Genomic DNA, 72,089 nt, shown 5'->3' on the forward strand with positions numbered 1-72,089 from the left:
ACTACACGATTCATACTACATGTGTTCCCTACGTCTATGTTGCTACTGTTGATGACGCCGGTGAGCTGTTACAAGATAAGAAGTATTGAGGGATTGTATACATGTAATATTATATGTACAATCGGTCATTATTTCAAATAGCTCATCGCCGTCAATATATATCATATCGAATGGGGTGTAAATTTGGAAGGAAAAAAAAAAAAAACAACGAAAAAAAAAAAAAAAAAAAAAACACCAAAAAACAAGAGCAAACAAAGAAAACCTTTGATATAGATTTTTATGGCTGGTCAACGGTTGCAATAGGGCTATTTGACCCCCCCCCATTTGTATTGTACAATAATTGTTCATAAAATGTTGGTTGTTCATTTGTATTGTAAAATATCACTCATATGATATACTTGTTATTTGTGTTGTATATTTTTCATTTCTGTTGTATAATTTTTCATGGATATTTTATTTGTATTCTATAAATTTTCCATTTGTATTGTGTAATTGTTCATTTATGTTGTATGGTTTTTTGTTTCATAATTTTTATTCTATAATTTGTTAATGTAGAAAACACTCGCATGTATCGTATAATTGTTCATTTGTATTGTATCGGAGGGATTGTTTATTTTGGTTTGTTACAAAGGATTTCATTGGTTTAATCTTAAGTCATCGTATATCTAATTGAGTAATGCGCGAGGTGTTCCAGATGTTATACTCGAGGTCAAGACTATTAGCGTTACTCACATAATGATTGATAACTGAGAAACAGCATACGCCGACCTAATATCGACTGAGATTTGGCTCGACAGGATTATTCGGAATGGCGTCTTCGCCAAATCATGGAGCAGTCCTTCATAATTCATGTCTGGAAATTTACATTCAACTTCCGCCAGTTCTCAAAAATCAATTTTCACTTAGGTGACACTGCCGTTTGCTTCGAATAAGTGACTTGACTTTTCAACTAACTTTCTATGCTTAATGTCTAGGTATGAAAAACCCAAAATACAAACAGTCACTTTTTCCGTTCTTATGAAGATTCCCGTCCGTGACGGAATTGTTTATCTCCATATATTGGAGAGTTCCTAAACAGGTAGTCTGTTTTTCTTTATTAGTGATATAAAATAGGTATTGTCCTCATGTTTGTCATGTTGTTAAACTTTTTGAGGCGTAGTCTTACTGCCGTCATCAGCAGATGGTGGTCTGATGAAACGTCTGCTCCTCTCATCACCCTGACATCTTTCCATGCTCTTCGAAATTTCTTACTGATGCAAATATGGTCGATCTGATTTTCTGTAAAATGATCAGGGGATCTCCATGTGGCCTTGTGAATCCGTTTATGAGGGAAAATGCTTCCTCCTATTACGAGCTGGTTAAGGGAGCATAGGTCTGCAAATCTCTCGCCATTCTCGTTCATGTAGCCAAGTCCATGTGTGCCCATGACTTCATTGTAGCCAGTGTTATCAGCTCCGATCTTTGCATTGAAGTCGCCCATAAGTATTGTCATATCTTTCTTCCCTGCTTTATCCAAGACTGCCTGTAGTTGCTGTTAAAAGGCGTCTTTCTTTTCGTCATCAGTGTCGTTGGTGGGGGGCATAACACTGGATGATGTTCAATTTGATCTTGCTTTTCTTGGTGCTGAACTTAGCTGTTATTATCCGTGAGTTGACAGGTTCCCATCCGATAAGAGCGCGTTGTGCCTCCGGGGATAGCATCAGGCCTACACCTTCGGTGTGGGGGGCTCTCTCCGTGGTGTGTCCTGAATACAACAATGTTTCTCCGGTGGTCAGCCTCAACTGTCCTGTCTGTAGCCACCTCGTCTCACTCAGTCCTAGGAGACAAATGTTGTAGTGCTTCATCTCCTTTGCAACTTGTGCTGTTCTTCCTGCTTCATACATTGTTCTGATGTTCCAAGTAGCGAGTCTGATGGTTTTCCTGGGTGTCAGAAAGGGAGTCAGCCCTGCAGCTTCCTTTCGGCTTTCATTGCACAGCATCATAGTTCCTCTTGAAGTAGGCCCAATCTGGCCCAGGTAATGTTGATTTTGGTTTGTCGTTGATGCTTCTGTAACTTGACTTTTTTATAGGTAGGGTTGTTGGCCCTGCGCAAACCTCTAATAACCTCGAGGAAAGGTGGTTTAATTTTGGAATTTCCTTCCTAGACTGCTTTCCATCCCTGGATATTGAGCACAGTCCGCCCATTGGTTTTTATATCAGTGATTTCCTTCACCTAGCCTTTCCCATAAGTGGGTATGGCCGCAAGGCAGCAGAGGTTTGGAATCAGAGTTTTCCTTCTCTTAGATGAGCTGTCCTCCCAGACTGATGAGCCCCATCTGCCCAAAGCACTGGTTTTCAGGCGCCAGGTAACCCGTCTTCACCCCTTCTCCTATCAGTAGTAGCAGTTCCGCCGGGCTTGATGCAAACCACACGAGCAGGCTAGGAGCTGGACTTGGTTGTCAGAGGCTATTAGAGGCGCACGCCATGAGGAGCATTTTATAGACAATGGGAGCTTATCCCCATCACCACCCCTCGGCTATGACAACTTTTGGAACATGAGGACAAAGTACAACGTGAGTGTCCTCAAAACAAAGGAAGTGAGGACAGCATTCCACCTCAGCCTGTCCAACAGATTCCAGCCGCTACAAGACCAGCTAGAAAACAATGATACCAACATCGAGACCCAGTGGCAGCACATCAAGAAAGTGTGGCGAGACACATGTGAAGAAGTTCTCGGCAGAAGAAAGGCACAACACAAAGAGTGGATATCTGTTGATACCAAGAGAAAACTGGAGGCGAGGAAGGAAAAGAAAGCGGCACTGAACACAAGCCGGACAAGAGCAGCAAAGGCAAAAGCTCAAGAGGACTACACAGCCACAGATAAAGAAGTCAAGAAAAGCATCAGGAAAGATAAACGGGATCATATAGACAATCTGGCCAAACAAGCTGAAGAAGCAGCGGGACAGGGAAACTTGAGAGAACTGTATATGGTCACAAAGAAGCTCTCCAACAAGTTCCAGCAGACAGACAAGCCAGTGAAGGACAAGAACGGGAACCCTCTCACAACAACAGAAGAACAATTGAAGAGATGGGTAGAACACTTTGGAGAGCTATTAAATAGACCAACACCAGATATGCCTCCAGACATACAACCAGCCAATGCAGACCTCCCTATCGACTGCGACAAGCCAACAAAGACAGAGATCAGGAGAGCAATTACCACACTTAAAAATGGAAAAGCAGCAGGGCCTGACGAGATACCAGCGGAAGCCATCAAAGCTGATACAGAGACAGCTGTTAACATCTTGCACAACCTCTTCAAGAAGATCTGGGAGGAAGAGAACGTCCCAGAGGAATGGAAAGAAGGCATCCTCATTAAGCTGCCAAAGAAGGGAGATCTGAGGGACTGCAGTAACTACCGGGGAATTATGCTCCTGTCAGTGCCTGGCAAGGTCCTCAACAGGATCCTTCTCGAGAGGATGAAAGAGGCAGTGGACCCAAAGCTCCGTGACCAGCAGGCTGGTTTTAGACGCAACAGATCATGTGCTGACCAGATAGCCAGTCTGCGCATCATCATCGAACAATCACTGGAGTGGAAGTCACCCCTCTATATCAACTTCATCGACTACGAGAAAGCGTTCGACAGCGTGGATCGTGAGACACTGTGGAAGATACTGAGACACTATGGAGTACCCGAGAAGCTCGTCTCCCTGATCCGTAACACCTACCAAGGCATGACATGCAGGGTTACCCATGCTGGCCAGATGTCCGAGAGTTTTGAGGTCAAGACAGGAGTTCGACAAGGTTGTTTGCTGTCACCATTCCTCTTCATCTTGGTTATTGACTGGATCATGAGGACTACCACATCAGGCAGGAATAATGGTATACAGTGGACACTCCTGACGCAACTCGACGATCTCGACTTTGCCGATGACCTGGCTCTCCTTTCACACAAACACAGTCAGATGCAGGACAAAACAACTCACCTTGTAACAACATCAGCAGGAACGGGACTCAAGATCAATTTGAAGAAAACAGAATTGATGAAGATCAACACCACTGTCCAATTACCAGTCACAGTTGGTGGTGAGCCCATCAAAGAAGTTGAGTCTTTCATCTACCTGGGGAGTGTGATGGACAGACAGGGTGGCACAGACCGCGACATCAAGTCAAGAATCGGCAAGGCACGAGCAGCGTTTACCATGCTAAAGAATATATGGGCCTCAAAGAACATACGCATTACTACCAAACTGCGGATCCTCAACTCCAATGTTAAGTCCGTCTTGCTGTATGGAGCAGAGACATGGAGAATGACCAAAACAACCCTGCAGAAGATCCAGACATTTTACAACACCTGTCTCAGGCGCATCTTCAACATCCGATGGCCTGAAAAGATCACAAATGAAGAACTATGGAAGAGAGCAGGGCAGGAACCCATAGACATACAAATCAGACGTAGGAAGTGGGGCTGGATTGGACACACCCTAAGGAAGCCACCTTCCAGCAACACACGCCAGGCCCTGACCTGGAACCCACAGGGTAAGAGAAAGAGGGGACGTCCAAGAAACACCTGGAGGCGTGACTCAGAAGTAGAACTAAAAGCGCAGGACATGACCTGGCATGACGCCACAAAAGCAGCCCAGAATCGTGTTCGTTGGAGGACTGTCGTAGATGGCCTATGTTCCTCACGGAACGACAGGCCTAAGTAAGTAAGTACAGTAGGTATTGGCAGTTACACATATCACTATATATACTATACCGTATACGTGAATATACCCTAAATATCTTCTCTATTGAACAGCAAGATCCTGTTAGTAATTCTAATACATCCCTATGTCCTGTATATTCAGTGAAGTCGTGACACTAAGGGGCTAGGGTAGGGTCGTAATACGGAGTCAAAAAATTTTCGCGGGAATACGGAATGAACAGTAAGGTCAATGTGACTCAAGTAAGCATTGTGGCCCATGGGCTTCTTATCGCTTTTTAACAGACCGACGACGTCATGGTGTAAAACGTTATTTATATGTGTGGGTATGAACTGTGACTATTCACATACTAGTTGAGTCGCGTCAGCGCCTCATGAAGAACACCCCAGCGTGAGGCGTCGCAGTTCATGCCAGGGCCGTAGAGTTGAGTCGCGTCAGCGCCTCATGAAGAACACCCCAGCGTGAGGCGTCGCAGTTCATGCCAGGGCCGTAAATTACATGGAGGCGGAGGAGGCAGCTGCCTCCTCCAACTTTTGAGCCAAAAAAAATTAAAATTTAAAGTTCATTAGAATTTATGTTGTTTCCAATAACTAAGAACATGATACCTCCCTTAAAAAGCATTCCAAATCTTTCTTTTAGAATGAGTTAGTCAAGTAACATCTTAGAAGGCCCTAGAATCAAGGATTTTGCACGAAACGTGTTCAGTGTGCACAAAATGTGCTCAGCGTCTGGGGGCCTGGGCGGCCCCCAGACCCCGCCTAATTTCCTGCCTCCTCCAAATTGAAGGTTAATTTACGGCCCTGCATGCCATCATGAAATGTATTTTCAAAAAATAAGTTTTTTTTTGTCTTACATTTACATTCAACTTTCACTTCTGTCGGAATTACCAGCCGTTGAAGTAGACACACTAATATGTTTATTTGTATTCATACGCGCATTGTTTATAACTGCAACGCATTCATGAGGACGTGGCTTTCAATATTTACAATTTGTAAAGATATTAAAGGTAAAAGAATGACAATTCACACAACGAATGGTATGTGTATTTCAATACCCTTAAAACGATATCATATGCAATTTGAAAAGTGTTGAACTCGTTCGAGTAGGCTTACATTGTAAAATGTCTATACCCATGGCTAGGATCTAAAGCCGAACAATTAGGGCGAAGGAATAGTCGTCCCCCGATCTGTAATAAAAGTTTCAGCGGGACTTTCTCATATAACGAAGGCACTATATATCCCTTTCACGGACCTCCAGATCCAATGGCGGATTTAAGGGGGTGGGGGCGCAGCACTTAATTTGTTCTAAAAAACCCTATAGTTTGCGTCATTTTATTAATGTCACCTAATTAGAAATGATAGAAAATAGTACAAATAACTAAATATGAGACATATTACAAGCCCTATGAATTCTGTAAAATCCCGGAGCTTCACCCAGACCCCCCTGCCTCATAAAGTGGCGCCCCGCGTAACCGCAATTTCTGGATCCGCCCCTGAGATCTACATTTTCGCAGCGATAGTTACTATGTGAATTTTTGCAGTTGACCGTGTGTAACCACAGTAAGGTTTACCCAGTATGATAAAGTTGGCAATATTAAACTCAAATATCGTCAAGACACGCGGGTACATGTATTCTTCATCGGAACCCTACAGGAATGTGGAATTTTTACAGGCACATTTCTATAACCAAAGTCAAATAATATGCATGCATTTTCTTGGAAAGAAGTTCTCATTTCTTACTATTTTTATATGGAATCTAAATCTATTAATTACCGGTGACGCAGGTCAAAAGAATTTCTAAGACAAGCTTCATTTATAATATTACGACTTGTGGTTTTTAGCTATAGTAACATGACCGGAGAAACTTTCATTTATTTTATATGATTTAGGTTTTATCATGCAGTTATGTAGTATGTGCATTAGGATATTTGTTTGTTTGGTTTTTTTTTTTTTTTTTTGTTGTTTTTTTTTTTTTTGTTTTTTTTTTGTTTTGTTATTTTTTTTTTTTTTTTTTTTTTTTTTTTTTTTTTTGGATGTTTTTTAGCCATTAATCTTAAAGTTTAAATTATGGTGAAAGAAAGATTCACAATGACGTTCAAATCCAACAATTCTATTCACGAAAGCTAGGGCAAAGTGCGAACCTGAGGGGGTCCACGGTTTCTTAGGACAAATGTCACCAAATGAAGCTGTTTTAAAATACTGCAGTGGATTAACTTGGGATCAAACTTTTCTGAGTGCATTAATCAGTCCCGGGCACCGCTTATCGCAGGTACCTGCTATCACCTGAGCTCCCTAAGTATGTCGAGTCCTTTTTACCTGGTGAATGTGGGGAAATGGATTACAGGTATTGATCGGAGGACTCAATTTTCTGTAAATTTAATTTTCGTATATGTAGATTTGTAAAATGAATAATATTCAACCCAAATATGAAGCAATTTCAGATAGTTTTAAACACTTCTATCGGTACAACATTGTACAGTGTATCTTTAAAATCAATTAACACCAGGGAACACAATGGTAGAAATTAAATAACCGCCTTATTTCTTGATAAATTGCCATATGAATAAAACTTCCCCGAAGATAACAAATTACATTTGTCGTGTTTACATTTTGAAATCGTTTTAAAGCGAAACTACCTGTTGATAGATTCCTGCATCTTTAGGACTGCGTTTTAATATTTACTCATTTAAGACGTGTTATATTATGAAATGCCTCGCATTAAATAAATGTCTTTTGGTGGCCGTTGATGACTCAGTAAATTTCTTAACGGTTATGATGTTCTGGTCAAATTCATTATTCTTGCACGGTGAAATGATTCGCTGTCACCAGAGTGATGGACCCTGCCCGGCCCGCTTAGGTCCTTTAACGTGCCGTCATTCATCGTCCCCCCTTTCATGTGACTCTGGTGATAAATTTATCATTATCTTCATAGTTATTTTTTGTTTTTATGCAAAAAGCCATCTACCGTTGTCCTAGGTTATGAAAGGGATTCATCTCTGTCGATTTGGGAAGGTTAGTCATGCTAAAGTTACAAAACCATTGTGTTGTGAAAAATGTATCATCAATTATTTTTTTCTTCTTTTAAAATAGCTTAAGTTATATATATATATATATATATATATATATATAATACTGTGAGGCGTTAATAATTGAAATGAAAACTTAAGCTGGTTGTTGAAACTATGAAACACGTGCTAAGATATGCCTGATTTATTAGAGCTCCAAAAGAAAGCAATTTCCTTGTAATGTAAACTGTCCGCATGGCCTATCTTCATGTCAGTTTATAAGTATTAGACGTCTGTGTGAGTAGCGCGCTTCGTTACATACACTAACTAACACACTACATTAAAACTTTGTTGTCATGTTCAATTTGGATTTAGTTTCCGTTTAAGTTTTGTGTCAAATTTTACTCCCACAACATCGAATTTATGCGGAATTTTTTTTTTTCTTTCTATGAAGTGAGAAACTAAACAAAGTAACTTTAAAAATTAGTAACTATTCACTTTGAATCAGAAAAACTCTGCTGAATACAATTCTATCAGTATCCAAATTGAATGTTCTTTTATTCCACACTAAATTAAAATTCACGCCCGTGATTCAATTATACTTAAGCATGGTTCAGTGAACACAAACCTTTAACCAAGGAATAATGCTGAATTGATAGCTACTTCGATTTGGTTAATTAAACATAAATATTTTGATATAAATTTAATTTAAACGGCGATTTAATCAAAATATTTTGAATTGAATGTGGTTAAAACGAGGTATTTATGCTCCTATAACCATACGGATTTATCCACTGTCATCTCATTCCCTCTTTTAAAAGAAACCGACAGCTCGTCTATACAGCTGGGTTTTTGTCTCTTTTTATCAAATAGAAATACACTGTACATAGAAATTCGTCTTCTGGGAGCCTTCAGCAGTTGTTTACTTTACTTAAAAAGTCCTAACTCACACTTTGTTTACCTATTTTCTAAAATATCTAACTAAAATAATAAAATGTCTAACTAAGATTATCTACCCGTTTGTTAAAACTTAGAATCTCTAACTCAGACTTTATCTACCTGTATCACTAAAAGTTAAAATTTCGAACTCAGACTTTATCTGACATGTATTACTAAAAGTTAAATTTCTAACTCAGACTTTATCTGACCTGTATTACCAAAAGTTAAATTTCTAACTCAGACTTTATCTGACCTGTATTACTAAAACTTAAAATCTCTAACTCAGACTTTATCTACCTGTATTACTAAAACTTAAATTTTCTAACTCGGACTTTATCTACCTGTATTACTAACAGTTAAAATTTCTAACTCAGACTTCATCTACCTATATTACTAAAACGTAAAAGTCATAACTCAGATTTTATCTAACTGTATTAATAAAACTTAAAATTTCTAACTCAAACATTGCCTATCTGGATATCTATAACCGTGAAGACATCTGAAGTACGCGAGCGTTGTCCTTCCATCAGATCGCTGACCCCAACGTCGTTTTTGCCTGAAGCGGCTGGCCATGCTCATGATATAAGCGTTCTTCTGGTGAATATATCCCGAGTCTTAATGGACAGATACAATGCACAAGAAGCTTATGGACCACATCATTCAATTGACCACTACCACAGCCCCACCCTCCTCCAGGTGCAAACACATTTTCATCTTCACTCCATGAGGATGTTTGGATATTGAATAAAGAGGTGATTGGGGGAATGTTCTTATGAACGCATATAATGCTATGAAAAACTTAGCCACTATAATGAATATAGTCAATGTGGTATTATTAATGGCAAACTTTGTTAAGAAAAATTTAAATGCTATACCTACTTTCCCAGGCTTACATGCACCTTCACATGGTTGTATATTTATTTATTTTTCACTACATACCTACTTTCCCAGGCTTACATGCACCTTCACATGGTTGTATATTTATTTATTTTTCACTACATACGTGTCTATTTTGTAACTATAGCTTGTAAACTTTGTTTATATGTGTATATATTTAATAATATAATTTAATAATACATATTTATTAGGATTATTTATTAGTTATTAATATTATTATATCAATAATATAATTTATATATTGGTATTTATTTATATATGTACATATTGGTATTTGTTTGTATATATATGTATATATTGTTTATATATGTGTATATTGGTATGTATTTGTTTGTACTCTTTATACCTGTGTCAGATCTGGTTTTGACTGAATAAAAAAAATGACGTGAAAGTATAGTCCGCCTCGACTACGGCAATCCTGGTGTGATCGACTTTGAATTTTACACAATATGAGCATGCTTACAATTCAACATACACTACCCCCTGGTTCTGGCTATACTCCTTTTCTATTTTTTTTTTCTATTATATATATTTCTATGTAAAAAGAACCCACAGTGTCGTCTCACTCTGTCCACGGGGGTCATAATGCGAACAAATATGAATCACCGCACGAGGATATTTAAGAACAAATTTCAGTTTTAAAAATACGTGGATAAACTACGACGCTCCACGCCCGTTTACGACGTGAAAAGTTGCAGTTCATACCCTCATGTATTTTCAAATGATTTTTTTTAAATATTAACATTCGCTTTCATTTCTGTCGGAGCCGCCACAGCCTTTAAAATAGACGTGCTATTTTTCTCAAGATTCATACGCGCATTGTTCACAACTGCAACGCATTCATGAGGAAATGGCAAGTATCAAAATGTGTAAAGACATCAAAGGCAAAGGCATTAGAAATGTAAATATTTGACTATTGATTTGTATAATTGTAACATCAGGCTTGTAGGTCTGCATAAAGTCGTACATTTGTAAAGTATTTTCCTATGTATTCCCACATAAAACATTTAACCTCTCTCGTGGTTCCACCTGGTGCCGAAGCTCCAGGATTGAACAAATATGACGCTATACTACATGAGGATGTTTGCATATCAATTTTAAAAACTGCAGTGTTATGAATATGAAGAAGAATTATCCTATAGTTATCCCTATTCAAAATTTTCAATTTCCAAATTATGGTCCTGTCCTAGCACAGGAAGTTTTGAACATTAAATTATTTTCATTATTTAGTGGGCAAATGGCAGCCAAGCATGCCACAGAGTGTTTAATACAGTCTGTATTAAACAGACTTTTAAAATTATTACAGGAGTACTAGTGGTTTAAAAGATAAGTTATTATGGAATTCAAGTTGTTTAAAAAGTGGTAAGATAATTCATGCTGTTTGAAAAGTGGTAAGATATAAATTCAAGTTGTTTAAATGAATAGTTATAATAAAATTCAAGTTGTTTATATAAATGAAACGTTATAATATAATTCGTGTTGTTTAAATGAAAACTTTTCATTTTTAGAGTAACTTGAATTCTCTTTGTACCAAACATTTTGTAGCAAGTTTGGTTGACACTGACTCTGTTGTTAATGTGAAAAGCGAACACCGGACAGACAGACAGACAGACGCCAGGCAAAACTTAGTCAGAAAATCGGAAAGATCCAGTAATGAGTCTCTACTCTGGGGGATTTCAAGTTTTCATAAAAGGAAACTTGATGCATGTAGAGATGGGAATCGGGTCGTCAATGGTTTCCATAAGCCCAGTAAGTAACCCCCCCCCCCCCTCCTCCTAGTCTCCCTGTAATTTTCTTGATTAGGAAAATTTCTGCTTTCTGTGTCTGGAAACAGCCAGATTGTCTTTACAAGAATGGGAAACATAGAAAACTTTTGGCCAAGTCTCCATACAAATGAAATCTTCCCAATTAAATATTGTGAAAACTTGATATTTCGTCTGTTTATTCTAATGAATGAATCATCTCCCTTGCTTTACTATCTCTTTATAGCTTTTAAATGGGAGAAAAAAGTACATTAATGACAATCGATAACTGTCTTTCATACTTTTATGACCGTAAACCTTAATGAAAATTTGTTTTTTAAATCACCAACAACCCAATGAATTGTTCACAAACCATCTTTCATTAATTAATTAAAATGTATTGGGAACTGTTTAACCTGCCTTACACTCCCTGTCAATATTTACGATGTAAATGTTTAAACATTCATGCATTGCACACATATATTCAGCGTTTTGCAGTTGGAAATGAAAGTTAATTTTTCAGTAATAAGCTCATTTCACCCTCGATATCTGGTCAGATTTTTGCTTTACATTTCAATGGGTACTGGTAAATACCCCCACCCCCGGGCCCTTTCTTATGATGTACACGTGCATGCGTTTGATACTGTGTCGGAAAAGTACAGGTATCTGCGTTCCTATTCCATTCAAAAAATTTGCATTTAATTTTGAGATGTCATTGAGCGGTGTCAGGTTACATAGGGTAATCTTGACACAATTTAAATATGTTTCTGACCATTAAGTATGGTAATAACACGGCGGTTATAAAGAAACATGTGTTTATCGTCAATTGATTTATTCATGAAGCACTGGCAATAAATGTGTGCTTATATCATACCGTTGATTTACATAGAGAGAGATAGAGGGGGAAAAGTCGAGATGTTATTTAATACAGTCATTTTAGTACATCTTCAAATTATCAATGATTACCATATTATTATCTCTGAATCAAACTTTTAACGAGAGAGTCGGATGGAGACAATAATTATAATCAGCTAGTCACGGGGGCCGAACATCACCGATCGTGGACCCGATATAACGCGCCATTATCTTCAGCCCCAAACCTTCTCAATACCATTTCATCCATTCATCGTACGCCTTAATGTGATGCTCCCTTTTAAAAGCGGTGACAGGTCGTTCAGCGATGCCGTGTTTTATTGCCCCGGTTCCCCGTGTTTAACAATACCCGTTTCTCCGCGTGTATGAGAGCGCATACCGCCGCTTTACGGAAATAGCTGTCTTTGGCGAGAGTTCGTTTCCTGGCTTTCCAAACATTTTACCCTTTTAAATCACATGGAATTAAATTTATGATTTTTTTTCCCACTAATAAAATAATTGAAACAGAAAAGCTTCATTAACGTGCCGTTATTTAGGGGAGCTCTTTTCTTTTTCTTTTTTAATTTTTGAGATAAGATCATTTAGATATTTTTTTTTCTGTAGATAGTATTGTAGTCACTGTCTTGTATGTCAGAAGTAACTTTTGTTTGCATTGATTAAAATCTTATCTTAGAATATTTCAAAACGGGTCACGCTTAAAAAATGTAGATTTAATAGCATCTATGTCAGATCGTTCTCTTCACCAGAAATAGCAATGGAATGATTGCTTGATTGCTAGTTATATACGAATATCGAATAATATTGATATAAATTTAGTCTGATTTTATCAAAACGTATTAGTATGGTACTTATCTTTGACCACTCAGTAATTGCTTTTTATGTATTTCCATTTGCGCACCATCAAAGTGTTTGGGCAAATAATTAGTAAACGCGTATCGGACCTTTCAAGTGCTCGTATCCAATTCTCTCCAAAAACATAACGGAAAGTTTCAATGAAACGAGCAGGTAAGAAAAGTAAACATTGATCTAAAGCAATTCAAACCTCGAAATTTAAAGAATGAAAACTTACACATAAAGTTAAATCGATGAAACATAATGGAACAATAAAATCATGAGCTATTGTCCGTTTTAATAATATATCAAAAGAACTGCTATCGAAGCACCGTATTGACCTCACGAAAACATAAACCCATATGTTATCGGTCGGCGAATAATTTACTCATAAAATATGTCAGGAGAATGCTTAAACACTATGATTGACGTTGAAGCACTTCACTCGCGACAAGATCAAAGGCATATGTACCGCCTACCTTGACTAGCGGAAGGATAAATAAATCGTATACTTTTTAAGATAACAAATAGTGCATTGGGAAAAAAAGAGTATTCAGATTTTAACATTACTGGATACCTCATGTATATTAAATCTCTTGTACAACCTTTTATTTCAGATTAATCGGGCAGGATATTTACCGTATTTTGGACCAGATAAGTGTGAGATAAATTGTAAACACTGCGGATGGATATTTAGAAACGTGTTGTGTTGTTCCGGTCGGCTGCTCTGGTTGACATTAGATCGGTGTATCGCTCCTACAAACACAGTGCCTGTTCACTTTACATCGATGATACACTAAACAGCACAATATGTTATCTCCGTTCTATTGATCAGAACACGGAAACAGTCCTGTTTAATTTTTGCAACTGCGCCATGAAGTAGAATTGTACACTGTCGAGGAACTTATCTTGTGACAATGCACACGTGGGTGCTTCCTCTCATCCTAGCCCTCTACTGTGGACTAGTCCCGGGGGTGAGGGGACAGATCTCTCACCGTCACGCTCGATGCGAAAGAATTACTATACCAATGTGTATGGACATGAGATACAACTTAACAAGGATGCCAAATTTAATCGGACATACGAATCAGAAAGATGCGGCAATCCAGGTTCACGAATTTACACCTTTAGTACAATTTGGATGTTCGAGACTATTACGATTTTTTCTGTGTTCTCAATTCGCGCCAATGTGCACTGAAATGGGAGATGAAACGCTAATTATACCAGTGTGTCGTTCTATGTGTTTAGAAGTCAAAAGTAAGTGCGCTCCAATATTGACCAAATTCAGTTTTCAGTGGCCACCAATGCTTGACTGTTCTAAACTTCCTCAAAAGGATGACCCCAAGCCAAATAATTTATGCATGGAAGCTCCAAACATGACAGACGACCCAAAGGTTTCAGACGGTACAGGAATCTTCGACAAAGAGAAAGACCCAGCGGACTGGATAAATATCTTAACAAAAATTAAGGTGTCGAACGCGCAGATAGGGACCAAATCCAAAAAAATGGGGTCTTTAGGATCCTATGAATTGGACAAAATTCTCCCGGATGTACCCCCAGAAGCAACCTGTCCGGATAGATTTGTCCGGGTGGATACGGGTGCCGACAACTCCACGTGCGCTGCGAGATGTAACGTTGACGTCATGTTCCGTCAGGCCGATAAAAAGTTTGCTGAATACTGGACGGTCGCATGGGCATCCCTTTGTTGTTTGTCCACCGTCATAACGTTTCTTACTTTTGTGATTGACACAAGTCGCTTCAAATACCCAGAACGACCCATTATTTTCCTTTCTATGTGCTACGCTATTTACTCGTTTGCTTTCTTCATCAGGGCCATAACGGGTCCCAACGCCATTTCATGTGACAAAACCATTGATGGGACGGAGTTCATCATTCAGGAAGGATTGGACAGCACCTGGTGTATTATTGTGTTCCTTATTCTGTATTTCTTTGGAATGGCTAGTCAGCTGTGGTGGGTAATTCTCACTTTAACTTGGTTCCTTGCTGCTGGGCGGAAATGGGGGCAAGAGGCAATAGAGACCCTAAGCAGCTATTTTCACATGGCCGCGTGGGGCATCCCGTCAATAAAAACCATCGTGATTCTTACTATGAGGAGAGTCGATGGTGATGAATTAACAGGATTGTGTTACGTAGGAAATCAAGATATTAAAGCATTAACTGGATTTGTGTTAGCACCTTTAATAGTGTATCTTCTTCTAGGAACCTTATTTATTCTCTCGGGATTCGTGTCTTTATTCCGCATCAGAAATAACTTGAAACAGGACGGAACCAATATTAGAAAATTGGAAAAACTAATGGCCAAAATTGGCATTTTCTCAGTGTTGTATACGGTGCCAGCTACCTGTGTGATTGGATGTTACTTTTATGAAAGAGTGAATTATGACGTGTGGTTAACAGCATCTAAACTCCTTAATTGTGACAAGACTGAAGATGGAGGGAAGGATTGTGCCCTCGCTCAGTCCATCCCCCAGGTGGAAGTTTATATGTTAAAGATTTTTATGTCGCTTGTTGTGGGTATAACTAGTGGGATGTGGGTGTGGAGTTCTAAGACTGTCAACTCCTGGAAAACCTTCTTCTCTAACAGATTCACCCGCCGTAAATTGAATTTAGGAGGTAGTGGAAATATCGGGTATCACCCAGCACCCGTGATTGTGATGAAACCTAATCACGGACCAAAGGTCTCCTCCAAATCGTCAGGGTCCAGGGTTTAAACAATACTTTGACGGTTTGAAATTTGTAAAAAGATTTGTGTCTTTCAGGAATTGTTTGATTTTATTTTGTAGAACAAGTGTTCATGGCATTATTTTACAGACAAGCTGGATTCGTATCTTGTAGTTCCTTAACAAGGAAAGAAAAATTACTTTGAAGTTAGGCTACAGTTTATAAAACGTTTGTATGGGGACAATCCACACATAGCTCTTGTTTAATAGAGTCTTCATTATTATTGAAAAACTCGTTAACATTTTTTGCACTTTGTTGTTCAAACCTAATAGCAAGGTTTGTGTCAAAGATCTATTTCAAAGAGGGGATTCTGAATAGATAGTTTACAAGCACCTTTAATCAAGGAATCGGGTTACATTTGAAAATTACAGCTTGGAGTTCGCACAATGGAGAGGTCAGGAAGGGTTCGCGGATTTTGGGGTTCGTTCAGAAATATCGTATGTACTAGCGCCGGATCGAATTGGAAACCTGAGACGTTTTTGCTTCAGTAATAACAATGGAAAGATACCTAGACGACTTGCTATAACAGGACGCCTCTAGTTAATTGACCACTTGATGATATCATTTTAAAAATTGTCGATTGCTGATCAGCCAATTTCTAGATTGAATTTATTTTATGCATGTTCAAATGTCTTGCCAGTGGCAATAGATCGAACCCGTTTTTCTAAATATATCTGATTTATTTTTTTAATTCAGCGAAGTAAAATAAAAACAACTTTATTCCTACCGATCTCCTGAATTTTTATGTCCTGTACGACTGTTCTGACAACTTGTCAATTGTAGAATGACGTGATTTGAATTTATTAAGCAATAAAGAAGTTATAAAGGTTCATTGAACGCATGAATAAAATTCATGCCCCTTTTCACGGGGATTTGGAGGAAATATCACTTGTACTGTATTAGATTACATAGCTGTATTCTTTAATATTCGTCAAAAAAATGTTCGCGAAACCATGCATCTTTATCTCTTTTATCTCTTTTTTTTTTTCATGGTCGAAATTGAATATTATTATGCCACCTTGTCGTTACTGTTTGTACTTTTTAATTTTTGTTACAAACCTGTGTTATATAGTCATTGTTGGTATTGTAAGAAAACAATATTGTTACAATAAAGCGGAGAAAACGATGAGTGGGTCGGTTTTGTATATAGTCAAAATAGGGTAATTAGTCTTTCCCTATTCTGTGGCCAGGGGTGGTATTTTTTTTTTTTTTACTGATCGCATTCCACTTATGACCGTTCGTAACCTACAGCTACGATGCTCGTCTCTAACATTCATTAACCTGCGGGCCGCGTCACCTTGGGGATATTAAAAAGGCAATGCCTGCTTTATAATCATAGAGCACGGTTTGCAATTAAGTATAAATGGTTTAGATTACTCATATAGTATAACCATAATGGTTAAAAAAAATCGGGTTTAAAGCTATCGTTGAGCTGAATTTCATAAGATGAATAAAAATGACATTTATATACACAGTAAAATAATGCATTGATTGTGATAAACGTTGATAAATTTTATAGAATGATATTTTGTGAAATGAAATGTCAAACACTGGAGATATGTTATGTAAACCGTGTCATACGGTTATTTTTTCATTCATTCCTATACGTTATAGTACAAACGCTTCCCAATATTTGAACTATAATTACCAGTGGTCACTCTGCACAGAAATCGTTCAGGAAACTAAATACTGTAAGGGTTGTGAGGTGAGTTGTTTTTTTTCAATCGAGGAGTTCGTGTCTAGGAGATTTGTACACTATTTTTGATGTAGGGACATTAAAGCTCAGAATATCAACACATTTCCGACATGTTCACCTTTACCGTGCGTTAGTTATGAACGCCTTGTCAAGACTGGTATTTTACGGAACGACTGTTACCGGAAAGTTGTTAATCCTTGTATGTCCCTAGTGCAAAATTAAATCGACATTTATATGCATATTTATCTGACAAAACATGTCTCAAATCCTTTTAATAGTTCTCAATGTTGGTGTTTGTATAAACTTCGAAGAAGTGACATTCTCTATCAGACTGTCAGAGTAAGGGGTGATAGAAGGTTTTACCATGGAACCACATGAAAATGGCTCTTAACCAGATGTGGATAACGCGGTGACCGAAAAATGTGTCTTAACACCACCATTCTGGAAAGGTATTCATTGTAGATAAACAGCAGTAAAGCATTTTAATTTTTATGAGTTGCTAGTTTAAACATCTGAATTGAAAGGTTTCAGCATTTATGCGTTTCTAGTTCAAAGGATTTCTATAGGAAGGGAATTCCATGTTACAAACATATACATATGTAAATCGCTGTCCCTTACGGCTGAAAGGCGTATCAACTATCAGAAGTTTACAAAAATACGCATTCGTTATCTTATTCTAGTGATGAAATCGAAAAAAAGGGGGGAAATTGTTTGAATTTAAGGAAAGTGCATGAAAAGGCCTATGTATTAGCGACGCATTGACACAATGATGATGAAGATGGAATTTTTGTTTGTTATTGATTTTCACGAGTTTCACTACTACTGATGTTACGGTTTGGAAGGACCAGGAATGGGGCTTTGAAACCCAGAGACAGGAGATAGCGCTGGAATCTGCAGAGCCACTATTAACGACCAAATAATAACCGTTTGATTACAGGGAGCCAGAAATCGATCGACACACCAAGCAAAAATACTATATAACTATTTAACACAAGCGTTTATTTGAAGTTAATCGTAAGCAAATATGATGCTACTTTAAATGTTGGTGTTTGGGGCTGTTACATAATAACCGTCTTTGAAGTTACATGGCGGTAGTCTATTGCAGCATTTTCGTTTTTCTAAGGAGTAGGGATTTGACTGCGGGTTCGCAAACAAAACGTTTTTCTTTCCTCCCTGTGAAAATAAATGTTTGAATATATATACAATGTCTATATCTATATAATATGTTTTCTGAATTTCTGACTTCGTCTGATAATCGAACTGAAGGTCTCGAATCAAGCAGCGATGACGTAATCGAATAATATCGTCCCCTGTTTTCTCACCGTGTGGCGCAAGTTTTCATTGTTCCTTGAAGATGTTGCCCATTCACGCACATGCATATTTCCTCATGAGTGGTTACAATAGGGGGGATTCACTCCACCCCACCCACCACTTGACGTTTCTTTCCGAACTTCCTGAGAAATCTGCATTAACCCTATTTGGGAGCTTTAATACAATACTTCGTCCATATCAAGTTTTTTTTTTAATGTACTTGCCTTGGGTCAAATATCAACACAGACAAAATAACACACAGAGTAACATATACTCTTAGGTTTTACGTCAACATAAAAATCTCATGAATGCATGTTGTGTTAGTTTTAGATAAGTTCACTGACCGTCGTTGTCGGTTTACTTAGATCTTGTAACGTAACATACACAGGCACCAAACATATGGTTTAAAAAAAACCCACCTCCCTAAATGTATAGAGACTTTCTCTCTCTAAATACATATGTACATATTGGGTGGAGTTTGGTGCCTGTGGATTAACATGTATAACGACTAGGATCCTATCCTTCACATTACATGGTCGTGGGATTGAGAGATATGCCTATTACCAGTTATTCCAAAAATGCATTATAAAGTCAAGTGTTTACAACACAACACACTAATTATTATGACCTAAATGCATTGGTCGGGTTTGTTTTATTTTTTTCTTGTATGCTAAATAAATGTGAGAATGTTTGGATCCCTGTAAAGAAATCTTAATTCGTTGTTGTGTCCCTATATATTCAAATAATCTATTAGTAAATAAATACAACATACTCGTAACACCTGATACAGATAGACATGTAGATAAAAAAAAATCTCTCGAAGTGCTTTTTCCTGTTACTTACTTTAAAAAAAAAATCTAATTTAAAACATTTTTTGAATAAAATCAATTACGTATTCTAACAAACTCTATCACATTATTATTGTATGATGCGTCGGAAAAACGTCCCAGTAGCAGATACTGGGGCCTGATGCTCATGCTGATGAAAAATTACAGCATGTTTTTCCCCCTGCTATCATAACCCTTTTAAATGTTATGAAATTTCGATTTCAAAACTTTTAAAACACACATGCAGGTCTTGTGATGCTAGATGATATTGTTTAATGAAATATTTGAAATAAAGCTGATTTTTTTCTTCAATTTACTATGTGAAAAAGTGCATACATGATATGGGTTAAAAAAAAGGGGGGGGGGGGAGAGAACCGCCCCTTTTTAAATCTGAAACAATATCTTAATGTTTAGATTTATCCATCTTAAAACATTCACATGTATTCGTTGTATAATAAATAAATAAAATAGCGAGCATCTTTGTATACACACTGTGCACGTAGAGCACGCGTGCACCAAGATTAAGTTATTAATTTTACAATGCGTACACAGAACTAAATGCAGGTAGCATATCCATGTCAATGTGATCGTTTCCTTGAGCATTTTATCTGACTGTATGTATAATTTATTATCTTCAAAATAAACAAAACTCAGCAATGTGTAAACAGTTTTAGCCACATAACAGAAAGCTACATTTTATCTCCCCATTGCAAATTGCAACTTAATCTCTCTCTCTTTCTCTCTCTCTCTTCCATACGCCACACACACGCACATTGAATAACTTCATGCATAATTTAAGCGTCTTAACGAACAAGGTCACAGAATTAGATAGAGTTCAAAGTCTCACTCGATTAATTATCTTCATTTTCCGCTATACCCTCCACCAAAAAAAAAAAAAAAAAAAAAAAAAAAAATCAATGCAAAAAGTATTGTGTCATTACTATCAATATTTAACACACGTGTTTTGAACTCAATACCTTATTCAACCATATCTCTTTCAATTAAATGCATTTACTATCAATAGACTAGCTATCAATTTCACTGTGGCGATCTAAAACTACTGATCGCGATTGCATCTAGGTAACCCGTGCAATACAGGATACAAACCTCGCCCGTGCGGAATAAAAACGAGAACTCTGCGAGATTTTCCTCCCAATCATTTATTCAGGGCGCAGTAGTGTGGCTGGCTATGCCGCCTGTGGGGACCTCTAAATGATTTACTAATCAAGATCTATCTTATACAGATCTAAGAGACTAAATATCTGATTCAACATCTTACAGAATAGGACGTGACCTTAATGAGGATATAAGTACTCTTAAACTTTCTAATTCATACAAAGTACTGCATGTCTGCATGATGTTCATAGAGAATTTTCAATTACTAAAGGATGTCTTAACTTAAGTTTAATAAGACGATCTCTTTACTGATAATTGCAGGTTTATCGAACAAAAAAAAAAGCCCTCAAAATTTCGTCTTTTGAAAAATCCGGATAAATACCAGCATAAGTGTATCAGTAAATAAATTTTGAAACGGGGTGCGTTTTAAATTTATACCTTTTCCAATCCCCAAAGAGATGTTTGAAGACCCTTAAATGGCAAAAAAATTATATTTTTGTGAAAACTATTCAACCAATGGGGGTTCAATCCCCTCTAGATCCGCCAATGTGTATCAATAACAAAATGAATAACGTATTTGAAATAAACTTTTCCAAATTATAATATTTGGAGTAGACATTTACTGCCTTCACTCTTTTGAACTTTTAGTGCAGAATGTCGAAATGTGGTCTATTGGTATATTCCTGAAAAAAGAAATTAAATCGACAACGGTTGGTAGATATGAGGAGTTGGAAGACATTTTGTAATCATTGCCTGAGAGTAATCCTATAGATATAGTCAAGAGTATGTTCAACAATGTGTGTTATGCTTTGATTTCCACATCTTAGTATTGAAACCTCAAAATCATTATTTGGAGAAGAAAAAAAAAACATTGATAAGAATGCAGGAAACGTTCAGCTGAAATATACATCTATTAATGTAGCACACTAAGTTCAATGTCGATATAATTGCAAACTATTTTGGTGATTTTGAAAAATCAATAATTTGATAAATATTTTTAGAGTAAAATACAATGTGGTGCATTGTCTAAGAGAAGGAAAAACATATGCTTGTTATACCACAATTAATGTTCTAAAAAATGAGTGCTTATCTAGATGCATGTTTTGATCGCTAATTATCTTGCAAACTGCAAATTCTAGGAACAACGAAAATACAAAAAGGATCTTGTTGATCGTATGCCCTTTCAAACCTGCTTCCGCGGTATAAAAATACTCCAGTTTCTAAACGCATGAATATTTCATTTCATAGCATGCAGCTGGCCCTCGATAAAAAATAAATAAATATGCATTATCAAAAGCTGTTTATGAGGAGACTGGTTACCCCCTACACTATGGTTGATGAGAGTCCGTATCCCTGGTCTGTTTTATAACACAAACGATGAGTGAGAGTGTAACACGAATGATATGTTGTACGTTTTATGAAGATGTTGGTGAAATAACCACGTGACAAATTCTGGGTATAACAAATTACTGACAATTTTCAGTCATTTGTAAGATAGAAGCTAATACAGATGAGGTAGATCTGACGTGGATTTATTTAATTATTATTTTTTTCTCGGATAGAAATTTCATTGGCTTGCATACAATAAAGAAACGAAGAATATTTACGACCAATATTTTGTAAATGTTATTGGGGAATTATGCAGTGAGGACATCTGCAGAAATCTAAAGCACACACACACTGCTTCATATTTGTGAACACATTCTAAAGCAAATACACACGATTCCGTCAATCAAGTCATTCTCTAACATGTCGTGAAATGAGACATGACGTGCACATGTCTTTGAAGCAGGGGCCAACAATGAAATGCAATTTACGGTTAAAATTAAGTAATTCAAAACAGTATATCATTATCGTTTTAGAAACCTATTACTCTGCCTCTTCAGTATAACTAAGCTACAATGGTAGTTTCTTCTGTCAGATACTGAGACTTCATTGTACGTTCTCAGGGACTAGAGTAAACACTCGACATGTTAAGTTTTTAAAATTGCACATGGAGTTTGTGACAAGTAGCCGGTATAACACAAGGACGAGCTCACAGAACACAGCAAGGTTTTGTGATCATAGAGGTGTTCTTGCCAGAAAATTGTTGCCTTTGATCATCTTGAAGTAGGCTACCACTTGTATTGAAAATGATAGCACGAGCATCTTGGAGGGCTATGATTTCATACCTCAAGTACATTTATGATTAGGTGCGCTTCTAAATTTCTAAAACAGCTGCAAGTAAATTGAATAATCAGACGGGGAAAGAGTTTTATTTAACAGATCATACAACTTCCTCTTCATAAAGCTTCCATGAAGTAGAGGGTTTACAAGTTTACAAATAATTTCCTGCTACAAATGATACAGGTTTAAAGCGGGTTATTAAACTTCAAAAGTCGTGTTTAAACATCTTGCATTGTTCACAAGTTTTACAGACAATACGGCTTCATTACCAGCGCCTCTGTTTTGCATTCCTTGCAACATTTGGTACAGTTGGCTTTCTGATATATTAACCAAGATGCTGAAATGCCCGGACACAAATCACGTGACATAAATGCACTCAGTTCATTCAGCACGTGCCAAGAAACAACAGTTTTTACATGTGCATTGAAACATTTGTTTATTTGGAATGTAAACAAACTGATATTTTATAGAGGCACAAAAAATTCTCAATAAAATTAATGGTTGCTTCGAGATATATTACCATTCTGTTTAGAACCATGTTGTAGCAATAAAGACCCCCGCCTGTTGCTTTGATTCCCAGTAGCAGTAGGTGTTTCGTACGTCCGCCATCGGGAAATAGCGCCCAAGTAGTTTTCCACTTCAGTAAATTGCAACATGTATTCTTCTAATGTTTCCGAGATGAAAAGATGTTTGTCTGGGTTCTCTGTCAGTTAATATGGTGTTGAAATAATAATGAAATGCAGAGAGAATTCCGAAGAAGACGGGGCTGGCTACAATAATGCATCTCTCACATTAACAGAGGGGGCTAGTCGTCCGTCTGTTGCTTTACTTACCATTCTTTTTGAACTGAATTATATTGTTTCCAACTCTTTCAAGTTTCTATCATGGCACTTTTCCGGCCATATCGATCGATGCCACATGTCTACACCATTAAGCAAAAAGGATTTTGTACATTTTCTATCGGCAGCCTTCTCTACTGGGATTATACTGCAATCTAATTTCATAACAGCATGTCTTCCCTTAATATCCTGTTTATTACATGTATGAATCCCCGGCGTGTAAATCATATTTATTTTCGAAAGAGTGTAAATGGCCTTGCAGACCGCAGTGTATTGAGTATTAATGTACAATTTGTTGAAAGAACCTGGTAAGAGTCGCCCCTGCGCCGCACGTATTTTTCAAATAGTTTGCAGGCAAGCAGATTTTAAACTGCTCATCACAATTAGCCAATATTTGACAAATTTTATCACCTTATAACAGGGGCGGATCCAGGAATTTTCTAAATGGGTGTTCTACCATTAATTTGGGTTTTTAAAGGTATTTTGGTTCCACCCTCAAATTGTGTTATTTTTTTTTACCTTTTTATATTTATGTTTTTACGAAAGTAGGGTTTCAACCCCCGGAAACCCTCTGGATCGGCCACTACTTAACTTAAATTGACTCAAGTAATCCTCGGAAAAGTTATCACTGAAAATTATTTTTAGGACAGCATGCAGCTAGTCTATAGATACCGTGTTTTTCGTATTCTTTCAGTTACTGCCCATCCGGATGAAGTGTTACTTTTGCAGATAATAATGTCTTTAAAATCATTTGCAAAAAAAAAAAAAAAAAAAAAAAAAAAGAAAGAAAGAAAGATTGAAATTTGCATTTACAGAGACTGCAAGGGAGCACCAATCATGTCACGGTCACGGTCAACTCCGTCGTGACGTGCGATCAAAAAACGTTATATGTCTTACTCCAGCATAGACAACACTGAATTCGGACGTACGGTATCTTCTCATAGTACATGTAAACTTTCGTTTGGGTGTCTCTGCTTTACCTCAGTGCAACGCAACTGTGCCACTTTTTCAATATGCCTGTAAACAAGAGTTTGGTCTGTTACAATATCGATGTATAATTCATTCCCGAACATACTCAATTTATTGTCGATGGAGAGCCCTCTCTAACATTACAATCAAGATCAAAGCTTTACATTAAGACTGAAACACACTCAATGGTCTCTCAAGATTTTCCCCGGCCGCCTATCTAATGTACGAGGAGGCCCGAGAGCTAGGCAAACATCTCAACCTTCACAATACTTTAAATTGAATTTTCTATTGCTTTAAAAGAAGTTTACGATGGTAACATCAGAAAGCAGGCGGTGGAGTTATCTATACGGGGGTGTAAATTAACACAGTCATCGCGAGTACATCGACAGCATAGTTTTAAATCTCTTGACGAAAATTAATACCAGGGCATAAAGTGTATATATGGATTAACATTTAGTTAAGACCTTCCTGCTAAATGTTCAGGACTTTTTAATGCAGTTGCTTTGGTAGCACTCTTCATCTTTAACACAGACTGAGCTGGGCTGTATCGCAGTCCCACGCAAACTATGATAGACCGAGTGGGTATTTATTATTCTTAGAACATGAAACATTGGTGTTGTCGAGATAATTTTAATGATGAAAACACCAGTCTCGGGTTGGGTTGGAATAACGCCGATACGCTCCCTGAAGTGTATTCTTATCTATACATTCATGTCCATTATGTAACGAACAAAGCGAGATTACATAAAGTGGACCAAGTGATAGTGCGGTGCCATATAGTCCTTCATGCACAAATAGTGATAAATCTTAAAGAATTATAAAATTGTGCTCTCTCTCTCTCTCTCTCTCTCTCTGTGTGTGTGTGTGTGTTTCTCTCTCTCTCATAGCCTAGTTATCGGTCGATTTTGTCTTGTGAGTTTTTCATTATACTCTCTCTCTCTCTCTCTCTCTCTCTCTCTCTCTGTCTGTCTCTCATTGTGCGTTAGAGTAATCAAAAGCCGCGGTGATAGATATTTTAGTTTTGATATCAGAGATCACTTCACGGCCAACTTGGTCCCGTTATAAGTTTTACCTTTACCGCTATAACACATAGGTATTAAATTTTATGCAGCCACGTAGCCCTTTTCATTTAAAACGTTCGCGATACATTTTATGCTTTAAGCTGGAGGAGATGGTATTGAAAATTTATGATAAGTTTTATAGAAAGCCGAGATGGAATTCCTGAGATGAAATGAAGTGAAAATATATGATGGAGAATCACGCTCCCTATCCAATGAATACAACAGGACTCTCTTTATACACATAGAAATGAAAAGATATCTATTAAGATAACAACAATATGCTCTTTTCTTATTACTCTCTCTCTCTCTCTCTCTCTCTCTCTCTCTCTCTCTCTCTCTCTCTCTCTCTCTCTCTCTCTCTCTCTCATAAAATAGTATAGAAAACATCAATGAAATCTAGAAATGATGCATACTTCGTATATAAGATATTTTATAAGCACTTTGTCAAATGCTTTCCTGTCGAAAATAAGAATTTTAATGATGTCGCAAAAGTACTATGTGTCTAATTTAAATTCTTCGCGTCGTTCATGAAATCTCTCGCAAGGTTAAGCGATAAAACTCTTCTATACCAAGCTAACGGGCAAAATACATGATTAATGTAAATGTTTTCACGCACGACAGCTTAAAAACAATATGTTAAATCCTCACATATGCGCACTGACTATTCAACTAGATGTATCTACAGCGGAAAAGACATGGCCACAACACACACGGGCTAATATACATATTTTATATTACTTGACATGGATAATATTGACCTCAGACACGTCTTTGATATTACTTGACATGGAAAATAAGCTTATTGACCTCTCACAAAGGAAATATTACCTCTGTGTCTTTGATATAATAAGCTTAATGAACTCAGACACAAAAAGGAAATTTTTTACCTTTGTGTCTTTGATATCATTTGACATGGATAATATTGACCTCAGACACGTTTTTGATATTACTTGACATGGATAATAAGCTTAATGACCTCAGACACAAAAATGAAATTTTTTACCTTTGTGTCTTTGATATCATTTGACATGGATAATATTGACCTCAGACACGTTTTTGATATTACTTGACATGGATAATAAGCTTAATGACCTCAGACACAAAAAGGAAATTTTTTACCTTTGTGTCTTTGATATCATTTGACATGGATAATATTGACCTCAGACACGTTTTTGATATTACTTGACATGGATAATAAGCTTAATGACCTCAGACACAAAAAGGAAATTTTTTACCTTTGTGTCTTTGATATCATTTGACATGGATAATATTGACCTCAGACACGTTTTTGATATTACTTGACATGGATAATAAGCTTATTGACCTCAGACACAAAGGAAATTTTTACCTCTGTGTCTTTGATATCATTTGACATGGATAATATTGACCTCAGACACGTTTTTGGTATTACTTGACATGGATAATAACCTTATTGACCTCAGACACAAAGGGAATTTTTACCTTTGTGTCTTCGATATTACTTGACATGGATAATATTGACCTCAGACACGTCTTTAATATTACTTGACATGAATAATAAGTTTATCGACCTCTCACAAAAGGAAATATTACCTCTGTGTCTTTGATATTACTGGACATGGATAATAAGCTTATTGACCTCAGACACAAAAAAGATATTTTACCTGTGTCTTTGATATCATTTGACATGGATAATATTGACCTCAGACACGTTTTTGATATTACTTGACATGGATAATAAGCTTATTGACCTCAGACACAAAGAAAAATATTACCTCTGTGTCTTTGATATTACTTGACATGGATAATAAGCTTATTGACCTCAGACACAAAGGAAATATTTACCTTTGTGTCTTTGATATCATTTGACATGGATAATATTGACCTCAGACACGTTTTTGATATTACTTGACATGGATAATAAGCTTATTGACCTCTCACAAAATGAAATATTACCTCTGTGTCTTTGATATTACTTGACGTGGATAATAAGCTTAATGACCTCAGACACAAAAAGACTATTTTTACCTTTGTGTCTTTGATATCATTTGACATGGATAATATTGACCTCAGACACGTTTTTGATATTACTTGACATGGATAATAAGCTTATTGACCTCAGACACAAAGAAAATATTATCTCTGTGTCTTTGATATTACTTGGCATGGATAATAAGCTTAATGACCTCAGACACAAAAAGGATATTTTTACCTTTGTGTTTTTGATATCATTTGACATGGATGATATTGACCTCAGACACGTTTTTGATATTACTTGATATGGATAATAAGCTTATTGACCTCAGACACAAAGGAAATTTTTACCTTTGTGTCTTTGATATTACTTGACATGGATAATATTGACCTCAGACACGTCTTTGATATTACTTGACATGGATAATAAGCTTATTGACCTCAGACACAAAAATCATATTTTTACCTTTGTGTCTTTGATATCATTTGACATGGATAATATTGACCTCAGACACGTTTTTGATATTACTTGACATGGATAATAAGCTTATTGACCTCAGACACAAAGAAAATATTACCTCTGTGTCTTTGATATTACTTGACATAGATAATATTGACCTCAGACACGTTTTTGATATTACCTGACATGGATAATAAGCTTATTGACCTCAGACACAAAGAAAATATTATCTCTGTGTCTGATATTACTTGACATGGATAATATTGACCTCAGACACGTCTTTGATATTACTTGACATGGATAATAAGCTTATTGACCTCTCACAAAGGAAATATTACCTCTGTGTCTTTGACTGATATTAATCATTCTCAGTATTTCAACTGTTCGTTTCCATCTTATCCGGAAATTGAACACTCTATTTAATTTTCGCTATCAGGGTCACGATATATAGACTCTTAATTATCAAAGTGAAAAAGAATAATGTTTAAAATGTGATTGCATGTACACACGGCAAGTCACAAAATAACGACATGTTAATCAAGTATTGATGATTTCTGGAACTTATACTTGTTGAGTTTTCAAAAGTGAAATTCTTCTTTGAAAAAAAGTACCCCAAGGGTTCACGTAGAATAATAGTTATGGAAAAATAAAATTTAAAAATTCCTTATGATTTTTTCTCTTCTAAAATCATGGAATATAAAAGAAAAGAAAAAAGAAAAACAACCAAAATTATTGAAATTCCCAATAATTTTGTCTAACTTTACATTGTACATGTCGATTTATAAGAGAACGTAGTTACCAGTCTTGCTGATGATTAAATGATGGTAAAATGAATTCTAATGAATATAACATACAAGACAAACACTCACAAACAGATACCTGTATATACTGTAATACATGGACCATAGACATGTCTTTCTAACAGAAATTTTATATTACCCTAGGTTGAAATCAAAATGTATTTTAAAACAGATTTTTTTTTTTTGATTTTGAAAAATGCAAATATTTCATGAAAAGTGTTCTTGGTTGAACTGCAATGATATATAAGCCTAATGGATAGGAACTATTTGTAGCTCTGACCTCTAACCTCAGAATTGAGAATCATCCTTGTATTTGATCTCAATTTAAATAGGGGATACAATCTGGTCTGAATGATAAGGTTAGTGTTACATATACCGTAATGCAGTGATGTAAAACGGACATCAGAATACCTTAATCCAGCGGTATAAATACTGATGCTCACAAGCTTGATTGTCGTTGTTCGCTTCAAAAACTATAAAGTACAAACTTGACAAATGATGTCCATTTTAAGGAGGTATGAACAATGATGTATTACTTCTTTTGTTGAGCGTTAATTGTTGAGGTGAGTATGTAGTCATGTAAATATGTATAAATGAATACCGATTTATGTACTTATGCATGCACAAACTGACCCACCCATCCTTCCCCCTACATGTGTACAGTCACGTGCTACCCTAAATTCCAATCTATAAATAAAGGTCGTGCTTTGGTGCAATCAGAACATTGTTTGACCTTTTCCGCCAAGTCAAGAAGAAACGGAAAGGGTCGAGCGATGTTCTGATGGGTTCCGGGGAAAACGTATATTTGTGCATGAACAAACTGACTTTTCCATATAACATCCGGTCAAACACCTCGTATATATGTTCTGTGGGGACATCAGAGTCCACGCATATCAAAACTACAGTGCTGAGGTCACAGAAACACATCCACAGGCCTCGAAAGTCCACGGGGAAAAGAGATAGAGCACCATGTGTGACACTGGAGGACTCCGAGCCCGATCGTAAATATCCCAAAATACACCCCAATTTCACTACATTCCTCCCATTTTGAGGCCGAATGACCCACTTCCGACATTCTAAACCCGCAACACTACAGTTTACAATCAATGGATCTTACAAATCTCGATGAACTATCCCTATGATTTTCAATATTACAAAGTTTACTCTATGAAATAACAAGTGAATTAAACAGTTCAAGACATGTTTACAACACGGCATATCATAGGGAATCCAAGAACAGACAAGACTCATCAGAGTTCGGAAACACGCTACATCACGCAGTCACTAGCATGACCACACGAGAACGAAAAAGGACGAGACGAACGGCGGGTGTGACTGGTCGACAGGAGATGATTACTCCTCCTAAGCACCCCATCCCACCTCTGGTATGTTCAGGGACTCGTACTTGCCCTACTCTTAATTTTGTATTCTTTATAGGAGTTGTGGAATTGATCACTGTTCCTTATCTTCACCTTTCCGCGTAGACATCACAAATCCCGCTTGTCAAAAACAGAATAATCTACTGTTAAGAGTAGTTATAGAACACCCTAATCTTTACAGTAGTTTAGGAGAAAGCAATGGACATTCTTACCCGCACAACACTTTGCTGGGTCCCAACACAGGTTAAAAGAACAACAGGATTGGGCACCCGCTGTTCTTCCTTTTCAATGTTATGAAAGCCCTGGGGTGATCTTAGTGGATTTCAAGCCCCTCACTGAAACCCAAAACCGATTAGGTTTCCCCATGCAAGACAATGAAGGTAGCCCTCCAGCATACAGCCCTGTTTTTCTTGGTCCTGGAAATCTTAAGACCAAATTTGGGAATCCTTAATGAAGGATGTTTGGATTTATGGGACATCTGCCCCAACTACGTCCCAGACTTATCACTGTCATACTGGGACCCCCATTCCCCAAAAAGGTTTATGAAGATTTTACCCCGACCTACTTCGAGATCCAGCCCCTTGAGACAGACCAACCGACCTACTCTGACTAAACAAATTAGGGTCATTCTGATCCATACAATTTGGTGCAACACCGACTCACCAACACGACACTCGAAATTATCCTTGCCCCAGAACCATTCTCTGTATCCAAAACCTGGTCATCCACTGGCTGCCAGATCTGCGTGACCTCTATGCCCCACTGCCCCGCCTTATTGGTCCATCTGATCATTCACATCACACTGAGCCCAGAGGCATGCAATACCCATTATACCAGACAGAGCACTAGACCGTGTCCCGACCAGACACTGATACTTATCTACCCGTCTCGATATCAGTAACTGAGTGACCGTCAACTGATGCAGACAATTCAAAACACACCACCGTGGCAACCAACCCTACTCCCGGTGTCCTCTAATTAACCGTCCTGGCCCCAGTATCATGTAATAAACTCAGACTGAAGTCAACATTTCAATCATCCGTTCCTTCTTTTGAACTGAAACTCTTAATTTGCTGACACTAGAAATTTGATGAAGCAACATTGAATAAATTTTACTTTGGTGTTCCATGATCCTGGGCTCTGGTGACCAACACCTGCCCCAGTACACTCCGACCAACCACACACATTCTAAACAGTGCCCGGTAGCACACCAGTTTCTGTCGACCACGTGTGCTTGACACCTAAATAATTCCTGGTCCATCAAACATCTGCACCTATTGACTAGAGACCTCTATGCTTATCACTGACGCACTGTTTCACTAACGCCTCAACTACATAACAATGGCAGTTAACTGCCGAACTCCTGACAAAACAAAATGACTGATCCCTCACACACAAACAACTGGTTGAACATCAACCAAACTAAGCTGGTCCACAATCCGTTCACCTATTGAGAGACGGCATTGGATCCCAGGGCTATTCTGATATTGGGGCGGGGGATACTCGTTGACTGGAGCCCCCAATTGCTTGTCACAGATGCATACCCCTTCGCCCCCTACTTCACAGAGTAAATACCATATACCTAAGTTCTACCACAGGTTGTTCTCAGACAAAACCATACACAGAGGATTCCCCCTGTAAACACATTTGATGTGGCTCAGATGTAGTGTCCTACAACGATTTTGTTGATGAGTGGGCTGCTCTCTCCCTTCACTGAGTCCAAGATCCAACTCAATCACCTAGAAGATAAAGCACTAATATCAACCTGTATGAGACTTAGCATTGCGTCTGGGGGACTACCATACTCATTGACAACTGGAATCATATACTGTCCCTCTGTATGCCATAGCTCAGATTGACCCCCACTTACAAATAGTCCTCCTTCTGCATAGTCAGTGTGAGATTCGTAGTCATATGTCTGATGGTCTTCTCCTGGACCTGAATGGACTATAGGTCGCAGACATCAGTGTCATACAACCCATACAGTTTTAATTTCTACTAAGCCAAATGAAGGGCTAACTGTTCATCCAAGGGACCCCCAATTTCGAGTATAATCTGATGTTTGCTTTCCAAGCAATTGCTCAAAATGGGAAGTCATCCCTACCCTTAAGATATTTAAAAAGTTTCTTGAATTTATCCTCCAAAGGAAACCCCAATTTCACCTACTGTAGTATAGGGGGAAAATTATATTGAATTTTTATATATTGATAAAGTATTATAAGAAATACATATGTTCAATGATCAAATTAGAGTCGCCTATGACAAAACAAGTTTGAAATCTGTGAGCAATGATATAAAAGACAACATTTAACCCAAGAAGTAAATGGGTGGGGTGTCGAGATTGCCATTTGGAATTTTGAAAGATTATTCTAATGAATGATTTTGTAATATTGCAATGCTTGAATTTATTGAGCGAGTGTAAATGTACAAATCACAATATGACAACTAGCTGTCATATAGTAATTTTCATATTTAGACCCACCCAGCAAATTCAGTAATGACATTATGACAATTTATATAAATGTGCATCTAGCTGTCAGCAATTTAGGTATTTTGCAATGTTTGAATAGCTCCACTCTATTCATTATACTGTATAGTAAAAAAATTTCTGTTTAAAGTAGCGAAACTTCCAATATTGGACGTGAGACTTATCGGCGGATATACTTTAACTTGTCACAACATGACACTTCCGCGATAGAGTGCAGTGCCTGACATACTTGCTTTAATTGATATCCTATCAGTCTAATCTCTCCCTCTGTTTGTTTAATTACCAAAATAGGATTATCTTTGAAAACAATATGAAAATGTGGTCAATTGTGTTAATGGCAGTCACTGGCAAATATTGCGACAGATGGTACCCTGTCCTATATAGATGTTATACATAGCATTAGATGTAAGTCATATCAAAGAACAAAGGAAATAGAAAACATGATGGGTTGGTACTCCCAGTACAAACCTAAAGTACATGTAGAGGCATTAAGGGGGCGTTTACTGCTGTTAAGTACTCTGTGTCGAATGTGTGATAGTGGAAAGCGACACAGTGCACAAGTGGATGTTATAAAGAAATGAAAGCAAGTGTCCTCGAAATTCAAAGTTCAGTAGCCACATATTGAAATCACACGCAATCCATCTCATAACGCTCCAACTCATAATAGAATTCGGCTATCCAGAAAATTAATAAATGAGGTATCGCCAGATTCAAATCAACAAATTTCCACCGGGCTTTTCATCTAAAGCACCCCAGCGGTCCATCTTTGATGTATATAAAGCGCGTTCGTCCTTGACTCCATGTTTTCCTGAGCGTCTTGTTTGCCGTGCTATAAAACCGTCATTTCAGATGCTTTATACAAAAAGATAATGTCTTGCACACGCTGTGGAACCACGCTGCGCATAGAAACAGCTGCGCAATAAAACCACATTAAGTTAATGAAATAGAAAATGATGAATTCAATATACTTTTATTCTTCTTTTCAAGTTATGGATAGAGATTATGAAATAAAACTCCGACAACTGAATTTTCTAGCGACTGCTAGATGACGCCGTGACTGTTCCCTGACTTGCGCAGTGTGACTGGGTAGGTGTGGAAGGTCAGAGCACCCATGTATCTGCTAAATTGATCATGTAAATGTGAAATTCTTGCATCATTTCATGAACAATGAGGGTTATATGCATCATTTGTTCAAAATTTATTTGCATCACTGATATTCATTTCATCGTATATTTTAAAATCGAAAAAGAATGTTTCTTCGGACCACACAAGGTCATATATATATATATATATATATATATACATCATTCCCTCATGAATGCGCTGCAGTTATAAACGATGCGCGTATGAATACAGATAAATCACCTCACCTAACTCTCCGTACCCGCTAGTTCAAACTGCCCCTGTGCATTGCCCCACTTGTCTCTGTCTTTGGCTTGCCGACGTACACGTCATCCTAGCTGTGACCATTCTTGCTTGGCAGTCCTACGGATAAATAAAGAGCAACTACACTGTATATACGTATATATCCTTTAAAACATTTTTAGTTTTATATTTGTAATTTTATTTATTTGTTTCTTTTTTGACCAGAAGTACATCATATGTAGAAAATTTATATATATATATATATATATATATATATATATATATATATATATATATATATATATTTGTTCAACTTGTTCATGCAACATTTAGATATAGAAACATTCGAAACATCGCGTAAACTCAAAGTACGTGTAACAATAGCCTATCGAAAATATGCCGGCATCAGTTGCATCGATCGTTTTACAACTTTTTCTATGACGTCACAAAACATGACATTTCCCATAATACCTCGGAAAATACAGAAAAAAACAAGAGGTACTCTGAGCAATGCTCACTAAGAATACCCCCCGCTTACCCCAATCTCCCAAAAGGTGTTGGTAATAGGTATGAACTACCTCTTTTCTGAGTGTAAAAAACAAATGGCATGGCAAACCGAACCATATTGCTACTTCGATGTCCAGTGCGCGTGACCTTTGGACCCCAAAATCGATAGGGAACATCTTCATCCCATGGGTAGTCCATATGTATGATATGGTGACTGTAGGTGGAAAGGATAACGCTTTAGAGCCCGGAAACCATATTGCTACTTCGATGTCCAGTTCGCTTGACCTTTGACCCCAAAATCGATAGGGAACATCTTCATCCCATGGGTAGTCCATATATATGATATGGTGACGGTAGGTGGAAAGGATAATGCTTTAGAGTCCGGAAACCATTGCGTCTACAGACGGACGGACGGACAGACAGACGGACAACCCGATTTCAGTATACCCCCCACAACTTGTTGCGGGGGGTATAATAATACTTTGTTCACTTAGCTTTAAAGTTAATAGAGCACAGACGTGTGCTTGCATCTTAAACAAATAAATACCAATGAATAGGCCATATTTTCGAATGAAGTTGTTAAAGATATGAAATTACGTCATTTCGTGTCGCGATAAAAAGTAATGTCATAGAGATAATAATTTTAACTGATTTGAACTGGCTGAATAAACAGGAAAATACACTAATCACTGTCACATTCATTAATTCACAGGTGGCATCATGCCTTCACAATGCTTTATGTACAGATTCTCTTATTGAAGAGAACGTCTGAAACTAATTAAATTATGTGTTACGAATGAAAACAATTTTGTTTAAAGTAACAGTCTGTGTGTTGAAGAAGCATATAACTAAATCAAATTGCAATTATTGATTTTATTTCCTAAAATGTTTTGAAAATGGTGGTTAACAAGCAAAGTCTGTGGTTGTGTATCATAAAATACGTCGTTCCAGATATATTATTTTTTAGGGATATAAAACTGATACATGTGATATGAAAATCAAACTTGGTGCAATCTGCCGTTCATATGTAAGATAAAATGTGGAAAAGATGCATACGCTAATATCTTCTGTATTTGTGACGAAAAGGAGTTATATTCTAAAATAGATATGTGTATGTTTTAATGATATATATATATATATATATATATATATATATAGTATAGTATTGACTGATTGATTGATTTTTACGCCCCGTCGATAATTTTTCACTCATATTGAGAGGTCATCAGCTGTAGATGAAATATCACAAATTTAGACCTATGCTCAGGGGGCCGTAGCAGTGAGGGTTCTTTAATGTACCGAAGCCTGTCGCGACACGGGGTCTTCATACCCGAAAGACCCGTGATTTTCACTTTTAATTGCCAAGTGTTTGGCGAAGGAGCAATCACTACCTATTTGAATGTCTTAGGTTTGACGCGGCTATGGCACGAGCGGGATTTGAACTCACGATCTCCAAGTTACGAAGCAAACGCTCTACCACTGAGCTACCGCGACCGATAGATAACTATTGTAATGTGTGCTTTAAAGCGTGTGTGTCAACTTATTCAATACGCGAGAGCATGCTCTGTATACGATCAATTCTCAAAAGAGGCAGTCTACTTACAATTAAGTTAAGATTACAGGGATTTCATAGTCTCTTTTAAAGTCAGCCGTTCATAAATTCTATGATCGTTATATGGATCTAGTTTTCCAATACAACCTTTCATTGGGTCAAATGCTGTCTGACGTGTTTCATACCAATCGTTTAGTGGTTTGTTACTCATTGATTTTGAATACAGAGTACTCCGTTTACCTGATCAAGATTTAGAGCTGACGGCGGGTGTGAACGGTCTTTTTGGGATGTTTACTCCTCCTAAGCACTTGATCTCACCTCCGGTATTCCTGGGGTTCGTATTTGCTTTACTCAAAAAAATATTTTCCTTATCAGATTTACGAGCTGTTGGTTATCTTCAGTTTTTCATTAATCCATTCCTTATGCTAACAATCCTGGCTGTTAAGGAGCGGTATTTTGTGTCTTTAAGATGTGTATCGGATGCTAGGATATGAAAGTAAAAACCTCGTTTATATCTTCGAAATCAAAATCGTTTCTTTATTACAGGGTCACAATGAAAGCATGTCCCATGAAGACATTTTCTTGTTTTAGGAGTACCTTTACAAATGTGTTTACAAATAATTTATTCTGGGTAATGTTTGTAACGTTTTCGTCTTTCTTTGCTTTGTGGATTATAATTCTTCTCTAATAATCGTGTACTTGTACACATGTGTATATGTCCATGACTTTAGCTTGTGAAACACACATGATACAAGCACTGAATGAAGTGTGGGGACTTATAAAATGCCAAAGATCCCACTGGAAATAAGTCATGTGGCTTTCCTGGGAAATCCTTGGCACATGCGTATACATGTACATTATATCCACAATATTTTTCATATCAAATAGTTAAAAGTTTTCCTTTGTGCCTATGTATTTTACAAGATTTCTCGTTTTAAATGATCCCGTATGTATTCGGGTTAGAATAGGTCCTCAGTACTCCTTGCTTGTCGTAAATGGGATGGTCCTTCTGATGAGACCGCAAAAACTGAGGCCCCGTCTCACAGCAGGTGTGACACGATAAAGATCCATCCCTGCTCAAAGGCCGTAAGCGCCGAACATAGGCCAAAATTTTGCAGCCCTTCACCGGCAGTGGTGACGTCTCCATATGAATGAAAGGGACTTTAAACAATATACAATCAATCAATCTCTCGTTATAAATGCATGTCCCTCTCTGTGATATTTTCGTATATATATATAGGAGAGATTGATTGATTGTATATTGTTTAAAGTCCCTTTCATTCATATGGAGACGTCACCACTGCCGGTGAAGGGCTGCAAAATTTTGGCCTATTCCTAAATAGAGAACATAAACAAGTAAAACTTAAGCGAAACAAATAGAAAGGAAATGAAATATATCAAAACCAAACGAAATACATCGAAAAGAAATCAAATTGAATGGAACTCGAAACGAAACGAAATACATATCAATCCAAAACAAGCAAAATATGTAAATAAACCTGACTGCTATATGATAGAACAATGTACCGAATGGAATTCAACATTTTTTGTAAACTATGTATACTGTGAGAAGGCATTTGATTCCATTCATGGAGAGAGCCTTTGGTCTATCATGAAGTTCTATGGCATCCCAGATAAATTGATCAGAAAGGTGAAACTTCCTTATAAGTCATTCCAATGTGCAGTTTTAAAAGATGGTGGAGAATCCGACTGGTTCCGGGTAACAACAGGAGTGAAACAGGGTTGCACGATGTCTGGATTCCTGTTTCTGTTAGTCGTCGACTACATAATGAGAATATCTACAGAAATAGAACCAACAGGAACAAGGAGGAACTTCACCACAAAACTTGAAGATCTAGATTTCGCAGATGATCTTGCACTACTTTCCTCAAACTTCCAAGCCATCCAACAAAAGACAACAAACAAGACTACATGGAAATGCAAGTCGTGTTGGCCTCGGAATAAACACAAAGAAAACCAAGGTAATGAGACTCAATTCTGATATAAGAGAACCAGTGGAGATCGATGGGCAAGACCTAGAGGACATAGAAACAGGTGTGCTAACATCAAAGGGAGGATCTGACGAGGACATCAAAAGCTAGGCTTCACAAGGCTCAATAAAATCTTGAGTTTATCAAACATTTCCATCCAAACAAAAGTTAGCTTATTGAACAGCTTGGTCCTGTCGGTTCTCAAGTATGGAAGTGAGACATGGAAAACAACGGAACGAGGCAAAAAGAAGATCGACACCTTCCAGAATAGATGCTTGAAATAAATTAAGGAGAATAAGATGGCCAGAGAAAATATCAAACGAAAAACTTCATTATAGAACAAAAACAAGAAGAGCAAGCGAAATGATAACTCTCCGGAAGTGGAAGTGGATTGGTCATGCACTAAGGATGAAGAATACCAGGATTTGCACCACCGTACTGACATGACACCCAGAGGAAAGGAGGAAAGTAGGCCGGCCAAAACAACGTAGAGGAGAACTACTAAATAGGAAAGGTTAAAGTTTGGCTGGAATAGCTGGGCGTCAGCAAAGGCAGCAGCTAGAGACAGAGGCAGGTTGAGGTATTGTATTGGGTCCTTATGTGACAGTGGGCACGACGAGGATACATGTAGGTGAGGTGAGGTCGACCTGGCTGTTGCTACTTTAGAATTATCCTACACGAACAACGACAAAATACCGCCTCGCTTTGCTTCCTTCTAATTTCGTTTCGATTTATTTTGTTTAGTTTCGATTTTGTGTGAATTCCTTTTGATTTTGTTCCACTTTCCGTTTACCTGGTCAAGATATAGGGCCCACAGCGGGTGTGACCGTTTGATAGAGACTGCTTACTCCTCTTAGGCGCCAGATCCCACCTCTGGTGTGTTCACGAGTCTTCTTTGTCCTACTTTATATGTTGTTTTCCGTATAGCAGATATGAGATTGATCACTGTTCGTTATCTTATCTTTCATGGAATATGTATGAATAGACTTCGGAACGTCCACGTGTTACTACTAATATTCCAATAACGTATCCTATATGGATATAAAAGCATTGGAAGGATTGGGTATTTTGCAGAAACGACCAACGTTTCATATTCGTGCTTTATAGTTTATACCCCACAATACATTTCGAACTAGACATTTATTTCTTAGATTTAAAATATAAATGGTTTCTTTCAAGAATTGGAGGTTTTATTTCCAGGTGAAACGTCAAATGTTTTTTCCAATAAATGTTTATTTGCCTTTTACGAAACATATCAATGCTATTACAATTCTTCTATCGACAAGGAAGATGCATTGAAGTAGCATATCAGTTCGTTATTGACAAACATTGTTAAATATAACTATTGCAAGATACAGCAGTTTTTGCTTCTGTGTAATGAATCTGGACTTCATTTTTCCTTGTTAGATAATGCATATATTGATTACCGATAGAAGTTCTAATTGCTTTGTTTTCGTAATTTATGTTATATATGTATGTAAGTGCAGACTGATAACAAAATTTTCTTGGTTGTTGTTGAGGCGATGCTGCGATAAATACAAATACATCTTCTAAAGACTAATATTAATCAATCACGAGATTAAAACTTCAGAAATTTGTAATTATACAATTATAGCCTTTTGATGAGGTCAATTCGATGATGCATGCATATCGAGCAGAGAAAAGCATATCGACCTAGCATGAAGTGCGAGGTCGATATGCTTCTCACAGTCCAATATATCGTTGCATTGTACCGAAATCAAAAGTCCGCATGCACTTGTTTCATTATCATTCATTTAGTACAAATATTACTTTAAAGAACTGCTTTTAGTACACAGTGAGACTTCATTCTAAAGGTTGCATGAATGAACAATTCTAGTGATAGTAAATTTCTGTATGATTTATGCAATATGCTGCATTCGATAACTAACAATGCCATCTGTCCCTATTTGAATAAAATATGCTGTATGATCTATTCGATGTGATGTTTTGACATGTGTAAATATGCAACCTTTGCAAATAGTTATCGACATTAAAAGACTGTCCGTATCAGGGGATATCACGGTCCTTACACGCCTTATAAAAACACAATTATACCAATCCTTTTCCTCGTGAGACATACTCTCTCGCTATTTCCGGTACGCATGCGTAACTCACCAACTGTTGGTCCTAGGAAAATCTGCACCGATGTTATATGCATTTTCTGTGTATGATCTACTCATCTGGGTGTATAATGTTTTGTTATCGCATCAGCGATTTGTTTTCCGAAGGGATATCTTGTAACATATGTTTAAAGTTTTAAATCGCAGTCTTCCTTTACTTTTCCTGTTGGTGATGAAAGTTTTCTCATCTCAGTAGAAAGAGACTAATTACGCTCCGTATCATCATGTTGATAAAAGGCAATACACAGTACAAGCTATACAATCCAACGTGGTATTTTATGGCACGCTTTCGAACAGTATCTATAACATCTAAATATATCTTCCAATGATTTCCATTTCTGTTTATGGAGATGAAGATTACCCATATACAAGCGGTTCGTCTTGGTATGGATTCTGTTAATGTGCTTGTACATGTTCCACGTATAGGTTATTGTATCACCGGATATTGTGTTGTGGCTGTACTCATGATATTTATTATTCCATTCTAGAGTTGCAATTATAATCTCGGCTGAAATTAGACTCGGTAAGATATATAGACTGATGCCTTCACCGAATCTCGGGTCAGGCCTTCCTAATTAATGTCTCACTGGAAATTCACATTCAACTTCGGCCGGTTCTCGCAAATTAATGTGCACCTAGTTGGATACTGTCGAGTTTGAAATGGTAAACTAACTCGTTCATATTTTCACATTATATTTTAATTCTGATATACCAATGCCATTTGCTCACATCTGCTTTACGTCCTAATATCTGACAAGTCATCACGATCCGATGACTCGACATCATTATCTGATGAAAAGGTGGAGATAACGAACAATGATCAATTTCATAACTCCTATAAAGAATACAAAATTAAGAGTATGGCAAACATACCAGAGGTGGGATCAGGTGTCTAAGGTTCCCCTGTTGACCGGTCACACCGATAATTCAATATAACCATCTGACAAGTCGACAGAAAGATCTAAGAAGTCGACATAATCATCTTGACACTAAGATTAGGTATAGGTTTCTCAGATTTACTTAACATAGATGTTAACAGCAAACTAACAACTCACCTTTATGACAAACAGGATGACCAGCTTCCCCATCGTCAACGTCCTATGTTTATGTAGTAACATTCCATTATCACCTGCATATGAAGCTTATGCCTCCCTATTGATTTGATACACTAGAGCATGTTCTGCATATGATCAACTTCGGATCGAGGTAGACTGCTGACAAATAAACTGATGTTATATAGGTGTTTCAACAGTCTCATTTAAAGTCAGCATTTCTCAAATTCTATGGTCATTATAATCCCGTGGGCATCCGGATTAGAATAGGTCCTCAGTACTCCCTTGCTTGTCGTAAGAAGCGACTAAATGGGGCGGTCCTTCGAATGAGACCGCGAAAACCGAGATCCCGTGTCACAATAGGTGTGGCACGATAAAGATCCCTCCCTGCTCAAAGGCCATAAGCGCCGAACATAGGCCTAAACTTTGCAGCCCTTCACCGGCAGTGGTGACGTCTCTATATGAGTGAAATATTCTCGAGAGGGACGTAAAACAATATTCAATCAATCATTATAATGATCTAGTTTGATATAATATGACCTGTCATTGAGTAACATGCTGTCTAACGTGTTTCTTACCTATTGTTAAACCGTTCTTAACACACTGATTTTGACTACAGATTACGGCTATGGATTATCAAGTCAAAGGGCTAAGATCGTGTGACCGGCCAACAGGAAATGCATACTCCTCCTAGACACCCGATCCCATCCCCTGCGTTCTATGGGGGTACGTTTTTGCCCTGCGCTCAATTTGTATTCTTCACTATTCGTAATCTTCACCTTCCTCAATGTATTATTTTCATAAATCAGTATTGCTCTGCTGTTATGGTGCTACATGTAACCTCGTGATCGGTAGGTCGCGGGTTCGAGTCTCGCTCGTACCATTGCCGTATTAAACCTAAGGCGTAAAATTAGGTAATCATTGCTCCTTCGCCAAACGCTCAGCATCTAAATGTGAGAGCTGTGAGTCTTTCAGAGAGGTCGAAATTTCTTGTCACGACAGGTATTGACACCATAAAGAACCCTACAGCCCTGAACGCCATGGGTAGATTTTAATGTGATGCCCGTCCCCTACAGCTTGAGGCTTCTCAATGTGTGAGAAAAATTCACGAAGGTACAAACATACAAAACATTCAAAATCTACAATTGTTTCATCATGAATAAAATGATCAAAATCATCTCTCTCATATGTTATCACAAAATAAATATCCTATTCTACTTCATATGCCATGATTGGTACATAGACACAGAAGTTCGTCTTTGTTAATTACAAGGAGAGATGTAACATCAAACGCTTATTTTTTTCCTTGATTTTATATGAAATCAATGAATCAAATTAAAGAGACTATTTGAGAAGGAAATACATAAATAAATCATGAATCTCATCACGTAAGAATTATGACATATCATTGTCTTTCATATTATTGAATATTATATATAATATATCGTCTTCTTTTGTAAATAGACTTCTTTCAAATAGCATAGTTCTTGCCTGGAGGAAACCTTTTCGTTACATTTTGACAATGGGTTGATGGATTGTTGACGGGCGTCACCGAGACGGGGCTGGGATGAAAGCTGTCGCTAGTTCAATATGCACACACGATCTGCGCTTTTGTTTGTTTATTAGAGCTTTTGTCACACCTTGTCACACCTTGCTCGAGGAGAGGACAGTAAAATCTATGCATCTTGTAACCGATGAATGTGATAACAGTACATGCTAGAAAATGCAATAATCATACCATTAGTGTACTTTTTTTTCTTTTACAATTTATGTCATGCATATTTATTATTTGTGTAAATTCTGAATGAAATACGACTTATATTTTGTAGGTGTACTCTTACTAAACGTTATTGTGACGCAGGTATAGGTGCCTTTCTACAATACACTCAGTTTGCCGAAATATTATAATAATCTATGGAACAATCCTCAAAATTCAGCTTTCCGAATTCTATCGAAGCTGCTGTTGGGCACCTACATGTATTGTATTCACGGAAATCTGCAGATACACGTAACTAAATCAGAACGTAAGAACACACTAAGATACTGCACAGAGCAATACTTGCCGTGTATTATATCTAGCAAATATCACACCAAGAAAACGAATTTGTTTCGTGTATTTTTGAATTACTTTTTTTGGAACTCTTGATCTCTTTCAGAACGCCCATTTGAGACGAATATTAGTTTATCTTTATACCTGTAGACACCAGTAACGAACTGCCGACATTGTAATTGAAGTATGGTTTTATTGTCAAATTTTGCATATTATGACCATAGTTGGGATGCTAATGAACATACGGGCTTCTTTCCTTTGTTGTCGGTAAAGAACGTTATAGAGCATTTACGGTTTGGGTGATTGTTCCTTGGGCTTTCATTGGGTATCACTACCGTTTGCAATCTCCCTACAGATCTAAAACAGTAATAATGAGGAGATGTTATCGACTGGAGCAGAAAGTCAGCACACTGACAACTTCTGGTGTAAATCACGTCTTTCTGAAAAATAACCCTTCTTTGTCAAGCCGAAGATTTGTCAAGGATCGACGAGTTCACCGTGACGAAACCAAAAATGGGATTTCAGCTTTCAATCATTCGCATATTTAATGTCTTCTTTGGATGAATAAATTATCGCGGTTTGGATTTTTATAGTTATAAATTCACGACTTCGTATCTCATTGCCTGGTTTGCGCGAAAAGATTCCTCGCTTTTATCTTTCTATTTTTAGAAAAATGATAGCCATCTTTATCTGTTTAGGAATTGTGGTAAAGGAAACTTGAGCGTTAGACATGTGATTTTAGATGTGGGATATACTTCATTTTTATATTTTCTCCTGAACATTTTTAAATGGAAATTAAGAATTCATAAGCAAAATGATAAACGTGTATATCACAAAATATTAAAGATGAAGATCTAATTATACGTGCGCTATGCAACGAGACACGTCTTGCCTAGGAGGTTGAGCGGTCTAGCGCCCTGGTTACATGCTGCTAGGACATTTGGTTCCGTAGGTCTTGAGTTCAACCCCGGGTAGGGGCGGAAGTGGATATCCAAATAAAGTGAAATTTTCTGTGCTTTATATTAATTATTTCTTCACTTAGGGCATTTATGTTCATTTAAGAGTTCATTGCTATTTCTGTGCTTTATATATATATATATATATATATATATATATATATATATATATATATATAACACATATATTGTATCATATAAAATTTTATTAATTCGCAAGGTTGATTTCTTCCATTGCATTAAGGTTTCTGTATAGAGTATAACTCTGTTCACCAGGAACTCGGTTACAAAGATATCGTGTTTAAATTTTTTTTTTGAAAATTCCTTGTCGCATCCTTCACAATGAGAGAAACTCTGGTGATAAGGGACTTTTTGATAGAGAACTATCGGTTGCAATGATGCAGTATTTTTTCCTTGTTATCAATATTACAATTAAAATCCTTTCTCTAAATACATGTGCATGTAACTAGTGTTCTGACCTTAATGAAAACGCCAATAACTATAATCTAATCATATACTCACGTGCGAGATGTAAGTAAAGAACAAACGGGAATTATTATTTTTTAGGATAGTCTATTATTATTATTATTTTTTTGTGTGTTTTGGGCATTAGCTACCAAAGTCATATTTTGCTGATTGTTACTAAAATGACTAGAACAGCTTTACAGTACATAAAAATCCCCGCTGACATGTTAAATTCATACATCTTCCAATCTTATGTTGTAAGTATGGTATTAATTATATTGAAACAAGGTCAAAACATTATTGTATAGAAGTATATAATTCACTGCGGAGAAATGTAACTTAATGTTCACAAAATTCGATGGAAGATCGCTTTTTTTTTTTTCACTCTCACGTTTATTTTTCTGGAGATCGCCTTTTCCCCTCTTATGTTCATTTTTCTGGAAATCGCTTTTTTCACTCTCACGCTTATTTTTCTGGAGATCACCTTTTCCCCTCTTATGTTCATTTTTCTGGAAATCGCTTTTTTCACTCTCACGCTTATTTTTCTGGAGATCGCATTTTTCACTCTCACGTTTATTTTTCTTGATTTTTAACACATTCAAACATTTTAATTATAGTTCAGAATTGAAAAGTTGTTACGTCATAGTTGAAGCGACAAGACAGTGTATGGACCTATCGAGCAAACTTTATCAAGCACATGCCTTTAAGTTTAAACAAAGAACTTTCTTGTGGACTTCCTTATACAAGGAATCCCGGTGTAGAGGAATTAAATTCAGGCGCCGCAACAATCCCCTACAATCAGGTTGAACTATACTGTATTCAACCTTAGTATTTAAGCATGCTTTGTCCGACTGTTTTAAACTATTCAGTCCGTGTTCTATATACGTGTCTATATAAACGAATCCTTACAACAGATCTACCCGTAATTAATGTAAAAGTCGGATCAATCATTATAAATGAAGGCATTCACATACATTTGTAACGGGTTCACTCTAAAATGTGTGAAAAGATGAAGTGTATATGTACGTATAATGCTTTCATGAATGACTTGGTAGAATTAAAGATCCACAGCAGAGAAGATGTCACATTTTCATTAACATAAGTTCACACCTTCGGTCTATATGTAACGATTTTCATTTGTCTCGACAATATCGTTAATTTTTAATGTTCCGTGTTTTACCCTTCCCTGATAGATTCTACAGTGAATACATGCAATCGGTGCTAGAACTTAATTGAAAATAGGGGAAATTAATATTCAGATAAAAGCTTTTGATATATTTCTCTCATTTTGTCTGTAAAACCCTCAGACACAAGCATAATTTTTTTTCAGAAAGGTATTTGAAAATAACATGCAGGAAATTGCATCAAAACAAAAACAAAAACAAAACAACCAAAATAAAACCACGAGAATTCTTGGAAACATTAAGTCGATCCATGTGATTTTAACTTATGAATTCAAATCACGATGTACAGGTTTTGCCTTTAATGTATAGTGAGGTCAGAGTCTTGCATCAAATTTGAAATAGTCAGTATAAACAATTTTAATGAAAATATTAATAATAAAAAAAGATCAATTTATGAATTGTTGCTGAATAACCAGTAAAATGTTAAATATAAGAAGGAAAATTATTACGGAAATTAAACCCGAGCCATAAAAATGTTGCGGGAATATCGCAAAAACATTTACAATCATTTTCAAAATGTTGGTTTTTTATTTATTATACAGGCTACTAAACTGTGTGGTTCTTGGTAATAAACAATACAGTACAATATACAAAGAAGTCACTGAAATTGAAATAAGAAAGGTGACTAAATGGTCATTGAAAGGTAACTGAATGGTCACTAAAAGGTAACTGAATAATAGCGAAAAGGTGACTGAATAATAGCAAAAAAGGTGACTGAATAATAGCAAAAAAGGTGACTGAATAATAGCGAAAAGGTGACAGAATAATTAGCGAAAAGCTGATGAATAATAGCGAAAAGGTGACAGAATAATTAGCGAAAAAGTGACTAAATAAAAGCGAAAAGATGACTGAATAATAGCGAAAAGATTACTGAATAATAGCGAAAAGGTGACTGAATAATAGCAAAAAGGCGACTGGATAGATAGCAAGAAGGTTACTGAATAAATAGCGAAAAGGTGACTGAATGATAACTAGATGCTGTTTGAATGGTCGCTAAAAGCTGATGGAGTGACCTCTATTAGGTGATTGAATAGTAAAACTTGATTGAATGATAAGTAAAAGGTGAATGAATAATAATTAAAATGCGGCTGAATGGTAACTGAATGATCAACGAGAAATTTCTGAATTGTAACTAAGATTTGACTGAGTGATCATTGAAAGGTCACTGAATGTATCCATATATTTCTACTGAAATGTCTCAGTTCTCCCTGTGAAACGGTATACTTAAAGATGAAAACCAGCAGCTGACTCTAGCTTATTTTCTAAATTTGTAACTACGCATACTTTAATATTTAAGAACCGTATCTACTTTGCAGTATAAGGAATGTCCTACTTTCAGAGTACATTTAAAAATACACTACATTATCTACGTCAGAGATATATAAGGATGAAGTATACGGCATCACAACGGCGGTACTTCCGGTTTAAAACTCTTAAAGTGCAAATTCAAATCACAAACTAGAACGCGGTAGACAGCTATTTATCGTCATAGTAGAGATTTATATTGGATAGATAATTTAGAGTACAGAAAGTATAACATTCAATGTAAAATCAATTCTGTATGTCGCCTTACAAAAGTTTTAGAATTAATTCTGTATGTCGCCCTACAAAAGTTTTAGAAGGAATCGTCTTGTAAAGGATGATTTGAAATAAAGTAGGACAGAGCTCAACACTGTAATATCTAAAACACAATCCAAATTTCAAGGAAGGAGAAAACTCTCTTAGAAATAACAGCGAGAGTATTTGATAAATGGAAATCTACTTTTGTTGTGCATCATTATATTTGTGGTAACAATTTTTATGATAAAAGAGTATAAATACAATTTATCGAATACCTTACATTTTACCAATTCTATAATTCAACGAAAAACAAACCCGAAAAAATTTAATGACATTAACATCTGTATGTGTGATTTTCCTGTTGATTTCATTAAATAAGTAATTTGAAATTTCGTTGGAATATTCCACCGTAAAACGAATTTCAATACGAAAACTGAATTAAGAATATCTAAAATTCGGTATTATCTCTAACTGGGAATTAAAGTCTTGAATTGAATTGGTCTTTTGTCCGTTTGAAAAGAACTAGGTATAAAATGTACAGTACTCCTTGATTTCAATAACATAGTTGTATTACATCATTTTGTGAGAATTTTTCACCCAAATTGAGATGTCACTAGATATGGGCAAAGTGCCACAGATTTTGACCTATGCATGGGGCACAGGGCCGTAGCAGTAAGAATTGACCTATGCATGGGGCACAGGGCCGTAGCAGTAAGAATTCCGTATCGTGCCAACGCCTGTCGCAACACAGGGTATCGGTGTATAAGGTTTCATTCCTGATTTTTACTTCTAAATGCCAAACATTTAACGAGGGATCAGTCACTACCTATATTTACGCGACCATGGTTCGAGCGGGGCTCAAACTCGCGGCCTCTCGATCTCGTGGCGAACGCTCTATCCCCTGCTCAGTATGAAAATGACAAGGTGATCTGTGAGCAGACCTTGTCTATATAATTCTATGTTTAACTTTTAATACACACACGCGTGTACGAGCGCACACATACACGAATCGAGAAATACCTTATATAAGTGAATATGATTAGAAACACATGAAAATGAATTATTATGGTATTTCAACGGGGAAGATAAAATAGCAATTCGATGTCATCTCCCTTCCCTCCTTGCACGATACCATAGCTTCCTGTTCAAGGTTTCTAAAGCAGTGCGCTAAAATAACCTGCATTACGATATACGTCTAGAGATTGATTGAACATTCCACAAAATTGAAGGAGATGGCTTAAACGTATTAAGTGATAAATCAAATTGATGTAATCAGTCTATTAAAAATTCAAATATTAAATATTTGCTTGATAGTCTCCAATTTCCAAGAGCTACATGTCGTGAAATATTAATTAAAAATTTTGTAATGTTTCAAAAGCAAATACTCAAGACCTTGCATTCTGGTATTCTAATCACTCTGGGACGCGGGGAACTGGGATATTACGCTGCAGTCGATAGCGGGATCAAAGGACAGGTAGGTGAGATGTCTGAATTCCTGATAGAATTCGACCGCAGATATGAAATATACACCCTGCTGTTGTTTTTCTTTTAATTGTACAACACTCCCTCTATCTCTGAAAATTTACTGACATTTCCCCCCCCAACTTCGATATTTATTACAGTTAAGAGAGGAAATCTTGTAATATTCAAGTAGCGTGGACAGAGAATTTGATGATTATAAAAAAGAAATGAAACCAGTTTGAATTATTATGCTTTTCCGAGCATAATCCGAAGTCACTTTTTTTAAAATGGATTCTAACATACACGTGTACCTGGGGACAACCCACAAAGGTCCATATTTGACTCAGTCCCAAAACCTCAAGGTCGTTTCATAACCTAGCTTTGAAAATGATTTCTAATCAATGGTCTCTTTTTATATAGAAATGACCATAACAAAATCTTAATTTAAATAGCTATTGTCGATTTGGATTAAATGTTAAAAACTCTAGTCTCTCAAACTTCAGTACTTGACTGAATGTGCCCGTTTTGTGTAGACATTATTTCCATGTTAACGTTTTTGTCCAAATAATGTATAGTACGGGAATCACCGGATAATGCAAAAGAAAACTGAACTTTATGTAACATTTAACGTGGTATATTTCGTAGTTCATCCGCTAATGAAATACATAAAGTTTTCCCTGTGTCGGAATCGGATAAAGGGTATAATTGAAATGCCGATACATGTAATTGTTTTCTCCTGCTTTGATCTGCACAAATCCTTATAAAATTTTAATTAATTAATCATGTTTAACAGTGAAATCTCATTTCATGGTCCGAGGGTGCACAGGGATTGAGGCTGAAAATTATAATGTAAATGTGTTGTTTGGAGTATTCACCTTTAAAACTATAAATAAGACATTGATTCGTCATGTCCGGTGTAGATTACCCAGAATGCATTAATAAAACTGAACATTTACATACACGCGTGGTAGTCAACACGTTGAATAAAAATATTCACATTTTCGATATTTCTGCCTTTGTAATCCTTATAAATTGTAATGATAATCATTTTCTCGAGAATGCGATGCGGTTCTGAACAATACTCGTATATGGATCTTTATAAATATTTTTAAAAACGACTGGAGAGTCTGACGGAAATAAAAAGTACAATATCAATATAGAAACACTTTATGATGACATACTTTTTATGAACACACAATATCCTCCTGTATGTTTTAAAAATGATTTTTTTTTTTTTAAATTGAAATATAATGAATGAAATTTAGTTTTACTGACGATCTACTATGTGGAGTAGTTTATATTCTTTAAAAAGTTACCACGAGACCCGTCATTCTTACCAAGTTAGAATATTTACATGTGTATATGTACATGTATGCTGTTCAAGCCATGTCATATTGCTTTATCTCGAAATGATAAAATTGTTTCGCCCACCTACTTTACAATGCTTCGTTGTGAAACTGATCAACATTAACACCCCTTCAAGTAAAAATAATAAACAAACAACAGATAGGTGGTAAACCTTCGCTAATACATAAATGTATAACACGAGATAACGGAACGTCCTCGTATCATTCCGTCCTAGGAATTTAAATTCACCCCCCCCCCCCCCCCCCCCCACGTTTGCTTTATTGGCTGCATGTCTCCAGAAGGACTGGCTTTTTCGTCGTTAGGTAACGGAAGTTTGTCACGTGACTTGGAAAATGACACGGTGTCTTGGGGACGCGGTACTGTTAGCGAGAAAGAGGCTTTGATGTGCAAACCAAACAGTAGTGGATAGTTCCTACCTTAGAGCCGTGCGGAGTGATTACAGCGGGTCGCGGAATGTTAATCTGTGAATACACACTTAAATAGCAATCACAATCTACCAGAAGCAAGATTAATCTCTTAAATAGAGTCCAAACAATCCCCGCTAAAGCTTTATTAAAGCAATTCCAAAATCACCGACATTTTTCGTTAGCTGTACAGATTGCATCAAATATGTTTTAATGCATGGTCGTGTTAGGACTAGTCTTAACTTAAAATATTTTTCAGCATATGATAATCGGAAATGATCTTAACCGTATTTTTAGGTGATGCATGTCTGAAATGCACGAATTGCTGGTTAATCAGGATTGAACAATTTAGTGTATCATGTTTTAGGGTTATTAGTTTCTTTTAACAATAGGTGTATTAGAAGCTGTCAGCGTTGCATGTTGAGATACTTTAAAATTGCTTACCAACCCCTTGTACACAAAAGAACATAGGATATTAGAGAAGATCATCATCGGAATATTTGTAAAATATTAATAAAGATTAGAAGTGAACCAGGAAATTAAAAAAAGCGTCGCTGATATTGTTTCCAAGGATTCCCCTTTCTCAATACGGCAGTCCATTTCCATATGCATTGATCCTTATTTCAGACATAGCAAAGAAAACATAATCCGGTATTGTGCTCGGCCATTTATGAAATGCATCTCATTTGGTTCAGACGGGGACGTGTATACACGTGGGAATACGATTTTATCCGCAGTAGTTCAGACTGAAATCCTCATTTCCTTTTTTATCCTTTCGAAATTCAGCACCAGGCCATGATTTATGTATAGTAATCATTTCAAAACAGAGGAGGACCCAAGCAATTTCAAACGGGATGGGGAACGACCAACGTCTGTACCCTTTCCACTCCAAAATTGATGGTTTAAGACCCACAAATGACCATTTATATTTTAAAAAATATTTGACCAGGTGGATTGCAACCCCCGTGACCCCTAACCCCACTATTTAGATCTGATACTTGTCACACTTTTCTGTGACACTGTAGAAGAACAACTATTCAATCTAGTGCAGTTCATTTAGATTTAAACCACACAATAGAAATACCATATATAACTATAATTTACTGTAATGAATCAAAGTTTGCATTGGTATGCAGTTACAGAACATTTATTGTTACTCATGTCGAAGGCTTACACATGTCGCTATTAAAGTGAATCAAAGTATTGAAGCTTAGACCGAGTTACAGTACAAAAAATCCTCCCAAAGTAAATCAAAGCATTAATGCAATGCTGCAGTGAATCAAAGCATCAATGTTATGCTGCAGCAAATCAAAGCATTAATGCCATGCTGTAGTAAATCAAAGGATTAATGTCATCCTGTAGTAAATCAAAGCATTAATGTTATGCTGCTGTGAATCTAAGCATCAGTGTCATGCTGCAGTAGATCAAAGCATCAATCTCATGCTGCAGTAAATCAAAGCATCAATGTTATGCTGCAGTAAATCAAAGCATTAATGTCATGCTGCAGTAAATCAAAGCATTAATGTCATACATCAGTAAATCACAGCATCAGTGTCATGCTGCAGTAAATCATTGTACCAATGTCATGCTGTAGTAAATCAAAGCATTAATGTCATGCTGCAGTAAATCAAAGCATCAATGTTATGATGCAGTAAATCAATGTTATGCTGCAGTAAATCAAAATATTATTGTTTTAAGCATAATTACTGAGTCATTCTAGAAAAATGGAGATACATCTGTGTTTTGGAGGCATTTTTCAAATATCTTATAGTGGGACAATCATTGTCTCTGAACGTAGGTAATATAATTAATTCACACAATTATCATTTATTTTTAAGAAAACAAGATGTTGCCACAAATTGTATACACACATGCTGTCTGTTTTCAGGATGGCGTACCTGATAAGATGCATCACTGTATGTGTGATTATTCAGGAAAAAACCCAATCCCGTTATATCCGTATACAGCACGTGATTAACAAAATACAAAGGTGAGGCAACAGTGACTAGAGCAGATGGTGGCGGATGGACATCATTCTTTTCTTTTTTTAAAAATCAACAAAAAAAAAAAAAAAAAAAAAATAACAAATACTTAAATATATCTAGCTATAGGTATTTGTCAAATAATTTTCCCTAAATGTCGCAATATTTTCACATTATTGGTACTTATAGAAATTGTATAAGTTTGAAAGTTGAGGGTCTGAATCAGTAATATTATCAAAATCTGAGCAACGCCTCTAGATATTTACCCTCATTTTATGATTTACTGAAGAAAAAACAACAACATGCAGTCATGCCCTCAATCCAGAAATAGACATTCATTTAAAATAAAGAAGTCTCAAGTACAAAGGTGAAAAATCAAGAAAGTCAAAGATGCTTTCTTTTTCCTTTTCCCGGGAGAACTGATGCCTAATTAATCCTTTGTTGTCAACTTTTGATCGACAGAGCATGCGTAGTTTTAATGATACTTCCTGCTCAGTCACGTGATAATAATGTAAAGCTCCTCTGATATTTGTATGCCTCAAAACGCAGGTAAATGTAGCATGTACTTCAAAGAGAAATCCTGATATATAATTCGACATTCCAGCATGCTAATTTCTTCTTCCGTTTTATAAACTTCAGTGTATACTCTTGGGGTGTTCACTTTCATAATAACAAACGAAATGCAATGCTAAACCGAGGGATATTAAAACAAAAATAATTTTTCTTACCTATACTTCATAAGATTCAATCTCAATAACATGCTATACCACATATGCCTGACTTGTCACCTAACGGCATAAATCACTACAATATAAACCTTCTGAGGCAATGTCTGAAAGTAATACTGCACATTCTATCGTGATGCTTTTTCTTATTATCACACTTGCGCCCCAGGTGTTTGACACATGTAACAATAAACACATCTAAAAGACCCATAGATTTTAAATGTGTTGTGCAATAATTGTGTGTAAACTCATCACAGAAGCGTTTAGCATAGGCTGGCGATATAAGAATTGTTTTTCAGTTCTTAAAAGTATGCAAGATTAAGTGCTCCATTTAATACGCCGTGCTGAAGATAATCATATATTTAAAAAACTGAAGGACATTTCTTATATTTCCATTTATTTACATTCTGATAGTAAACCCGTGTTGCGCTAGATTATGTCAATCAGATTCATACGCGGTGATTAGCCTCTTCCAAAACATTGCAAGTTTACGAGAAATTAAACTTCAGTTCTAGATAGAAAGAATGATGATGGGGGGAAACCAAGAAAGGGGGTGTAAACACTACGTTATATGTATGATGCTGATAGACATTGTGTTAATATTTATGTGTACACACAACAGCCATCTAAAACGTAATGTACCCAGTATTAATAATAAAAGATGTGTTTATATGATGAACGTAATGCAAATGTCTGTCAAATCTTAATGGAGTCTGGGCTTCATCAATCCATTAGCCTGGTCATATTCTACTTCTTTCCTACAATGTATGCTTCAGTAGCTGTTAGAAATGTTCTTAATTAACCAAATATCAATGCGATATCAATTCCTATATACGTGTATATAGTATCAATGCTTTTATAAGTAGTTGATCCATCATATCTTAGAATTGTTTACATAGATGTATAAGACAGCTGTTTTATAATTAATAAATGTCGGAGGCAGGGATCGTTTCCCATGCAGTAATGAAATGAAAGACATGAATTTAGATTTAATGAATGTTTATCGTCAGAAGATTGCGTTTTTGGAAAACATTAGCCCGATCTTAAATTAATTATTAGCGGAATTTTTCCTGAGAAAATATTCCTATTTGCTTTCCTGTAATTATTCTGCACCCCAAGCAGAAATTGGAGCATTACGTCTGTGACGTTGGCTCACCCCAGTCTTTTTCAGTCTTACCATGCACGTGCATCGAATATAAAATTGATGTCGCCGCTTGAAACCCATATCAACGCCACCAGGGGTCGCTATATGTAAAGTTTAATTCCGGAAAGCCTTAAAGATTTCATCTTAGGCTTAAGGATATGATTAGGTAAACTCTCACTTACAACAAGCAGGGATCAATGACTGGGATACTGCCAACACTGTAATAGACTTTGTGGTTTTTCCATCATGAAATTGTGCACACACCATGGGAAATCTGGAAAAATGAAAAGAGAAATGGATTGTGAAAATTTGTCGGATTGTTATGAAATGTACATCTCATCTGATACTCAAAACAAACTGGAAATCTCTAGTATATGTAAACGTGAAAAGTTACTGAAAGGTACATGTAATATCAACCTGAATATGATTATGTATATCAATCCTTTATGTATCATATGATAGGAAAATGTGGTTGCTTTGTACATATATGTAATGATAAAAATATTATTATCACATTACTACTTTTAAGTTCACTAGATAAATTTTACATATTTATGGATCGTAGGATTGCCACAGTTTTCCGGGAGGGGATTTACCTATCGAGTCTATAAACACCCGAAAATAAGCACAAAATGGAAAATCAATCTATCCACATTTACTCTCTCTCTCTCTCTCTCTCTCTCTCTCTCTCTCTCTCTCTCTCCCTCTCTCTTTCCGTCCACCTATAATGACCATTGGTTAATGTTCCGTAAGTACAGTAAAGTATCATGGATCTATCTCTGCCTCTCATTCATTTTCTCACTCTGTCTTATCTTATTTCTGTCTTTCTTTCTCTCTCTCTCATAATTCAGGAAACTGTACACAAATACACACACAATATCACTTGTTCTCATCGCTCTGTTTCTGAGTACGTCACTACTTTCACTTTTCTTCTTTGCGGCTTTACTCCCTCGTAAAACACAGGAGCGTGATTACCAAGCTACGTACTGATATACAATCTTTGATATTGTAGGCGTCTATCCTGGTGAATCTTTTCACATTAAAATCTAAGAGCAATTCAATAAATACAGGTTTAAGCAGCAAATGCATGTCTTTAATTTTCATATATTCAAGAGCACCTCCGTGTCATGAACGGACAAGACGCGAATGCAATGTTTCTGGAAAATAATTTGGAGTGGATTATGAATAAGAAATAACATTTGATTTTTTAAATACATAAAGGTATCTAAATAAGGCAGCTGAGTTAAAAAGGTTCTATAGAAGATTCCACTTTTGTAATTCCATTTTCTGCAATGTTTGCGACATTCATCACCCGTTTAACACCTAAGAAATACTTTTTATTCCTTATATATCTATATTTTTCTGTATTTTTAAATATAGATACTTTTAAGTACGTACAATTAGATTATTATTGACCTTTAAGTTATTCCAACGTAACAGATGAAAATTACCTGACCTTGACTTGTCTCAATTTCAATATTTGGTAATGATGTCCATTTTTGGACGATGGTAAAGGGAAATCGTCCAAGATGGACAAACTTTTTAAATTCGTGAAATAAACCATCGTTAATAAAGGTATGTGTTCTGTTATTCTAAATTGAAACAAAATGCAAATCATACACCAGAAAACGCACTGTCCTACAACTTCAACAATGAAATGTACATATTCTTATGAGCATATACGATACTAAAATCTAACGAGATTGAGTGTGTAGGTAGGTAGGTAGGTACATGTATGTATGCATGTACTTAAGTACGTATGTATGTACGTGCGTATGTATGTATGTGTGTGTTTGTATATATGTATGTATGTATGTACTTTTCGTATCTATGTCCGCGTCAAACCTAAAACATAATAATACGTAGCGCCTGGCTCAGCATTTACAATTGGGGGTTGAGGGTCTTACAGACGGTACCTTTAAAAACCGAGGTCCCGCGTCGCGGCAGGCATTGACCAGATGAAGAACCCTCACTGGTACGGTCCGGAGCGCCATGTATAGGTCTGAATGTGTGGATTTCACCTACAGCTGGTGACGTCTCAGTAAAAAAGGGACGGAAAACAAACAAAACCAACCAACCCATCTTTATTGTGTGAAAATGTTTGCGTTTCTTCCACTTAACGTTTTATTAATGAAACTCATTTTTATACGAATGCTTAGATCACCATTAAATTAACCGATTTTCAAAGATTCAAACCACATCTATTGCAGCACAAATGTTTGCTGAAGAGAAATTCAGTCTAATTAAAACTAAGGTCTCGTTCTAATTAGATTGAAGGGAAATTCAACATGTTTTCAGTTTATTCGTTAATAAAAGTACGGCAGAAAATAACATAATGACATTCCTTTATTGGGGAAATAAAATGTTCATACGCTCTGTTTATAGATAAAACTATTGATATCCATTAACAGATAACCGACTTTCATGTCTAGTTTCACGGGTTACATTATTAAAGTTTATGTACCAAGTAAACACTAAGTTTAATCAAAAGTTGAGTAAGTTGGCATTTATTTTTATTCTGTTTTCACTTATTTATTATTTGGTCGAGATTTTTTTACCACTCGTTATACAGTATATATACTATATACTATATTCTAGATGTACATATATATGTTGGTCATGTAAATAGTGTCCATCCCAAAAACCTAAGGAAGATGGATTCTGCTATATGAAACTACTTCGTTGATCAAGGAAAGACCCCGAGAGACAATGACAAAACACGTGTAGAAATATCCGAAAGGACAGCATATCGCCGGACTTCCAGAGGCGTAGGGCCTACCACCTTGCTCATAAACATCATAGATTACAAAAAATAAATAAATAATAAACAAACATATTCAAAAGTATCAACAGAAGCTATCATTCACAAAATGTTTACTTGATTGAGGGCACTGATGAAATTTAAACACGTAGACCGAACAGAGAACAGCTTATTACACTGCCATCGAATCACAACTCAAAAGCTGTTCTTGACTTAGAACATAAAGAGGTCCACAGGCCTGGTCACCTGAGAACTAGTTAAAAGTATCACTAGTCCCTAGGGCTATAAAATCAATATAAAAAAAATCCTGTTCTGAATATCTAAGCTAAAGTCTAATATTCAGCAACAGTATGAAACAAGATGTGTTCTTAAAACTCCAATACCCTCAAAAGTGCATACACTGATGAAAGGCTTCACATAATATGATATGTGTATTAACATTAAAAGATATGACTAATTTGGACCCATCCTAGAGTCAAAACCCTGGGTTGTGAAATTCACCAATTTGTTGTATATCTTTTTCTGCTATTTCTAAATATGCATTTAGATTTTATACGGTATCAGTAGTCCTTCAAATCATTATAATAATTTTGGCACCACCCTGAAACCAAATTTTTAACCCCTATTTATATGTTTTGCACATATACACTATACATACCAAGTCTGTCTTCACCCTGGAGTCAAAACATCTACCTCAGGGATTCTGAAATTTACAATTTTGGTTGAGGTTTTTCCGCTCTACATGTATATCACTATGCATTTAGTTTTTCTTAAAGATATGCACGTGTAGAGAAGAAGGGTTTTGAAAATTGGTGAATATTTATTAGTGTTGTCCCTACCCTAAGGCCCCAGGGGTGCAGGAGTCCTGGAATTTACAATTTATGTCCTCCTTGTCCCAAAGATGCTTCATATCAAATCTTAAAAGAATTGTGATGGTAGTTATCAATAAGAAGTTTAAGATGTTCCATTGATAACGGACGACGCACGACGACAGATTTGATGACAACCGATTGGAACAGGTCACCTGAGTTTACTGAGTTAACCAGGGGTAGGAACATGGAAAGTGCTAACTATATACCACCAAACTGGAACATGCACTGTTAAGGCATATGGAATAGACAATTATAATCATTGATGTTCTAGGAATGAGTGGAACAAGATCTCACCCAAAAAAGAATACTTTGTTATACACCATTCTAATTCTATGTACACAAGTATGTTGAAGTTGATACCAAAACAATGCTGGTTCCTCAATATCAATATCCATGAAATTTTCGAAAATCAGGTCTTCCAACAACTGGGCAGCTGTTGCTATTTCAATGGGCACACATTGTCCTCCTTTATCAGCTGACCTTTTTTTCTCCTTTTTATGAGGCATATATTATTCAAAAGCTTCTATATGAGAACAATAAATCTCTTGCCGTGACCTTTAAGTCGACATTTACATACAAAGACGACGACTTTAAGTCGACATGTACATACAAAGACGACAACTTTTTCCATCAACAATTTTCACTTTCGTCCATATGTCGAATCGCTGTATAAAGAAAACATCACAGAGTATTCCACATCTGTTTCACATTTGGATATTTTACTGAACTTATACCTTAACGAGAAATTAACAATTAAATTTCATGACAAAGGGATGACTTCAGCTTTTCCATCGCTAACTTCCCATATTTATGTAGCAATATTCCATTATCACCTGCATATGGTGTTTATGCCTCACCTGATTCAATACGCAAGAGCTTGTTCTGCTTATGATACTTTTTTTTACACCGAGGCAGGCTACTGACAAATAAGTTGATGTTACAAAGGTTTGAACAGTCTCGTTTAATGTCAGCATTTTGCAAACTTTATGATCATTAGAATGATCTTATTCGTAAATACATCTTATCATTAGGTCGAATGCTCTCTGTCATGTTTCACACCAATTGTTAGGCTATTCTTTACATACTGATTTTGACTACGGATTACTCCGTTTACCTGATCAAGATCGTGGGGATCACGGCAGATGAGACGGGTCAACAAGGGTCTTAGTGCTCCTTAACACCTAATCCCTCTCTGTTTCTTCCAGAGGTCCGTGTTGGCTATTACATGTATCTACTATTCTGTATTTTTATAGGATTTATGAAAATAATCACTGTTATTTATCTTCACATTTTTCAAACAGAAGTTAAACTGGACATACACCTTGCATAACATGTATATTTCCATTAATTTGTGAAGATGTTTCCCAAACATAATGCTGTTCTATGACGTCAGGTTTACCATAAGGATTTCAGAGGACTGTTACGATACAAGTTTACTTATTGACCAGACACGTCGTGATACATATGTAGCCTAGCGCTGAGGGCACTCGCTTCATGGCTGGGATAGGTAAACTATAGAGTCATATCACTTATTTGGAGAAACTCCTTTCAAGATGCCAGAATTAAACGGTCAACAAATACAGACTCTTGTATTTTCAAACACATAGATAAAACAAACAAAAAATTAGTTGGTGGCAGATGAAATGTGACCCACGGTAGAGAAAGGCTTCTCCTACAATGATCAAAAGTTGGAAATAGATAAACTGGACACGGAAACAGATAGTAGAGGTCATAGAAAATTATTTAAGACACAGCCGGTCCTGTATGCGGGGTTATTTTCGCCTCGTGTTATTTTCGATTCCAACATTTGCAGACAATTTCACTCCGTTTAAATTCGCTAAAACACAGTTTGTGTTAAAAGAGAGAATATTTACCTCAAGTACTTTGGTAATAAAAACAGATCACCTGGGAAGATGAAAGAATATTCTCAACAGGTGCTACGTGTTGATAAGTTTTGCCCTATTGGTCCAACAACGTTATGTGAAGGAAACCCGCTAGAAAGTTAAACACCTGCTCAGGAATAGGTCATCAGACGTCTGAAAATTGAAAACAAAAACAAGGTCACTAATATACTACCAGAAGCCCCCAAAGCAGGGTGACAGTCACAATATATCGTTCTTATCGAATTTGTTATATAACAACCTGATCCCTAAGTATTGGTGTGTTACAGTCTAGATACAATCGAGAAAGGTAAAACAGCGCTATACAGCACCGGGAGACACATTACTTACAACAAAGTCCTCAACACCATCATATTATTTAGAAAACCAGAGATATGAAGTTAGGAAACAAACAGATTGAATATTAACGAGTCCTGTGCTGAAGGTGAAGTACTAGTACAACTCAACAATCATCGGTTACACAGCATTCAAAGCAGACGGTCGCCCCGCATGCGGAAGGCAGGGGTTCAAATCCCGGCCTTGACAGACCTCAGTCGTTAAAACAGATAGTGACAGTTCCATCGCCAAACGATCGGCATCAGTTGTGAATATCAAGGGTCCTCGGAGATGACCTTAAAAAGGGATGTCCCATGTCACAGTAGGTGTGGCACGATAAAGATCCCTCCCTGCTCAAAGGACATAAGCGCCGAGCAAAGGCCTAAATTTGAAGCCCTTCACCGGTCTTGGTGACGTCTCCATATGAGTGAAAAATTCTCGAGCGAGACGTTAAGCAAGATACAATCAATCAAAGCAGGCGATGGGACGGACATGCCTTATTGATAAATCTCTAGTATGAAAAACTCTAAATAAGAGACAGAAGCGGGAGAAATACGAAACCTAGATCCCCGGTTTAAATTTACAGGGTTATCATGAGAAATGTAAACTTTATTGTAAATAACCATATTACATGGATATCCACTGTGTATCTCTACATCTTCAGCATGTGACTAATGGATCACATGGATCGCATGTGTGACAATATGGATCACATTTAAGTAACAGCAGAAATTGTATAAATATGTACTGGAAATGTTGGAGTGTAACGACCAAACTAAGTTACACATTTGTTTCCATACAGTAAGTGCTATGGGAAGGCGTTGGTATACTTAGAAGCGCTCTTCTGATGGTGTTAAGGTCAAAGCTGTCTCAATGACTGATGAAAGTATACGAAGTCCACGGTGCGTTTTATTGACAATACAGCAACAGCAATTACATTTACCACCCAATGTATGCAGGCAGAAATTGGCGCTTGAAAATTTCCATGGTTTCATGGCTGAATATATGCCCTGCCCTCACGAAGAATTTAATTCGCATTAAACGCAAGTTAATGCGCATTAAATTTGAACCCTGCTCACACAAAGGTTTTAATGCACATTAGTTTACTTCGAATTAAGATTTACGTGGCATCTTTAATGAACATTAAATTTACGTCGCAGTAGCTCCGTGGAAACGCAAAGCGAAGGTAATGTGGATTAAGTGCATACAACGTATTCTTAAGTAAGCTAATGCGCATTAATACTTCCGTGTGAACGCGATAATGCGCATTAACCAACGTTTAATACGAATTCAATTTATCGTGTGAACAGGACATTAATACACATAAGTTTACCTCGTATCACCGCCATATGAGCGCTATTTGCTTCGAATTTTAAAATTTCATGTGCATTATTTTACTTCGCAGAAAATCTAATACGAAGTAAAATGTAATGTGTATCCATGTGAACAGGGGATTAGATCTCTAACATTATTATGGCAAAGTAACATTCATAGTAGAGTTATTCAGAATAAGGCTGTATACAGTATATATAGGTACAATGACAAAAAGGTGTTCGGTGGTAAGTGGAGGGTGTAAGGTTTCCAGATCGTGCAAACACCTACGGTGATATGACCACGGGACTTCAGGTTTTTGAACATCTTCTACCCAGAGTTCCGTGCGCTATACGAGCACTACATCTCTGTCAACGGCCTTGAAAAGTTTCTGATATGCACCATTTATGTTTTGGACTAAATATTTAGCCAGACTATGAAATGCTTTTGATGCAGCAAAATTAATGTTTACTGTAAATTATTTAAAATCGCTGTTTTCTGATCCTGAATTTGGAACTACTTCGTAATAAGCGTATGAATGTAGGACATTGACATAGTGGATATTTGATGTAAACATGGAATCAAAAGTAAGAAAAGCTGCATAAACGCGATAAACTTGTAAAATAAAAGACAAACAGCTAAATGGTAAAAAAGTACTTAACAAAGTAACAGTGGACTATGAAAAGAGCCTAACGTATCACCTTTTGCCAGAACTTTTAAAGGGAAAGGAAACGAACATGACTGTTTATACCATGTGAGTATATTGTCGCACAAGGCTAAGCGTTGACAAAGATGTAAGTGAAGCTTGCGTAACGCGCCATCTGGTGAGAGAATGGTTTTTTTTTTTTGCAAGAGCTACATCGGTTTCTTTCATTCCATTGTCTTTTCATGCACATTTATGCACAGACCGAAGAACAAAGGGAGTGCCATTTAGTAAACACGGGTGTTTTAAAATCGGACTCTGAAAACTGTTAATATACTATCTCGAAATCAACCAAATCTGTCTAGATAAAGAGTTGATGTCCACTTTCTTAAGGTTAAGGGGCAGATCTGATAGGTCAACGACGTTCTTCCCAACAAAAGGAATTACTTACCTATACAGTATCATCTATTGTACAGTGGTATGTAACATCATGCTACGTAATTGTTGAAGAGTTTAATGGTGGAAACAGTTTGAAGTTAATTGAAGAAAATTACCACAATCTGGTGCATTTTAAAAATCAAATGAGTATTTCAGTTTGGATTACCAAAATCCAGCACATATATTCAAGGTCACACGAAGCCTTCTTTGCACAAAAAGATTCTTCTCCATTAAAGCATCGTTCGTTGAATCCAGCTCGTTATAACCAATGCCGAACAATTTCATGTAATTGAGACTAAAATATCTTGCAATAAAACTAAAACTAATAAATGAAACAGAAATCCGGAATATGTGAGATTATTAAATCAATTTAAAGCCGTATCTTGCATGCTCAATATACGATGTGAACCATTAGGAATATTCTGGATTCCTAGCTTCCACTACGATGATGCAACGTGAATAACGTTATCGGAAGATAGGTCATTTCAAACGAGATGATAGGCTTGCTTTGACACGAGCTGCCTCTAAATCGCCGAGGGAAACAAAGTTAATGACTCTGATATTAACGTTAGTTTGAAAGTTTTAATAATAAATCATAAAACATTAGCAAGTTACCGGGCACTGTAACCCTTCCAGGCCAATATAAATCGAAGCGAGTTTTCCTTTTTAAGGAAAAAAGAATGGATTGGATCCGCAAATCAAACGGATAGTTCGTTTGTTTTGGAAAATTATATCACTTTGATACTCATTAATGCTGGGTGAATCAATAGCACGAATAGCTATCTGCGAAGGCTGATATTTAAAGCAGCCCACTGACGTTCAACGGTTTGCTTGTGGGTATTTTATGGTGAAAGGAATCAGATAATCAGTCCCCATGTCTTCCAGAAATTAACACCTCGTTTATAAAAATAAAACAAAATTGTTTTAGAATATTCGATCAGGTCTGTAGAAGGTATAATTTAGATAAAGTAAGCATCTGCAAGAACATGTACTCATCCAAAAGCGTAAAGTAAACGTTGATTGCATGGTGTCATTATGAAGTGTGCATTTTATTACGCAGAGAGAGAGAGAGAGAGAGAGAGAGAGAGAGAGAGAGAGAAATCAAGAACAGTTGCCACACATTTATGGGAAAATGTTATGAATCTAAATATCAACAATCTATCTGATACATTATTCATGAATAACGTGAAAAGAACAGAATGCAGAGATGAACTGTCGGCAGTGCTCTCCCAACGGTTCCAGCTCGCTTGGGCCATAGATCATATCTGATTGAATAAATTTAATATAGATGTGTGGTTCACTGAAAGTGAAAATGCTAATATCTTCCTTGTCTCTATTGAGGCATTTGAAAATCGCCGTAAAAGGACGCTAGCCATTTTGGTGATGAATGGTGAGATGACCCGACAATGTGTCACCGAGACGCGGAGTCGCGTTATCGCTGGAATAAATCAGAAAGATTGAAAATCATTATTGAGTGATTCCTATCTGTTGACATTGATAGAAGGGATGAATATTCAATTAAGTCCAAGGAATATATTAATGATTTTTCATGTGATGGAAAACTCGCATAATTTGTGGAACGGCGACGAATAAAATTTCAACGTTCGTGGGAGATATGCCCTATTATGTAAAACTTTGTTGAATTCGAAATTTGGTGTGCTTCATGGTCGTTCATGTTTACGTATACTGAATCATCACTGATAAATCAGCGTACATTTGACGGATACATGGAAATTACAAAAAGAAGGAAAAAAACAACAAGATGTACTCGCACCTTTGTGTGTAATTCCCGTTGGGCGGCATTTTGATATTTACTTGGCTTCTGACGTTTTAAAAATTTCAACTTTGCTGTCGTAGATTTTTTGCTCTATAATTATCGGTGTTTCTATTCATTATGGGTGTCCTTGTAACGTAATGGTTAAAACATTCGCTTCTCAATGCTGCGACCCAAGTTCAATCCTCTGGATCGTCCGCAGTTGCATAATGTGTTCGCTCATTCGGACACGTGGGTTTCCTCCGGGTACTCCGGTTTTCCTCCACAACAATGACTCATTCCCGCCATTATCTGAACCGACTGGAAAGACTGATATAAGCTGTACGTATAGAACTTGTTTATGAATCGTCGTAAAATAAAATTTATACATATATGCAATTTCAATAGGATGATGTAGTCAACAGGACACTATCAACAAGCTATACATAATATGGGTTAAACACATAGTCTAATCTTTATATAATCGGCCCAAAGGCCCCATCAATCAACTGAGTATCACGCAACCCCCCCCCCCCCCCCCATAAAACAGAAGAGACAACACTACAAATACATTAGAGGGGAGGGGTCCGGAAAATGTCCAGGGAGAGTGCTCTCCAAGTCTGTACTTTCTCCGCCCAGAAAGGAGGAGGGGTTGAAAAAGGACCATTTTTATTAAAAATCTTCAACAAAAGTTGGAGGTCGCAACCCCCGTAAACCCCATCTAAATCCACATCTATAGTACAAATGATTCCAACTTTTTAAAGCAATGACCTTGACGTTGGTCAATAGATAGCGACATACCGTCTTTTAATTAGTGCCCTTGATTTTGTCGAAATGACTGATCGAGTTTACAGTCACGACGTACGGGTAAGAAGACCAATTATTCGCTGTGTAAAGGATCTTATGCTCACCTTTTAGTGTTAGGCTTTACTAAATATGTCAATACTACGGTATTCTCACTGTCGGAAACCCACGGTCGGTCGCTTACGATTACCTACCTTGGGCCACAAGGTCAGTATTTTCACTGGAAGGTGTGTCTCGGGTTCTATATGCGATTGGTCGCTTTACCATTCCTTATTACGATATTTAACCAATGAAAAAGCCCCTTATTTCCAGTCCTCGGTAGCATAGAAAAACATTCTTTCGAAGCCAAGATTTTGACTACGTTTAAGTTGGACAAGTTACAAAACTTTCAGCGAGATGCTTTATCTGCATTATTGAAGCGGGGGGTGTATTTGTGTCTATAAAGACAGGGGAGGTAATGGGATTGTAAGACCATATCTTAATTCAAATTTGCATCTAATTTTTAAATTGTATCATGTATGACTGATTTTATTCACGTGCCATGAAGCAGTGATGATAATAAACATACCAGAGGCGGATCCAGGATTTCCGAAGGGGGGGGGGGACATGTAAAAATGAAGTAATAGTCAAAATATTCAACCATTTTGGGTGCCAAATCTGGAGCTTTCATCAGTGTATCTTTGATAGTGACACAACAAAACACTCGCACTTTCATGGGCGACGCCATTACAGCTGACACTTTAAGTACCGGGAATATTTACGGCGATTCCCATTGGTCTTTGATAGGTCACTTAAGATCACGCATTTTAATGAATTATGCAAAAATATCGGCCTTGTGACCCACGGTAGGTAATCGTAGAGCGACCGACCGTGGGTTTCCGACGATGCGGTATTCTTTTAACGAAATGGAGCAAGCAAAACTCTGATAGATATTCATACAAAATATACGGTTCCAGAGACATAAATGAAAATAATTCAAAAGTCGACGTGTGCTTTAGCACTCTTCTTTTGCAAAATAAGCAATGTGCAGATCACGTGACTGTTTTATTAGCATACCGCGTACTATTTTCCCACCAATGTTCAGATCTGTATATATCTTACTACCCTTTGGTGTTTTACACACGATCTACATTGTAGCAAAATGATTCTAGTTTCATAGATCTTTATTTCTATATATATTCGAAAGATGAACTCAATGACAAAACTTACCAACGGCATTGTTTTCTTTCTGACCATGTGATAATACATACATAAAAGCGAGTGCAGAGAGTTGCCCACGGGCTCAAAAGATTAGGACAGAGAAATTCGAGTTACCATATATAACGGCTAATGTACTTAGTAGTCTCGCTTTTCCCAGACTCTCGCTCTCGAGACTTCGCACGAGCGAGATTCCTATCTTAATTTTGTGACCAGTAGAGAGCGTTAAACCAAAGCAATAACAATGGCTACTCCTGATAAGTTGTTGTCGTTTTGTTGTTGTTGTTGTTTTTTTTTTTATTCGTTACAAAGCAAACTGAGATATTTTATTGTGTGTTGAACCAAAATGTTTATAGTATTGATTACTGAAGGTCTTTCAGTTGAAAATTTAAGTTTCGCCTTTGTAAACAAACTTTGACAGTTGCTTCGAACTTCAGTTCCTCCACGTTTCTCTATCAATACCGATTTCTTGGTTGATTTGAAATCACAAAAATTAAATAGGGATCGTTCCAGACTCTCGCTCGTGCAAAGTCTCGAGAGCGAGAGCCTGAGGAAAGCGAGTCTATGAACTTGGGCGTAAAGAAAATTCTCCCAAAATCCTAACGACCGCCATTTTTAATCCCTCAAAATCACATCTCGTTGACCTGAGATTATAAACTTAAATAGACAGTATCAATTGCACCCTAGTCTTATGATATTCTGCACAATGCAGTGCGTCTCATTGTAACTTACTTAAAACTACATTATATCTACTATATGAGAATGCTTTTTCAGTGGCGTAGCTTCCATTGAGCCAACCGAGGCAGCTGCCTCGGTAAAAAAAAAACAAAAAAAAAACACACCTTTTACGTTGTTAAAATGTCGAAAGCTTCTGGGGGGCTGCGCCCCGCACACCCCCTGCCTCGGTAATATTCGAACCCAAGCTACGCCTGTATTTTTCAGTATATATACATGCAAAAAAAATGAGCCTCTTTTCATCGACACATTGCGTTAACTGAAATACATTTCTTATATATACATATCAAACATTTTTATTGCATTTTAATGAAATGAAATAAAATAAGAAAGTGTGCAGTGACTGGCCAATTTTAAAAGTTGAAAATGTAGGAGATATTAGTTAATAAGAATGTTACAACAAAAAACGGGGTGAATATAATCATGTATCTATGTCTGATATTTAATTTAGTTAAGAATGAACTAAAATTTCAACCATTTTGTTTTTAACTGGGATATAACATCATTATAGAAGCATTATTCATTCTAGTTTAGGAACAGAAACTCTCAGTTATTAGTATGAATGTATGATTGTACTTAAAATTAAGCAATGGAGAGCGATTGTGATGCCATCAATGGGATTATGGAGGTCGCCAGCATCGTGGGAAGATTAAATGACGCGTGTAAATGCGTCATGCAATTTTCCTACATTGCTTTATCCTCCCAATTATGACAACCAATATAATCTAATAGTATGTTCATATTTACCACCAATTTCTGGGTCTATAATATCCCCATTAACAATCAAGTTACGTAAAATCAGCAGAGATTGTGGCATGATTTTTCGAGTTTGTAATTTTGGATTTATGAAATACATGTAGTTTGCTGAAAAATAATTACGGAAATTATTATTTCATTGATTTATGTTTATATTTTTTCATAAACCAACAAAATGGAGTATTTTAGGTTAAGGAAAATTGAGGACTCGTTTATCGACACTTAACCCTCTCGGATCGTTGTTTCACATTATGTCAAGGACTTTAAACTGATTTACCCATCATTGACTTTTGAACTCAAACTCTAAAACAACAGAGTTGATAAGTAAAATATCTATTGAATGTATCTATGATAGTGTGGTATGCATAAATATTAAGAATTATATACATTTCCCTGGTCACATGCTACCTTTGTGCCAAGTGTAAGAATCTAATGTCTCTTTTTCACAAAGATGTAGCTGAGAATCAAATTCCAGTTGTATGAAGGAAGGACAGAAGGAAGGAGAGAGGAGATGGAAAGATAAACACAGAGTGGTATCTATATATTGCTATCACCGGAACATCTGTACGGGTCAGGGCTGAATACTACATAATTCTTCATATGTTTGCTAGAGGTATTCAATAGATTGAAGATTATTTTCTTTTTTAAAGAAAATCTTTTTTTCCCTACACAATCCAAATATTCCCATCCAGGAGCATGAACTCTTGACCCAGTATTCTAGGGATTTCACAATGCCGATAAAGACATGAACTCATTATAACTATATACAACCAATCTCTGCGACAGATGTTCGGAAGTAAAAAGATTTTGACGAGCCATCTTCTGGAGTCTAAAACCCTGACTCAGGGGCAATGAATTTCACAATTTCAATAGAGCCCTAGTCCATTATTTCTATGTACTTCTTAAAACCCTGACTCAGGGGCAATGAATTTCACAATTTCAATAGAGCCCTAGTCCATTATTTCTATGTACTTCTTTGGTTGTATGGCGTGAGAAATGGAAGGCTACGTTTTCACTTGGTAAACTAAACTGCCCGGACCTTGGTTCAAAGTGTCTTGACCTAGCAGACACCATTAATTCTACAATTGTGATAGAGGTTTCGTGGACGTCATTGAATACAAATTGTCTGAATTCTACCTATGTAATTAAAACTGTAAATGAAAATGCTTTTAAAATCGCGACAAGTTTTTGATTTTAATATGCCGGTGCATGTCATTCGAGTCATACTACTTGCACAAGTAGACTTTTAAGAAGATATGCAATTTATTTTTATCATATGGTTTGGTATGAGACCACGCACTCTGACAACTAATAGCCAGCAATACTTTATTTCAAACTTTTAGATTTACATCGCAGCACTATTGTAGGCCTTCTATGGAATGGAAACTCAATGTTTGCAATAAGATAATTTTGTTTTTGAAGTTGTTGCGTCATATTCATTCTAAGTAAATCGAGAACACAGGTAAAACAATTGAAATACTGACTGATGTTTATGTAGAATTTTATGAAATGTTTATCAAAAATCAATAATTCATCAAAATACTACTAGTATACATAATATGGTGATATATATGTTTCTAATATTTTATGTATGTGCAAAAAAGACGTTGCAGTTTACATAATTTGTGAAACTTTTACCCCGTCTAAGTTCAACAGCCGCATACATTAAAAGTTATTTAATGCATATATGACGATAACTAGAAAGATGTACTGCTGGAATCGTGTGTGAAGCGCAATTTTGATAGAAATTCGTAGAATATCAGCGATGAGTGCAAATCTCATTTGAGACTTCCAGGGCTTTTTCCGAAAACAATGTGGGATAATTATTTTCTGAGGGAGTGGTGCAATTCTAGTTGCACCTTTCTTAATTTTTGTCAGATATGTATACATTCCAAGGACCTAGAGGGTCGTGTTGACCATATTGACTGTCTTTTAAAAAGGTCATGTGATGAATCCGATGATGTCGCACGATATTACAACTTTCTGTTACGTACTACACATGTCTGAAGCAAAGATTGTCGTTTCTATGGCTACATTCTTATTCATTGAAATAGTATTTTAAAAAAGGATGTGAAACTCAAACGATACTCACCAGGCCGTTATATTCATGACTATAAGCATACAAGTTGCCTGCTAAATTTCCCTGAAATTACATTCTGTGTTACATTTCGCGTAGATATGGTTCCGTGGTGTTGGAATAGTACGTACGACTTAGATACATACCGAAATGTAGAAGCATGCAATTTGAATTCCGAGAAAGAGAGGGGATAGTCTAAAGCAACCTTAAGAATACAGAACGGTAGTTTATTTAAGGAATAAGTTTCATTCTTCACGCCGACATAATTTTCATGCAGCTATTTACATTCTACTTTCATTTCTGTCGGAAGTCCCAGCCGTTAAAATAGATTTCTAAGTCTACATTTGTATTCATACGCACATTGTTTACAGATATAGTGTATTCATGAGGAAATACGTATCATTGCAATTTGTAAAAATGTCAAAGGCAATACATGTACATTAAAAATGTAAATAGACATCGATCATTTCTGGTATATGAATAATTTGTCATATATTCATTCTTTGATTTTTCAATAAGTTGTTAAAGTCGGCGACACTGGATCGTAAAATGTGCGTTATGTATTAGAGAAAAGGCAGGAAGGGCATAGCCACTTTTATATGTAAAGTAGTTTGTGGTCTGCGACAGTGGAATTGATTGAATGAAATACATAATTCATCGAATTCAAACACGAACACATACATATATTCTGATAAAACAAAAGGTAACCCAAGCTTCGCCAAACTCCGCCCTGAAAATCTGAAATTCAAATTCATGAATCTTGTCTTTGATTTCCTTCCCCATTTGACTCACAACAAAAGAAGAAGAAAAAACCAAAATAAATACCATTACCGTGGCATGCAACATTTGATAAAGGAAATAACAGACTCGGAATTGGGTGATAGGGAGATGATAGTGATAGAGAGGTCAGCAATGTGTTTGGGTGCAGACTCCTCTCCCCAAGCAGCGGTGATAATCCATCGCCCTGCGAGGGTGGGACTTCATGCCTGATAACGACTGACAAACCGGAGTTTATTTGAGTAATTTGATATCAGGGTTTTTTTTTTATAAGGAAGACTTTAAAAATAAACAACAACATAATAGTGGATTTATTCAATAAACATTCAATCTCTTATGAAAGTCAAACATCCATTGATCTTAAGCGTCCTTGGTATTCCCTTAGAGGAGACAATGTCATGATGAGTGTGTCAAAAATATGGTACTGATCACCAATACCGAACATGCCCGTCACGAGCGTTGACAAGGCGGAGGCAACATGTCATTGATTGACAGTTACTCCGAATGGACCTTAAGGGAATGTCCTGCCACTCTTCAAACAACGTCCTTCCAATTTCGTGCAGATTCCGAGGCTCCGGCTGACGGCGGCGCACACGTCTACCTATCATGTTTCACAAATGTTCAATCGGTTGAAGTCCGGGGACATAGCGAGCCAATCATGAACAATGGTGCCGTTCAATTGATGGAAATTTTGAGTCAATCTTGCCGTGTGTGTGTGTGTGTGCGCGCGCGCGCGAACATCTTCCTGCTGAAAAATCTGCCTTGCCTATCTGCTGCATTAATGGTACTGACACAGGCTGCAGAATTCCTTGTACATTCTGTCTGGCATTAAAGTAAAATCTGGGCGAAATATTGTGCTAACCGCATCCCAGACCATGGCGCTATATGTACGTCTGCTAAATCTGCCACTTTAAAGGACACAATTGTCTCCATGCCGTCTATGTACAGGACGCTGAACTCGAGCTCTGAACAACATGGTCAGCATTACTAACGTAAATATTTCATTCAATTCAGAATAGGATTGGGCAGCTGGATAAACCTACCCTCCCCTTAACGTTAAATCC

The 72,089-nt window shown here is 36.7% G+C and overlaps 1 protein-coding gene and 2 long non-coding RNA genes across 4 annotated transcripts; 1 reads left to right on the forward strand and 2 right to left on the reverse strand.

Moving 5' to 3' along the window:
• Nucleotides 1–13,603: 13,603 nt before the first annotated feature.
• LOC125674815 (frizzled-9-like) lies at nucleotides 13,604–16,839 on the forward strand. The gene has a single exon (XM_048912114.2). The coding sequence runs from the start codon at nucleotides 13,889–13,891 to the stop codon at nucleotides 15,701–15,703; it is 1,815 nt and encodes a 604-aa protein (XP_048768071.2). The 5' UTR covers nucleotides 13,604–13,888; the 3' UTR covers nucleotides 15,704–16,839.
• Nucleotides 16,840–33,754: 16,915 nt separating this feature from the next.
• LOC125674836 (uncharacterized) lies at nucleotides 33,755–55,118 on the reverse strand. Of its 2 annotated transcripts, none has more exons than XR_008801777.1 (3): nucleotides 54,868–55,118; nucleotides 34,149–34,263; nucleotides 33,755–33,895 (listed from the first exon to the last, which is right to left on the reverse strand). It is a non-coding gene; the product is annotated as an uncharacterized LOC125674836 (long non-coding RNA). The 2 variants fall into 2 exon arrangements; XR_007370275.2 differs by lacking the exon at nucleotides 54,868–55,118 and adding an exon at nucleotides 53,545–53,651 and having other exon boundaries at nucleotides 33,774–33,895.
• Nucleotides 55,119–59,950: 4,832 nt separating this feature from the next.
• Nucleotides 59,951–60,354, reverse strand: LOC130053250 (uncharacterized). Its single transcript, XR_008801778.1, has 2 exons — nucleotides 60,193–60,354; nucleotides 59,951–59,990 (listed from the first exon to the last, which is right to left on the reverse strand). It is a non-coding gene; the product is annotated as an uncharacterized LOC130053250 (long non-coding RNA).
• Between the last annotated feature and the right edge of the window lie 11,735 nt (nucleotides 60,355–72,089).

Source organism: Ostrea edulis, chromosome 3, assembly GCF_947568905.1.
Source record: "Ostrea edulis chromosome 3, xbOstEdul1.1, whole genome shotgun sequence".
Lineage (NCBI taxonomy): Eukaryota > Metazoa > Mollusca > Bivalvia > Ostreida > Ostreidae > Ostrea > Ostrea edulis.

Excerpts from the sequence above, each read along its gene's own strand:
- LOC125674815 (XM_048912114.2), top strand. The coding sequence starts at position 13,889 with ATGCACACGTGGGTGCTTCCTCTCATCCTAGCCCTCTACTGTGGACTA.